The 72,089-nt window shown below is 39.6% G+C and overlaps 1 protein-coding gene and 1 pseudogene across 1 annotated transcript; both read left to right on the forward strand.

The window, feature by feature from the left end:
• Positions 1-7,783: 7,783 nt before the first annotated feature.
• On the forward strand, positions 7,784-49,629 carry LOC137257335 (NEDD4-binding protein 1-like). Its single transcript, XM_067794636.1, has 6 exons — positions 7,784-8,204; positions 29,061-30,562; positions 31,768-32,001; positions 36,517-36,624; positions 42,606-42,740; positions 48,581-49,629. The coding sequence occupies exons 1-6, from the start codon at positions 7,995-7,997 to the stop codon at positions 48,945-48,947; spliced, it is 2,556 nt and encodes an 851-aa protein (XP_067650737.1). The 5' UTR covers positions 7,784-7,994; the 3' UTR covers positions 48,948-49,629.
• A 17,768-nt stretch (positions 49,630-67,397) lies between these two features.
• Positions 67,398-71,223, forward strand: LOC137257592 (uncharacterized; annotated as a pseudogene).
• Positions 71,224-72,089: the final 866 nt, after the last annotated feature.

Genomic DNA, 72,089 nt, shown 5'->3' on the forward strand with positions numbered 1-72,089 from the left:
TCTATAAATAACGAGAGACTTAGTTTGACCATCACAACGAACAACCACATACCCAAACCCACAGGCCTTATGTTCATGAATTTTCTGAGTGAATCTATTTTTAGGGGATGGAGCTACCGTATCGATTGGTTTAATGATAGCCTTGAAGGTGGCACAGATAATGTATGATACTGACATTTGTGTTTTGTGGTTGATAAATTTCAAGATTTTGTTGTTTTTGGTCAGCATATCTTTTCGCACGGCTGTCTCCCCTACACCTCGGCAATCATCCCTGTGTGAATCGAGCAGATCGGCTCTAGAAAACCCCTGAAGGCATCTTTCACAAAAGTGTTTCTTTGATTGATCGTACAACAGTCGGTTGAAATTCTTGATCCACGTGTAGTGATGTTTTTCACCTTGTTGTATCATAAATAAACTGATTGTTTTACGATCATCCTTATACATTAAAGGACTTATCCTGTGCACTATTACGTTTTTACTTTCATGTCTGAATACGTTTATAGCTAGGTCTGGATTCTGTTCTTCAACTTTTGACCACGGAGAGATAGGGGTTGGTTCATCCATCCATTCCCAATTTATCCCATCATCTTCTGGATAACTGGAAGGTCTGTCGGGATGTTTTGTTTTTCAGCTGAAAATGTAGCAGATCTTATTGCTACCCTCCCACAATCATCACCAGGGTTTTTAACGTTAACCATGGAGTGTTTGTTCTTAAAATACTCAGACAGGGGTAAGTGCATTCCACCTCTCAACGGTTTATAGTTTGCTATATCCAGGTAGACATTGCTAACCTTATCAACCACCCAACCAACCCAACCACCCAACATTCTGGTGTTTATCGATTTTTTTTCAAATGATCTGTCAATAGAAGAGTTGATAGTATCAGGTTGTGTTGTGGCTTCCTGATTACCTCTGAAGTAAACATTTGTGTTTTCAGTAGCTCCATCCGCCGGTTGTTTCTCTAGTGTCATCTTTAATGTGAGTTGAAATTTAATACCTCTTAAATCATTCAGTTCATCCTTCACTTTATAAAATACCAATTGTTTTATATCTCCAAAGTTTATATCTCTTTGAACTTCCATCTTCCAACCTCTCAAATATTTTCCAAAAACACGCTCAGTAGGCGTGAACTGTAGTTCTATAGGAATTTGTTCCTTTAGTAATTTGATAAGCTCAGACTTCCTCATATGTGAATACCACACATACCACGCTGGCGCGCTTCCATCATTAATTCTTTCACAGTAGGAGGTTTTTGATTTTTAACTCCTAACAAATCTAGTAACTCAGGTTTCCTCACACGACAATACCGTCGCATCCTGCGATGGCGCGCTATCTTTTTCACTGTAGGCATGTTACAGTGTGGTCATACTATGTGTGAAACATTTCTCTAATTGGGTGTCAGCCGGTTTATCGTGCTGGTGGATCACCCCACCATAACCGATAACACGTTGATTGATTAATTGCTTTTATCTTCTACAGCCGATTTGTCAAAAGGCAGTGTGTGTAGATGTACTAATCTATACTGACTACATCCTGTCGGAACGTGCGAGTGTAAACACAACATCCTCCCTTCAAAGAATGAACCACCATTGCGTTGATTGATTGATTGCTAGTTATTGGTTAGTTAAATTACTTAGAATTGCGGACATCATACAATTGGTTGCCAGGTGTGTTATCCTGGGTGACCAATGAGAAGTTTATCAGGTTTTCACCAATATTAAAGACGTGAAACGATGTGTTACTTTTTCGCAAATTAGACTTTTGTAATAAACACGACACAGAGCAGGATTATTTACCAGCTGCAGAATCCAGAACAAGGTAGTAGCCTGACATTGTTGCTATAAAATTAGTCTGTTTTACATTCATTATTTGCATTTTGTATTAATTTATTTGCTGTAGCATTCAGCAGAATCTATATGACAGAAAACACACACTAGATCGCGTATGTGTGAAATAGGATCCACATTGGCAGTCTATAGAATGTTTAAATGTTACAGTCATGTTAGAAATTTACTATAAGTATAAGCAGACCGTGTGTTCTTGTACAAATATGACAATAAACTAATTAGGGTTATGAGACAAACTATAGAGACGCACATTGGTTTCGATATTTTTCCGTCCTAATAGTTTTTGACTATTTCTACCACTGGCAGATGATTAACCTTCAAAGTGTTTCATTTGTTTTCGTAATACATTTGTAATGAAGTAAAAAATGACTTCACCTTAGTTGATCTGTCTATAATTAAACTCTCAATTGCGCATATGGATTGCGCAGCAGAGGTCACGAACTAGTCACGAATTCTGTGATATCATCCGGGTACTTACGGGAGAAAAACAATAAAAAAAAGTTTCAACCAGTCCACGGAAATTGCTCCGCATCAGTGCCCCCTTTAAGTAATTAGGCAGGTGTGATACTTGTTATCATGACATGTTTTATGTCTTTGGGTTGCAAACAAACTACATCCATTTTTCTCGGATGACTGGGTCTGACTGGTGCACGTCCTGTTTTGTACGTGGACGAATGACAGTTTCCAGCCACGCAGTTGTTCACCATCTCTACAGAGATGATTTTTGATTGGATCGAATGGATATTCAGAGAATATGTATTTACAAAACCCAACATATCTATATACATTCTTTATGGATAACAACTTATTTTAATGTATATGATTTTGTTTGACAATGGTATATGAATCCATACTGAAACGACGAATCAATTACAATAAAAGAAGTTGTTATCCATAAAGATTCTTACTTTCTTGTGACTCGCCATACTTCTAGATAGCCCATCAAACAGATCATCTTTCTGTACACACAATAAGCCCACAGTGTATCAGCAAATGAACCAGCCAGTCGGAAGCCGTCGTTACACTTGAGTGCACACCCACCCGCCATGACCGGGTACGGTCTCCCGAAGGCTTCGTTTCGAGGGAAGTAAGCCCAAGTACAAAATATTGCACTTTTGAATAGCGATTGTACGCTTGTAATTTTGTTTTTGTACGAGCAGCAATGTATATTATATGTCATGAATAAGTGATAATTATGTTTGATCTTTGGGTTGCATGTGACCTTTAAGAACGCAGAAGTATCGCTAGAACACACGTGTTAACATGCGCTGTCCTTTAAAACATCTTCTTTGAGACATTTACAATTAATTCAGATATCTTATTGCATGTGAGGAATGACGTGGACATTAACAACATGTTAACTGGCACTGTCACATGCCGGTCAAAAACAGATAGTGTAACATTATCACAAAACGTTATAAACAACTTTCCGGTTTTGTCAAATAATAAGATCAACAAGAAGTTACACAACTATAACCATAAAGCACCACTAGTATCAATGGAGGATCACATCACATCGTCATATTTTTCACACATATAACATACGCGCTAACACATTTTCTAAAATCATAAAACTGTCACTATTACTTGCAAACACCTTTCACCTGATGGTATATTCCCTTCATAAAAAATTAAAGGTGTATGTGAAAGATGTTTTAGAATACCAACTATAAACACTCGAACAACGCAGTATAATATTTCAATGGCTGATCAGATCAAATCTATGTCACATTTTTGACACACCTCAAATACACCCTAACATGTTTTTAGATGATGAAACTATCACTATTACACGCAACCACATCTCACCTGATAGTATATTCCCCTCATAAGAATGGAAGGTGCATGTGGAAGATGCATGTTTCTGAAGCGATGACTAGGAACACTAAAATATCATCGTGTAGTATTTGAGTGGCGGATCAGAACAGATAGGCGATATGTCTTATTTTTCACACATCTCAAATACACCGTGATCATTTTTAAGTCATAAAACTATCACTATTACTTGCAAATGCCTTTCAACTAAAGGTATGTTTCCCTACTAAAATCAAACGAATGTGTGAAAGAAGTTTTTATCGACTTAATGTAGTCTATCTTCGCGGTGAATCGAGAATGGAAGCCAGTGAGCTATAACATACCGACTTGAAACTTAACTACAAATCTGCTGTTCCAATACTGACAATTATTTGACTTAAACTGAAGTGATAAAATAGTTATCTTCTCTTCTACATATAGGTTTTCAGTTGTTACAACACTCCGTGAATGTAATCAGCTGCTGAAAATAAACCGGACTCAATCTGAAGCCATATTGTCTACATTGGTCACGTGACGAAGCGAGGAATACCTTCAGCCGCTTTTCGAGGAGTTTCTTCCCCCTCTCTATATAGGCTCCCTGATTTAAGTGATACTGTTAATCATTGCACGATTTAATGTTCATCACTCGTACCTTTTTGGTTAAGGTTTATTGATTGGCAACAGCATATTTTTCAAAACATTTCAAAGCACAAAGTGACAGAGAGAATTAAAGGGGCACTGATGCGGAGCGAATAATGCTTCTCGCCAACGGTCTAATTACGAAAGCAGACCGCAAATTGGTCAGCGCCCACTCCTTCGACCGTGACGGACAAAGGAACTGGGCTCCTGTCCATATTAGCAAAATTTCTTCACTTCAGTCAGGAGGCCGGATGCCCATCACATGCCATTTGTTTAAAAATATCCATGGTATTCCTTGTCTGATCGTAACCATATATCCCAGCAGTGTAGTTCTTTTCGGATGCTTGGATGGTATACTTACTGATCCAATTTAATCCCATTTCTGTGTTTTTAACCTCGATATTTAATCATGTTACATGAAAATATGATGTCTACAGGCACGTAGCAAGCCATTTGTTTCAGTACGGAAGATTGCAAAGCTTTATAGTTAGGTAGTTTTGAGTGTTGGTTCAGCTGTGATAGCAAATAGCATACGTAAATTTTGGTAGCTATGGTAGCTACAATGGGTTATTATTTATGATAATAAAACACACAGTTGATTTATTTGAATTCGTAAACAAAAAAAACGATGACCTTGGCTTTGGTAGAGAAATCTGAAAATTGTCTTACGTAAAAAACACCTTATTTCACTTATTTACCAAAGTACACAGCAAATGCCTGTGTGTATTCCTTATGTAACGAAATTCCGTCGGTATCCTCAAAACAGTTTCGGCCCATAAGTGTTTTCAGGCTGCATGCGACACAGAGATTACATCTTCCTTGCTGTAACTCGCGCTTGATGGTGTAAACCTACACGTGTTATTTGTCATCATTCTCTGGATGGTCAATTCATGAATTTATAGCAGGTATAATTAGTAGCAACACCACTCGGTTACTCAACAAAGGTTCCCATTTGGCATTTCTCCTGTCTGGAGTAAATACTCAACATTATAAATTAAGGTCTGTAATGGCAAATGTATTGTATGTTATGTAATATGTGCATGTAAGTGATGCAAGAGGGTCTATCAGCTGAGTTACAAAAACAAACATCGATCAAAGGATTAACCGATAACACACTGATTGATTAATTACTTTTATCTTCTAGCGGATTTGTCAAAAGGCAGTGTGTGTAGATGACTACACCCTGTCGTAAAGTGTGAGTGCAAAAACAACATCCTCCCTTCAAAGAATTAACCACCCTTGCGTTGATTGATTGATTGCTCAATATTGGTCAATTAAATTACTTAGAATAGTGGACATCATACAATTAGTTGCCAGGTGTGCTATCTTGGGAGACCAATGAGAGGTTTATCTAGTTTTCACCAACGAAAGACGTGAAACGATGTGTTACTTTTTCGCAAATGGGACAGTTGTAAGACACGCGACACAGAGCAGGATTATTTACCAGCTGCAGATGAATGGAATACGATTTCTTTTACGTGGATATTGATGGATACATTCCTGAACAAGGTAGTAGCCTGACACTGTTGTTATAAAATTAGTCTGTTTTACATTCATTATTTGCATTTTGTTTTAATTTATTTGTTGTAGCATTCAGCAGAATCTGTATGACAGAAAACACACACTAGATCGCGTATGTGTGTGAAATAGGATCCACATTGGCAATCTATACAATGTATAAATGTTGCTGTTATGTTAGAAATTTACTATGAGTATAAGCAAATCGTGTGTTCTTTTATTAATTTTCAGAATCATACAAATATGACAATAAACTAATTAGGGTTATGAGACAAAATATAGAGACGTACATTGGCTTCGTTATTTTTCCGTCCTAATAGTTTTTTACCATTTCTACCACTGGCAGATGATTAACCTTCAAAGTGTTTCATTTGTTTTCATAATACATTTGTAATGAAGTACAAATGACTTCACCTCAGTTGATCTGTCTATAATTAAACTATCAATTGCGCTTACGGACTGCGCAGCAGAGGTCACGAACCAGTCACGAATTCTGGGATATCATCCGGGTACTCACGGGAAAAAAACAATAACAAAAGTTTACACCAGTCCACGGAAATTGCTCCGCATCAGTGCCCCTTTAATGTATTGCTAGTATGTCAGGAAACAGATTCTTAAGATAAAGCTGACTTTATAGGATATATGTGCTCACGTGTATGAAGCAACATTTTATGTTTACAAATGTAATGTGACGAATGCTGCTCAAACACTCAAAATTTGAAAAGGAATTTATCAAAACGCTAGAGGCAATAAACTGTAGTTCTTATAAATATATAATCATAATGCTTTCAACTTCTAACTTATGTTACCGTAAATAATCGATAACCTTGCATTAAGTAACTCTGTAACAATATTCGAGTTAGGTACAGCCTTTAATATTGCCATTCCAGAAACGCTTTTCGTCGTTCGTTTACAAAAAAATAAATCCAATAATAATAATAAATTAGGATTGACGAAAAGGCAATACTGACGGTCTTCAGACTTCCCCCATACACACACCGGGGTTATCTCCACTTGAACAGTTTCTTTGGACGCCAGCTGGACCGTCCATTGCAGTGTTTCTACATTAATTTGGTACTGAGTCAACACAGCTGACATGAACACAAAATTCACAAACTCCAGAAAAACAAACAGGATGGCACAATCAAATATACAAACTACTGGAAAGATTAGAACCTGAAATTTCCCGAAGACTATTTGTTCTGATTGTAGACCTAAGAACAGAGGAGGTACGGCCTGTCATAGGTTCCCAATTGCGCAGATCGATGCTCATGCTGTTGATCACTGGACTGTCTGGTCCAGACTCGATCATTCACAGACCGCAGTTATATAGCTGGAATACTGCTGAGTGCGGTGTAAAACAATATATAAACTACTGGAAAGACTAGAGCATCAGGGTTTTGTTTTTTCAAAATAGCGGAAAATTTCACGTACCGACTCTCTCTTTTTGCATGTTGTATCGATGGGGAATGGGGTTGTATACATTAAGTGAAAATTTGGTCCATTCATCTCTTATAGTTTTCGAGATATTCAAGGGTTAAAGATTTTCACATTTTGGGTTGTCTGCCCTTACCGGAAGCCAGAAGTCGGGATTTTATGTTCATTGTATGGATTTCAGCATCATCCCTGAAAGTTGCATCTAAATAGCCCCAGTGGTTAGGTCAGGAGAGCTGGCACAAAATCCGCACAAATAACAATACGAAAAAGGAAAAGAAAAAGAGGAATATTCGGATAATAATAATAGGTCTTCCAGACTTTCGTCTAAAGACCTAAAAATTACATTTTATACTTCAGCCCGGTAAGCGAAAAAAAGGGGAATCCCCTTCTCGATCGCGTCTGTAAGCTGGGCTCCATCTCGTATATCCGTATATATAAGAAGCTTTGACTAGTGTGCGCAAAGTGAGCCAGGAACCAGCTTAATCGCGTCCCTTCCGTCTCATAAGTTGTGTTGCGAAGGCGGCGCATAGACAGACGGGAACCAGCTTAAAATAAATGAATGCGCATGCGCGATAGGCATGGATATGACATCAGAAACGGAAGTTGGGAATTCCAGGATTTCGGTTACTTCGTAATCAACAATGAACTTTGATACTTTTTACGCTGCAAAATGTGGCACACTTCGAAATAACACAGATGATTAACATGACATATCGCTGTCCACAGATTTTGAAGTAATATTATTTTCAATGAAATGGAATGATTTGTAGACAAACAATGTCCGCAAGGGAAAGTTCTGATGAATTCATCGTTTGTCGTGATAAAGTTGGTCTGATCGACTCTCTGAAAGGCAAAGTAGAAAGGTTGTATGGCACAAAAGTATTTTTTCATGAAGTATCAACCGATGGTGGAAAGGAAAAGCGATGGGTTTCAGTCACTGGAGGGAAGTGGGACAGACAGAATGCAAAGGTATATATCAGATATATTACTAGTAAATGGATGAGATGAATGACATTGTAGACATTTCAAACCTGAAGAAAGTTATATGGTAATATTTATTCCCACTTATTATGTGTAAATCATATGTAAATACGACGATCAGTGTCACCATTGATTGGTATTATGACTACTTCCTACATACTCAATGTAAGATGATCTATAGGGAGTTGTGTAACTGTGAGTCTAGAGAATATGTTCATCAACAGTATCACTTATTTCAAGTGTCTCCCAGAAAGCCGAGAGTCAGATAGGGTTTTACAGTCAGGACTAGCCGAGACCCATGACAGTCAAGACATGCCCCTACACCAAATACGAAAACACCTCCTTCAAGAATTGTACTGCCATCCTGTTCAGACTGGTAGCTAGTTACCCCTCATATTTTCTTGAGATTGTTAGAGAAAAGTTACAAGGTTTATGATTGAAAAGTTGACATGAATATACAGTAAACTACAGGTTTACCATACACGAAGGGAATACAAAGTTTAGCTGTTTATAATCCTAACCCTGATTACATTATATGAATCACCTGTCTGTGACTGAACGATAGGCTTTATTGGCAACTCACTCAAGGTAGATAGCCATGTAACTTCGTTCTTCCATTTTGAATGGTAATTCTTGCAATACATAACCATAACTTCCTTTATCTGCAGCTTTGATCTTCAGACGACATTGCATTCATTCATTTGGTTTATTCATCTGGATTCATTTGGCAAATGCTTCGTGTCAAATTACCTAACATAAGTTATAGCTCATATTCAGCAAACAACTACTTTTTAACCATTTGTGAATTTGTGATGTGAAAAGGTAACTTTGTCAGCTCAAATAAAATGTGAGCAATACTAATTTCACTCATTGTAGATTAGCAGCACACCTGTTTCTACTTGTTTAGAGTGCTGGTCTAAATATCAAACGTGATATTCTTATCAAAATCTAAAACTTTGGAAACAAATAAGGGCCATTTTCATACTGAAAACTTAAATGTCACATGCAACCAAAATATCAAACATAATTAAACACAGTTATCACTTATTCATGACATATGAAATGCATTGGTGATTGTGAAAAAACAAATAAACAAAATTGAGTATAATCGCAAATCAAAAGTAAAATATTTTGTACTAGGGACAAGGGACAAGGTTTACCTCCCTTGAAACGAAGCAGTCGCGATACCGACCTGTCAGAGCCAGTGGGTGTGCACTCATGTAATGACGCTTTGTTATTGTCCACTGGTTCATTTGCCGAGAGGCTTAGCTGGCTCTTTGTTTAGGTGTTAATATCAAATTGGATGTGGGCAGTGATTGAAGTTGTGCATTGCATATTGTCATCAGCAGGCAGGCAGGCAGACATATAGGTGTCAATAAACCAGACGTTGAGGTTTCTCTGTGACGGAGTCTGCTTGTCTCAATCAAGATGTTTTGTTTTATGTAACAAGTAGATTATTTACTTGTTTATATACACAACCGAGATTAGACTACTGCTCACGACCTGATACTCAGGGCAGACATACTGTTTCAAGCTCTGCAAACATACTGTGCATGAGTTATGAGTGCAGTGCAGCATAGTTGTTGAAACCACTTTTTCCCCTAGAGCTGGGAGAAAATTAGTGAATCGTTTGAATCGTTTGCGGGCTTTTTTTCATCACATTTTTTTTTTCCAACCTAATATGTTGAATTGGCATTTTTGATGATTTGTTTTAGTGAGTGCATACTGAAAGATATCCAAATCTGCAATGTTGTTTTATGTTGCATGTAACCTTTAATGCTTTTAGAGAACTTCCATCAGTCTATACCTGATGAGGTTCGAGCTAGTGCCTGATTGATAATTACAACCTGTGCGCAATGTACGCACCCTACTTGTTAGCACTGAACACATTTCTGTTTCTGCAAGCCAATTTGTGTTATGCGGCAACATTCTTAGTTTTGGAGCCCCTGTCACAATGAATTTGAAGAATATTTCCCTGCATAATACTTGAAAATAAGCTTAGTATTTATGATTTTTCATTTCTTTGAAAGTTTTAAAACATGAAATGAAGGATTCATGAACATAAATGCCATAATTTTTTTTTTTTTTTTTTTTTTTTTTTTTATTATCCATTCAACTCAGTAGACAGTTACACAAATAAATGATGCAACAGCACAAGTACACAATAAGACAAAAGTTCATATGGATAAAAGTTATACATACTGGATATATGGCAGCAGTGGTGACCATTTTCTGTCAAATGGTAACATTTTATTATTCTTAGTAGCAATAAACTTTTCAGTTTTGAAAATATCACCCAGTATTTTTAGAAATGCATCGAGTGATAACTTGGTGTTTTTAATACTTGATACATGAATGTATTTTTTACCAGCAAGAAGTATATGGTTCATTAAGTCAGTATTATTTCCACCAATTAAGACTGTATATTTTGTCAGGGTAAATGTTTCTGTTGTCTTATTGTCAATATATTCTTTCAGTTTCAACCAGAATGTTTTCACACTTTCACATTCCCAATAAATATGTATCAAATTTTTAGACACTAAGTTACAAAAAGAGCAAAGTTCATCATCAACTAATTTCATTTTCAGTAATTCCTTTTTTGTGTATATAATATTATGAATAAATTTAAATTGAAAGTCAATCAATTTAGTATCTTTTGTGCATCTTCTATAATCTTTAAAAATATATTCCCATGGGATTACAGTGTCAAAGAGCTGTTGCCATTTTTCACATGTAGAAGGGAAAGTTTCAGTACTTATAAGCTTATCATAGAAATATGTTGACCTCTTTGGTGCTGAAAGTAAACATATCAGTGGTGTGCTGAGATAGTGATTATGAACAATCAATAGATTATTTCTAATAGTATCTTTCCATTTTCTTGGTATATTTGAAAGAACCTGGTAGTAATCAAGAACTGTGCCTTTGATTTTGTAAGTTTTCTTAAGTTCATTAAATGACAAAATACCTTGATCATTACACAAGTCTCTTATAGAGTGAATACCCTTAAAATACCAATGTCTTATAATAAAATTACTATTTTGGAATTGATGGTTGAACCAAAGGGGTTCAGATAAGATTTCATTAATATCTGTAAAATCAGTTTTATGTGTTCTATAAAATATTCCCCATGCTGCCAACACATCTTTCCAATAGGGATTAATTATTTTCACATAATTTTCAATGTTGGCTCCAAGCAGAAATATATCCTTGAATGGAAAGGTACTAGGGCTAGTGTTTTTAGTTTGGAGATATTTATTTAATACAGACAGTTTTAATGAGTTATTGAATACCTCTACATTAACCATTCTTAGTCCCCCTTCTTCATATTTTCTAATAAGTGTTGTTCGCTTTATCTTATCGCGCTTATCATTCCAGATGAATTTATAAAATATATTGTTTAATTTATCAATGAATTCCTTTGGAGGATTTGGGAGTGAAGTGAATATATGCACTAATGATGAGAGTGCTAAAGTTTTAATAACCGTTATTTTCCCTATTAATGTCAAATTTCTTTTTCTCCAATTCCCAAGAGTTCTATTAATAATTTCTAGTCTTTTTCTTGTATTAATTACCCAAAGGTTATTCAACTTAGGATTAAGCTTTATTCCTAGTACATCAAAATCCCCACTGTGCCAATCAAGCTTAAGATCCTGACATAACATCATGTTACTACCTGCCATTGAGCCTATCCATATTGCTTTAGTCTTCTCTACGTTTATTCTTAAACCATTTAGGGTGTCAATTGCTATGCTTAAAGGTCACATGCAACCAAAAAATCAAACATAATTAAAACACATTTATCACTTATTCATAACGTATAATATACATTGCTTCTTTTAAAAAACAAATAAACAAAATTATAAGCGTACAATCGCGATTCAAAAGTGCAATATTTTGTACTTGGGCTTACTTCCCCCGAAACGAAGCCCTCGGGAGACCGAACCCAGTCATAGCGGATGGATGTGCACTCAAGTGTAACGACGGCCCCTGATTGGCTGTTTCATTTGCTGATATGCTGAGGGTTCATTGTGTGTACAGAAAGGTGATCTGTTTGATGGGCATTTTAGAAGTATGGTCAGTCACATGAAAGTAAGATTCTTTATGGATAACAACTTCTTTTTGTGTACTTGATGCGTCGTTTCAGTATGGATTCATATACTGTTGTCAAACAAAATCATACACACTAAAAGAAGTCGTTATCCAGAAAGAATGTATATAGAGATGCTGGATTTTGAAAATACATGTTCTCTGAATTTCCGCTCGATCCAATCAAAAATCATGTCAGTAAAGATGGTAAACTACTGCGTGGCTGGAATCTGTCATTCGTCCAAGTGCAAAGCAGGACTTGAAACTGACAAGAGTTTGCACCAGTTTCCGTCAGATCCAGTCATCCGAAAAAAAGTGAATGTAGTTTGCTTGCAACCCACAGACATAAAAACATGTCATATGTATCACACGTGCCTAATTACATAATGTGGCAGAGACGGGGCTCGGGTGCACGAGTCATAAATCAACTCATTTTCTTTATGTCGTATAGTCTGATAGGTGTTAAGTTCAAATTGCACGTGGTCAATGATTGAAGCTGTGTACTGCATGTTGTCTTTAGCAGACAGGCAGGCAGACATATAGGTGTGAATAAACCAGACACTGAGCTTTCTCTGTGACAGAGACTGCTTACCACAATCAACAAGTTTTTTTACGTAACGAGTAGATTATTTACTTGTTTGTGTACACAACCGAGATTAGACTACTGCTCACGACCTCAGATACTGGGCATGCATACTGTTTCAAGCTCCGCGAACCTATTCACTGCGCATGCGTTATGGACGCAGCGCAGCACAGCTGTTGAAACCAGTTTTCCCCCCAGCGCTGGGGGGAATTTAGTGAAACGTTTGAACTCCGATTTCGCGGGCTTTTTTTTCATCGCGTTTTTTTCAACTTTATAGGTTGAATTGGCATTTTTTATGATTTGTTTCGGTAAGTGCATACCGAAAGGTACCAGAATCTGCAAAGTTGTATTTTACGTTGCATGTGACCTTTAAGCTTTCTTCACATCCATCAAGAAATAATTCAGTATCATCTGCATATTGTCCAATTTTATGTTCAGTTTTATTCAACGTCATTCCTTTTATTGCACTGTTGTTACGGATCATTGTTCCTAAAATTTCTGCCACTAAAAGGAATATGTAGGGAGAGACCGGGTCGCCTTGTCTACAGCCCCTTTCATTGTGAAAAAAACTGAGATAGATGACCATTTTGTATAACACAAGATGTAGGATCATTGATTAATATTTTGATCCATTTTTCCATATTAGGTCCAAAGCCAAATTTTAATTGTTAGAATTATAAATTCTTTAGAGACAGTGTCAAAAGCTTTTTCAAAGTCAATAAGTAACAACAGTCCCTTTTTACCCTGTAATTTTGCTTCAAACATAATATCATATACCAGTCTAATGTTCTCACTAATACATCTTCCAGGGATAAATCCTGTCTGAGTTTCATGAATTAGTGTATTCAAAGTTTTTTTAATTCTATTGGCTATACATGTACTGAGTATTTTATACACAGAATTTAGTAGGGAAATTGGGCGCCAGTTTTTTAACAACTGTCTATTTTTGTTAGCTTTTGGAATTCATGTGATGACGCCTCTTTTGATTGTTGGACTTAACATATTTTGCCTGAATGTTTCTGATATATATCTATATCTTTCCAGGAAGATCTTTCCAGAAAAATTTAATGAATTCTATTGGGAAACCATCTATTCCTGGGCTTTTGTTATTTTTCATTGATTTAACAGCTTGTGTTATCTCATCTATTGTAATGTCACCCTCAAGAGTTTCAGCTTCAACAGTTGTTAGTTTTGGTGTAATAATATCATTGAATATCTCAATATATTTACTTGCTATTGTACCACCTGATGCATATAAATTTTCATAAAATTTTCTCTGCTCATATAAAATAGCCTTACCATCTGATATTACTTCTCCTTTATCATTAATGACACTATTCATAAGCTTACTGGTATAATTTCTGTTTTCGAGGTGACAGAAATATTTGGTTGTTTTTTCTCCTTCCTCGTACCACTGAATTCTATTTCTTATTTGTATACCTCTTATTTCAGCTTCTTTTAATTTTTCAAATTCTAGTTTACATTTGGATAGTTCAGCAAGTTTAGTTTCACATACTGTTTGGAAATTTTTTCTGATTTCTTCTTCCATTGCAGAGATTGTTTTATCTAAATTTTTCATTTTTTCAGTTTTGATTTTTTTTAGGTAGGAAGAGAATGATATTGTTTTCCCCCTCACTTTCATCAAAAATGTTTCTAAAAACAATGTGTCACTTATTTTAAGTTGTAATTTTGAGTCCTCAGTATGACCTAGTTCATCCTCAGTGCAGTTACAGTATTCTAATTTTGTTTCAAGAAGCATGTCCTTGACCATATTTACATAGTCTTGATTATATAGTAATGATGTATTTAATTTCCAGTATCCACCACCCCGTTCCTTATGAAGTTCACTGGAAAAGGACATAGTAATTGCCGAATGATCAGATTTATATCCTGGAAGTATGGAACAGTCACTTGTCATGTTTGCTAAATCTTGTGAAACTAAAAAGAAATCAAGTCTGGACTGTTGTTTCAGGTTTTTTTTCCACCATGTGTACTTTTTAACATCATAATTTCTCTCCCTCCAAATGTCTATCAAATCATACTTTTCTATATTATCTAACAATACCTTTCTTGCTTTTGGATTATTAATATGTTTATAATTTTCTAAGTCAATGGAAGGATTAAGAACTAAGTTCCAGCCTCCACATATCACAAGAGATTCATTTTCAAATTCTTCCATATTGTGAAATAAGGCATGATAAAATTCAGGTGCATCTTGATTAGGACCGTATATATTAGTCAGTGTGATTCTTATTCCTTCTATAGTTACATCTGCTATTATATAGTTTCCATTGTTGTCAGTCTTGAATTTGTGGATATTTACTTCCAAATTATTGTTAAATAGGATAGCAGCCCCTCTTGCATTTGATTTATATGGTGCTATAATGCTTTGAAGACCCCATTCATTTCTCATAGTAATATCATCCTCTTTGGCTATATGAATATCTTGTAGGCATATAACTGAAAACTTTCTTTTACGCCAAAGGTTCATTATTTCTTTTCGTTTTCTCTTTTCTGCCAGGCCTCTACAATTGGCTGAAGCTATTCTAATCTTATCACCCATATTGATTCATAATGCGCACACTGTTACTATATCTCAACTGTCTACTGAAATGGATGTTTTTATATTTTTTAGTGAAAACAAGATTATAAAAGACATTAGAAAACATAAAATACAAAGAAAAAGTGTCCCACAAGTCAAATCCATCCTGTACTAAATAACAGACAATGAAAAAAAGGCCACTGTATCAATGTGTCTAGGTAACACCTACCATGTCTTCTGTTGAGAGACACATAGAAGAGAGAAATATACAAGAGGTGTCCAAAAACTAGGTCAGATAAGGGAGGCTACTCCAATTCTGCTCAGTTGAATAACCATATCCGACGAATTTCACGTGAAAATATGTTTCAAAACACAAGAATTACAGCCAACGATAATATTATGTTCTTATGTACATAAAAACAAACATATATAAATATATATCACAAACTCACGTTTTTAGACCCAACTGCAGACGGGCAGTGGGGTGAACAAGTGTCAGTTTGACAGTCTCTCGACACAATCAGTGCAAGTCACGTGATCGGTGACCAAATTACACATCGGTTTATAGGGCATATGATTCACATCCTTAAAATGCTAATCCTGCATAAATATAATGTTCAGAAAAAAAAGATATTGATAATATCGATAGAGATATCTATATATAATAAACATCATGTTCCTTAAAACAGGGACGTCAAATGCATTTCACTGTCAGCGAGGTAGCGAATGTCAACAATAGTCACATGATCATGCCCCCACGTAGGTCTAAAAATAGACCTGTAAACAAACTGGTTACGGGAGCTGTAGGAACTCTGTGTGTATTGATTAATATCCATGGCAATATAATTCCGATTGCCAATCTTCAATTAAAAGTATTGTTATATCATCTTTGCATTGTTGTATTAGAGGAAGTGCAGTCTTATGAGTGTATTAAAACGGTATAAACAGAGGCCAGAGGAGACACCATGCAACGTTTTCACACACAGTTGAGAGTAAGTATCCTACCACCCGACAAGTTCTTACAAAAATGCTTGATCCATGTTATCCTCAAGTTTGACTGTTTTCCATGGTCGATCTGAGTTTTTTCTGCACTGCAAGATAATATCAATTCCTTTTTCCTGAATACGTGTTTGGACCATATATTTCTACCTCAATTCGTATGCTTTATTGGCCAGTTTTCCTCGGATCTTCTTCAAGGGAACCGGGAGATCAGTGCGGATAGACATGTGTCTCTCTCGCAGTAGGGCACTTTTACGAAAACTAGCTTCAATAATAGCTTGCCTGTCACACATGTTGACAAATTTGGCGACAATAGGCTTTGGTGAAGCAGCTGTACGGGGATTTGTACTCTGGCGGGGCAGCCTGTGAATATTCATAATGTTTATGTCGTGGGCATTCGAAATTCCCAAATCCTTGAAAAGATCTCTGCAGGCTGACTCTGGATCTCGTTCATCAGGTATGCCATATATCAACAGATTATTCTTACGAAAATAAAGTTCTTGTGTCAATAGTTTTGTTTCCGTGTCTTTACGTAACTGGTCCATTTCGTCCCTGAGCTTTTGAATCTCGGCTTTGTTTACATTTATTTGTTCAGCGTTAAACTCAACTGATCGGAGCATATTGTCCGTTTTTTACTGTAATTTGGCTTCGACATTCACTTTCTCGATTTTCGAAGTGATTTCATTTGTTTGCGTTTGTAATGAGTCTCTAATGAAAGATTTAATTTCATCGATCATGCTCACCGACATGGCGGTCGATACATTTTCCGGTGTCGAGGTAGCTCCAATACATGTTGAGGTTTTTTGCTTAGTCGACGACTGGGTGTCCAGAATTAATTGCTGATCTTGATTTGGGGTTTCTGCATCTGCTTTTCCTCTCTGACTTTTTCTTGGATTGGCCATGATGTTACAGATATGGATGGATTCGCTCGGGAGATGTTATGTGCGACCTGTCGCCATGAGCGCCACCGGAAGGGTCTTTCAAAAATGCCATAAAATTATACCAGTAAATGCGACTTACCTTAAGTGGAAGGTTTTTTGTAGCTCTACGGAATAATAATCCAATTGAAAGAACACATAAATCCATTGGTATGTGACCAAATGTTTGTCACATGAAATCATGCATATGGCTAGTTGTGGTTACAGCAACGTTGAGTAAACTTAGGCAAAGTACTGTGACCATGTGTCCCAGTCCACCCAGCTGTGAACTGGGTACCTCGTTAGGATGAGAGAGCCACGATAGACTTAGTTTGCCTAGTGGCAGCAAGAGTTGTACACTTCCCGGGAAGTTGAGATTGATAATACGATGTGACAATGAGATAGACATCCAATGATCGAGGGAAACAAATACCAGCGCCTTGAGCAAGCACTAGTTGCATGGATATGTGTGCTTTATAAATATCCTTTAATAATAGTCAGGAATGGAGTAGTCACATTAGAAACAAAAGTTAGGCTTGTCTTCAGTTTTTTAGGGTAGTGAATGGACACATTAATATTATTTCTATCATTTGAAGTATGAATTAGAGGGAAATTATTTTCTCCTAGCGGTATGGGGCGTTCACATGGGTTATCTGCCCGGTAGGTGGCGTTTTATGGAAGTATATAAGGGTGTAGATATTTGAATTTGGCATTCTCGATTAGTGCACTCCCGACCTTTCAACATTTAACATGAATTCTGACGAAAAATTAGATGCCGTTTTGTTACAACTAGCAACGTTTGAATCGGCTCTTGACTTGATGATGTATGTTCTAAAACTCTCACTGATGACTATTATGAATATGAACAGGGCACGTCTGAAATTGTTGTAAGGGGCCATCTCAAAAGCAGTGTTAAATTTTGGAGAGATATTAGAGCTTCTCAATTTATCATTGATCTTATTCAGTGCGGTTATAAGATTCCATTCATCAACTGTCCACCTTCTCTGTCAATATCTAAGAACCAGTCCGCATTAAAACATAGCGATTTTGTTACACAGGCTATTGACGATCTTTTGAAGAAGCAACTAATTTGTGAGTGTGCAACCCCTCCATATGTGGTCAGTCCACTCTCAGTGTCGGTACACTCCTCTGGAAAGAAAAGATTGATTCTGGATCTTCATAGATCAAAAAATAAGCGTCAATTTGAAGATTGGAAATGTGCTTTAAATTACATCAACAAAGGGGACTGGTTGATTAAGTTCGACATACATTCCGCTTATCACCATATTGACATATTTCCCCCACATACTTGCTTCCTCTGGTTTTCATGGAAAGTCAATTCTGAATGTGTACATTATTACAAATTTTTGGTTTTGCTATTTGGGCTTACATCTGCTCCTTACGTTTTCATTAAGGTCACCAGACAACTCGTAAAGAAATGGAGGTACAAGGGTAAGAGAATTGTGACGTTTTTAGATGATGGAATTCTTGCTGGATCTTCTGAATATGAAACAAGTTCCTTTGGATCAGCAGTTAAGTTAGATTTGATCAGTTCTGGGTTCGTTCCAAAGGTGGAGAAATCTTTATGGTGTCCGTCACAGTCGTTAGAGTGGCTTGGATTTCATATCAATACTTCTTCCATGATGTTAACTATTCCTGATAGAAAAATTGAGAAAGTGTTGATAGCAATAAGGTCGTTGTTGCTAAGTCATACACAGAGGATTCTTGTAAAAAGTGTTGCTTCCATAGTTGGTCAAATTGTGTCCGTGAAAGTTGTCATTGGATCAGTGTCACAGATTATGACTAGATCGCTTTGCATTGATGTTGTTGAGGCGACAACCTGGAACAGCAATATTTACATTTCTACTGGAAGTGTTACACAACTCAAGTTTTGGGCTAACAATATACAGGCGTACAAAAGCAGAGAGTTGATTCCATCCACAGTCATCAAGAGATTAGTTTATACTGACGCTAGCAACACAGGATTTGGTGGATATTATGTGGAAATAGACAGTTTTAATTTCTCATGGTCAGTGGTCCAAATGTGAGTCTAATCAAAGTTCTACATGGAAAGAATTGAAAGCTGTACATATGATGCTCAAAAGTTTTGTGCCTCAGTTAGCTAAACGGAGTGTCAAGTGGTTCCCTGATAATCAGAATGTGGCAGCTATAATTGAGAAAGGAAGTATGAAAGTTCACCTGCAGTCTATAGCTCTTGAAATCTTTAAGTTGTGTATGCAAAACAGTGTTGATCTTCATCTTCAATGGATTCCGAGGAATTAGAATCAAGAAGCGGATTTCCTAAGTTGTTTGATTGACTGTGATGAATGGGGGATTTCCAAGACCACTTTTCAATGTGTTGACAAAAAATGGGGTCCACGTGAAGTGGATAGGTTTGCCTCCTATTACAACGCAAAAACTAAAAAAATTAACTCTCTGTTCAGTAATCCAGGATCTTCTGTGGACTGCTTCTCCGTTGACTGGAGTGGGACTATGAACTGGGTTGTTTCCCCCTCTATTCGGCTTATTCCCAAAGCAGTGAAACATCTTTCTGCGTGTAGAGCTAAGGGAACCCTGGTAGTGCCTGAATGGCATTCAGCATCTTATTGGCCTTTGATATGTTGCAACTCAGTGTTTATTCCACAAGTCAAGGACGTTATGTATCTACCATCGTCAAAACAATGTTATGTGCCAAGTAGGATACCAAGTAGGATACCAGGTGGTATGTTTGAACATGATTTACATTTTAATATGTTGGCACGTCGGTTCCTATTGTTAAGTATGCGTTGTGTTTTATGTGGACGGGAGTAGGGCTGACTAGGAGAAGAAACAAAAGTTAGGCTTGTCTTCAGTTTTTGAGGGTAGTGTATGGACACATATACTGGTGATGGGTACCTCTAAGGATGGGACATGATTACTTCATTCATGACTGTAACTCGGTAGAACTACTATCAACCTTCAACAGGTAAGTCTTGTTTAATTGTATAATTCTACATCGTCGTAGTCGTGATGTCACTCCATACTCATGTGAGATTTTAGAGCTGTGTTCATGAACTATACAAAGTCAGAGCACAGTACTTCATATCTTTATTTGTTATTAGCTTCATAGTTGTACAGAGAACCAGATTACATCTGTAATGTATTACAAGATACATCATAATCAGTCTTGGCCCTTACAAGACTATATTACAACTGGCAAAACATTGAGAACTCCTTAATAGTATGCTCTCAAATGAGACTTGTGCCCTGAAATAAAACAGTAGCAATATCTTGAGATACTTTAATGTCTTTCTGATAATACTGAGATATGGTGTGCTGGTGACTCCAGCCAGCAACCTCAAGATCACATCTCATCACCTTCTCTCAGGCCCTTCTCTGTCTTACTTCTGAGAAGCCTTCCATGTCTAAATTTTAATCAAACAACTAATTGTATCTTTTGATGATTGACAGACAGTTTCAAGGAATTATGTAATATGCTTGCAGGGTTTGATTTAGTGATTTGTTACTTGCACTGGTGCAGCCCAGTGTGCAATCTAGTTATGAGTCTAACTTGCACAAGGTGCAAATCAGTTTTTGACAAAAAAATCAACAGTAAATCTATAAACATAAATATGTCAGCTCAATTTTTCTGGTAAACTTGAAAACTATGGCATTGAAACATTGCTATTTATAGACACGTCTTGGCAATGACAGCTGGCATCAACAGCTATCAGCTGAATCTCTGTGTTGCTGTGGTTTCATGGGTGCTACATCATGGAAATATATTTGTGCACAGTAGTCTTTAAGACACTATGTTGCAAATGGAATTAGCTGGTGCTGGTGAGAGAAGTGTTTGCTCTGTCATTCTTTTTTTTTATTTATGTATATTTATATAGCGCGAGGATCCAGATAACCAGATCAAAGGTGCTTTGTTTTCCTCTCGATCATTGGATGTCAGTCTCAAAAGGCAGTTATCAGTCTCAACTCCTTGAGGAACATGCAACTCTTGCAGCTAGTGGGTTCACCTAGGAATTTTAGATACTGTTGCGGCTCTGGCTCCAAGTGTAGTAGAATTACAAGCCATCCAAGTTGAGTGAATAGCCTGACGGTGAAGTCAAGCTGCAGTTTACTTTTCTTGTAATGAACTGGAATACCATCATCAAAGTAGAAAGCACTGCATAGCCCACAATGATGGTGGTGGGTTATGATGGGCTTGATTACCCGAATAAACATCCAAGGGGCCAACAATATTCCAAACGGTAGGACATTCCACTGGAAATGACAACCCTGGAATAGGAAGTCCAGTTGTTTCCAGAATTCCAGATGTGTCAAGATGTGAAGATATGCATCTTGTAGATCAGTGCTTATGAGGTAATCTGCCAGATGAATGAGATGTCTGAGGTGCGGTAGATGGAGCATTCTGAACCTTTTGGGTCTGAGCTGGTAATTCTTGTTGATTTTCTACATGTTGTAGATGAGCCAAAACCTTTCTTTGGGGAGTAAAATCCAGGTGTGAGGTCCTATGGATGTACCTCCTTAACTGCACATTTCTCCTGCAGGGATAATATGGCGTCAGTTGGTTTCTCCACTTGATCTGTGCATACACAAAGAGGGCTGGGTCTCTTGTAATGTGAGAGATGGCGATTCCTGTATTGGAATCTTGTAGCTTTCCCTTAGGATCTGCGAGACATAGTTGTCATTAAGGATGTCTCAATTCTTCCAGTAGCATTGCAGATGTCCACCCACATGAGATGGTTGTATGCGAATGGCCGGGAGTGGAAGACTCCAGTCATTCTGACCCTGATCTTTAGTGTTTTCCTCCTCTTGTACCCTTGGAGGGACATCCTTTTCCAAGAGAGTTCGTCTCCTCCAGAAGAACAACGAAAAGAACCCTTCCCATTCCTAGAGTTGGCGTGCTTCTTATCCCATGCTCTCTGCACTCTGGAGTACTTTGACTTGTTAAAGTAGTGCAGAGATGTCTGATGACGGTGGCCAGAGTATCTATGGACTCAATCATCATGACGTCTCGGGAGTCGTGTGTAGCTGTTTTGGCAACATCCTTGAATTTTTTGCTGAAGACTCTGTGCTGACCAAGGAATCCATAGTAGTGACTTGATAAAGCCGTCACCCCAAGGTGATGCTGCCAATAAGCTTTGTCTTCTGAGCAGATTCAGTTCAGCAGATGTAGGTCTGAAGAAGGTTTATCGTGTGGAAGTATCCAGTTGGGCTAAACGTTATCATCCACCTTGTAGGCTGCTCTGAGACTGCTACAAAGAACGATGTTGAGGGGGATGCATGTGATGAATCCATATAAAGACATCTGTAAACACCGGCCTCTGTCTACTCCAGATATATGCATGGTTGTGAAAACAAATCTGTAAAACCTGGCACATGAAAGATGGCGCAACCCTTTGATGCAGTTAGGTCCAAATGATGTAACAACACAATTCGTGGTTACTACCCGAGATTATTCAGAAATGGGAAGTGTCAATTAGTGTCTTGTTAATTAGTGTGTGATACGTGTCCCTTCCATAGAGTGATGAATCGTGGGCACTGTAACAAGACATTTCCTGATATTATTCAGAAACGGGAGGTGTCATGAGGCAAACTGCCTATACCAGCGCTTTGTCAAAACCGGCATTTTTATTTGGTCCCTAGTGGTGCTGGTATTGACAGAGTCCTCTGTACTTGGATATTAAATGGTGTGCTGAGACACTAAGTTGCCTCCAACCGTCTCATCGGGCAGTGACGGAGAGAGTGACAAGCATGGCAGGTCTTATTACCGATATTGGCAGGAAAAGGGAAGGGAGGCTGCTTGCTCGTGAATGTGATTGTACGTCCGCTTCAAAGAAGAGAATTTCAAAGGGATTTCAAGAGTTCCACTATCTTTGCATAGAGGAAAGAGATATGCATAATAATCATGAGTCAGGGTAAGGGAAAATTATATTTTGCCCCATCCTGACTCACACACATTATTGCTTTATCTGCCTTTCTTCAAGGGTATAGTGGAACCTGCTATTGTTCCTCTATGAACAGTCTTAAAAATAGCTCAAGTGGGCTTCTTTAATTCCCACACCAGTGTCCCACATGATGACTGACTGTGTGTCATTCTCTCCATTTTCACCCTTTTCTGAACTAACTGGGCTGGAGTTGATTTGATTATGACATTTAGTCTGGTCTCCTGTCTGGCTCCAAAGGTTTGAATGACAGACTTTTTTATCTGAAGTCAGTCGCCTTGTCCACATGACCAAAGACATTTACCCCATCAGCAACGCGACAAGGTAAGGATGTCATCTGTGGGATGACTCCACGCCCTGCTACATACTCAACCATCAACAGAAGACATGTCATGAACTGCTGGGTACTGAGGCATATTTTGTTCAAATTTGATATGAACATGCTCAGCCTCACATTGGGCACCAATGTGGTAGCCACAAAATTTATAAGTCCTATGCTGGGATTCGAATGACAGACTTGATCCAACTCGGTTGCCTTGTCCACATGACCAAAGACATTAACCCCATCAGCAACGCGACAAGGTAAGGATGTCATCTGTGGAATGACTCCACACCCTGCTACATTTCTTCTCAGAGAACAGTCATCCTTCACAAGGTGGCAGTCATTCTTCACAGGAGAGTAGTCATTCTTCACAGGAGAGCAGTCATTCTTCACAGGAGAGCTGTGAGTGAGTCATTCATCTCAAGAATGAAAGTCATTCTGAGGAGAGCAGTCATGCTTCTCAGGAGGGCAGTCATTCTTCTCAAGAGTGCAGTTATTGTAAGGAGAGCAATTATTTTTTTCGGGAGGGCAGTCATTCTCAGTGTTTGCATTAACAGAGAAACCCGCGATATTCACATAAACAAAAATCATAAAACCACACAAAAAAATATTTTGCACGGGTGTTTTGAATGCATTGATTCTGATCTACATAATTTTAGAAAGTACCTTAAAACTGCAACATATGGACAAACAATAAATTTCAACATGATTCAAGATTGTAATGAAAATTTCATGTGCAAAAGATTTGAACTTGGAGTGCCTCTAGAATAAAGAAGCAGTTTCCTGAAGAACAAATTAAGCGTTCGAAGCATTAACATATGCATGTATAGGTATGGTTTAATGTAGGACAAGTTGCCAATTTCAGAAGTGGCTTGGGAGATGGATGTGATTGCCCATTTCGTCTGGGATCAGGTGTGAAAAGGACATACCACTCCAGATGTTTAATATTTACAACATATTTTCACAATTCCAGGTGATAAATCAGCATTCACAATCCCCGCAGTGCTGTACATGATTTCCCCACATCTAATACAGTGCCTAAATCAATGCACTGAGTTTATAATACATAGTTTATTCAAGTCATGCTGTTTAGTTATACATTAAGAGTTACGTCCCCTACCAGTGTATTTCCCAGGGCTATGTCCTAGGGCGTTAACGGAAGTTGATAAGAGAGTCTGCAGTTATCGAAATGAAATGTAGCTGAAAAGTTGTTTGCTGTTTTTAGAAACAAAAAAGAACAAAGCCTGATAGAGAAAATGCCAAAACCTTTGCAAGGTCAAGTGATGACAGTTCTAATTTAATAACTGAGACGAAAGTATGAGAAAAACAATGATATGCTGACTGATGTTAAAACTGAGAACAAAACATCAACCTGTTCATTCCAAACGAAATGGCAAGGTTTGTATCAGTGGGTTCCCTATAATGAGTGTAAAAACAAAATGGCATGTGCACTTTGTCTGAAAAATGGAAAGCATAATGTTTTCACTGATGGAACTGATAATTTCCGTACTTCCACGCTCCAGAGACATGCTGATAGTGCCGACCATAAACTTGCTTTTCAAGCTGAATCCCTGAAGGGACAAATGAAAATGGCAGTGAAAAATATGATTCGTGGTAAGAAAAGGCAGCAATTCAATTTAAATTATCACTTTGATACAACTGAACAGCTTTTTGCATGACATATTCCTTAAAATTGCAGAGTGAATGTCTCCCTTGTCTTTTCTTATGACCCACTAACAGTGGCAAATGTTACACTATTTCAATTAACCATGGGCCATGGCCCACTTCTTCAGTTAACCACTGTCCAATGACCCACTTCTTCAATTAACCTAGTAAATTAGACACTGCTGTTGAGAAAACTCTTAAGTGTAACAAGTCTTCAGTTTTTACATTGAAGTTGATTTTGAGAATTAAAAACTGATATTAGCGGATTGTAACAAAATTATTTTTCATTGCTAAGTATCAACTTGTGGTGTTCCAGTGCTGTTGAGAAAACTATGTTCCTTTTTTCAGATTCATTTTGAAGTAATCCTAACGGTTCAATAAATGTTGAACAAATCTTGGTGTTTTTGTTTCCCTGGTTCAAATCGTTTACCTTTCCTGTATTGGGCATATTGTATAATTAAGTGAACTCAAATTAGTGACTACTAGGCACTGTAAATCTAACAAGTCCAATTAATTTTACATGACCCACACCATTTTCTAAATGGCCCTCATAACTGAGGACAGGTGGGGCTTTTTATTATTGCTAGAATGAACACAGTGTAAGCTATACTGTACTGATCCTTGTTATAACATGTGACTATTTTATAAATACACTTTGTGTATTATTCACAGCCAGCAGTCATTGCATTACCTTTTTTATATTCAGTGATACAATAACACAATTTTGTATTTGTCCTTATCCTGAATCATGCTTATTATGCTTGTCTCCTTCTTCTATCCAAACATGGTGATACACTTGAATCCCTCAAAGTTCCCTGCATTAAAACAGATGTAAATTCATTGCTCACCCAAGAATAGCCTGTGCATTTTGGACTGCAAATTAGTCACATGACATGCCATGCTTTTCACGCTCTCCTTATTCGCCCTAGAGGATGGACATGTTTTCCTAGTTCTTGAAAAACTCGAGAGAAAAGTGCCACCTCCTATACAATATAAGGAAATTCAACATAGAGTATTTACTCAAGTCTGCCAAGTTCAAGATGATACATCTTCCTCAGCTCCAATGACTGGTACATGTGGCAGATTACCTCGCATGCATAAGCCTTCAAGACGCATACCTGCACATACAGATACACCAAGAATCACAAAAATATCTACGATTCCTGTTCAAGGCATGTCACTTTCAGGGGAACATCCTACCAGTTTGAATATCGTCTGCCCCCTGGTTGTTTACTCAAGTGACCAAACCTATCATGTACTCATGTCGGAGCTAGAACCATCGCAGGATCTCCAATTCTTAGCGATACGATTCAGCACAGCTCAGAATTGCATATTGCATGTCCCAGAAGATCGTTGGAACAAAATACAAGACATAATAGCACAAGCAATACTCTCTATGTTGACACTTAGCAGTTGACAGTGTTTTCTTGGTGTACTTACAGTAGCCCAATAGATGACACACAGTGGGACTTCCTGGTTACAATTAGGCCCGCTACAGAGATTTGTCAGCAATCACTGGACTATCTCAAGACATATCTCCTCCGGTGGACACACATAGACAATGTCTGTGGGGGAACTTACCTAACAGAGCCAGATTGCATAGTTCATCTGTAGATCTGTTTGCATTTCTCCAAGGATGGGGTGCTCATCTTGACAATGAAGTGTCCTCAGGAAAGTGGTCAAGACGAGCAGTCAGAACACATCAATCTCCTAGAGATGAAAGCAGTGATCAATGCAATACAACATTGGACAAGTCGTCTCAGGAATGCCAAACCCTGAGTTCACACACCACGTTAGCATTCTGTATAAACAAACAAGCGTCAACTCGAGGTCACCAAGTTTGTTACAACTGACGCTTCAGCATCATCGACAAGCTGAACATGTTTGTGAAAGTATGTCACATTCCAGTTGCAAAGGATGTCATAGCAGACGCTCTATCTCCACCATTGCAACCATCTCCAACAGAATGGATGCTACATCCAGAGGCATTCTGGCTCATAATACAAACTATAGGGTCCCCAATAACAGACCTGTTTGCGACTAAGTTCAACAAACAGATACAGACATTTGTGGTGCTGGTACCGGATCCACAAGCTTGGGCAACAGAAACTCTCTCCTTGGACATGCTACACAAAAACACTGTTTTTGTTTGCCCTAGCAACAACCACCTGAATGTCAGGAATACATGCACTAGATTATGCGTGAACATGCTTTGAGAAAACAGCGCATTGAGATAGTGTGCACCCTGGACTCAGATGGGATTTATATTGCTAAAAATCAGTTGGCAAGACAACCTGACAGACAGTTTCATATCCCAGCCCTGTCTACAGTACTTGGACCAAAGGACACACAAGGTTTATCCTTGTGCCCCATCAGAGCATTGAAAATCTACCTACAATGGACTAAAATGAGATCGAAATTCAACACCTATTTATCCTGATATCAACTGAAACACCCACAGAACTTTCAAGGAATGCTATATCGGTATGGATGAGAACCTTTATTTTATGAGCATATACAGCAGCAGGCTTTACGCCAGCCTCCAACGAAGGAAGTATGTGTCCTAGCCTCATCACTCGCTTTACATGGGAACTGCTCGATAACAACTATAATGGAGGTCTGCTTTGGGAAATCCGATATGGTGTTTGCCAACCCGTACCTCAGAGATATTACCACCGATGATGTCGCTGGCATTCACCAATTTAGTCCACTAGCTGTAGCACAACAACTAACGGTTCCTAGAGGGTGCTGAGAAAATCTCACCCTTTTCTATCACATGACTTATTGATGTCAATACACTCTGTGGAGAAAAATGGTTGAGAGTCCATGCACATGTCTCAGAACAGGCTATCTTCAGCGATCATATCCTTGTACCTGTACCTAAAGAAGGGATTGCATCTTCACTTGTCACGTGTCAATCGATGAAGTTGCTATAGCATAACTAGTAGGACATTAGGGTATCTAAGAAACACAGGAAGATGTCATCAATAAACTTTTGGAAAACATTTTTGATGGTTGTGGTCCACCCATGATACAAGAATGAAAGTTGAAAGTCTGGAAATCTCCTGTGCCATTTCAAGTTCCTATGGGGGGATACAGGCTGTAAAATACATGACAACCAGGATGTCACATGACCCACGTGGAATTCTGGGTAGCATAATAAGCATGAGTCAGGATACGAGAAAAATGTAATTTTCTGATTAAAATTGATATGTCCTGACTCATGAGGTCAACCCTCCCGTCCTCCCCTCTCATGACACCGTGGATGTCCCTGCAAATCTGGGTGCCGGGCAAGTATTCGGAGAGAGTGAAGAGCATGGCATGTCATGTGACTAATTTGTCATGTGACGCCAAAATGCATGGGCTCACAAGAGGCTAATTGTGAGTGTGTAATGATTTTTTGTCAGCTTTAATGAAGTAAACTTCAGAGGATTCAAGCATTCCACTATGTTCGCATAGGAGACAAGCATAATAAGCAAGAGTCAGGAAAAGTATAAAATGTCAATTTCAATCAGAAAATCACATTTTCAGACATAATTGTACCATGTTGATAGTGTCATTCTATCATGACTGAGTGGCCAATGACCACATCCCTCTTTATCAAATAAATGAGTGCTGATATTTACATTGCTTAGATGTGTCATTCTGCATATTTCCCTTTGATAAGTAAAACACAGTACACTCTTTTTGAAACAAGTGTGGTTCTCCAGGTTAGTGAAAAAGACAACATGACAGATTTCATGGCATAGTTGTGTTGGGTGATATATCTCATAACCTTTTTCGTTCATTTTCAGAGTTACATTCTTGCCCTAAGTGACCCTGAAGAGACGAAGGTCATTAAGTGCTCTGCTGACTTCCTTGACAATGAAATTCTTGAAAATATTGAAAAAAACACAAATGCTGTGTTGATAAGACATTCCTCCAACAGTATAAAGATCAGTGGTAATGAACTTGCAGTTACTCTTGCTCTGTCAGCTCTGGAGGAATTGACTGGGTGCAGCAGTGACATCATTGAAGTGGACAGCCCAGAGGTCACTTCTTCCAATGAGCCAAATGCACTGAATACCAGAGGCAGGGCTGCCTCTCAGAGACTGGATGAGAAGTTGGAAGAGACATTTGGGGAACACAGTGGCTCTCTTAACTACCCTGACAAGATCAAGCGAATCTTCTTAGAGGTGGGTCAGCATCAGACTGATGATGTGCCAGATGACCAGCTTCATGGCTTGGGGATTCAGAAAACATCATCTGAGGTTATTTTGCGAGCTAGAGGTGAAGATTCAAGAAAGAATGCTACTGCTCCAATATGCCGGAAGAAATCCTCAGATGAAACTGATGCAATTGTGGGAAAGACAGTGGTAGATAGTGTGTTGTGTAGCAGACCAAGTGTAGAAGTGTCCAAGGTAACAAAACAGTTCACATCTGCAGCACAGATTAGTCCGAGAAGGAAAGGTCATGGTGTAGATAGTGAGGAACTGAGGAGGGTTGCTACATCTACTGGTTACACAGATGAGGAGATTGAAGAGGGCTTTATGTATGCTCAACCACCAATGAAACCAACAGAGTTTCTCACTCTGCTGATGAAAGTGAAAGAAGGAAAGCAGCAGTTGGGTATAAGTACAGATGAAAGCAAGGCTCATGGTGAGGACTCAGAAGACGATGTGGTGTGTTTGGATGACAGCATTTTGATGGTGGAGGATCATCTCCAGTGTGACAAGGACATGCAAGAAACCATAGAGTCAAGCAAACAAGGAGGTTTGAGCCAAACAGATAAAAAGAAAAATGAGCAGAAGCAGAAAGACTTGGCAGCAGTCTACCACCAGCAACAGAGCAGCGAAGACAGGAAAAAACTACCCAAGGCACAATCACCTAGGCATCAAAGTGTTTCAGGTACGAAACGCAAATCTCATCCAGACTCAGATCAGGAACAGACTTGTGTGATGAAGGTTTGGGAAGCTGTTCCCCACTTGCCTGATACCGTGCCCCAGATGCCACCCAGACAACAGAGACTTGTTGCATCAGCAAATGATGGATGGGATGCAAGTACTTCAGCTTGGGATGCACGACAACAGAGGCCTGACAGATTAGTGCTGGATGCACAGCAGCAACATCAACAGCAGAAGCAGCAGCCTGTTGCTCTCATGTCTGCCAGTGTGCCAAGAATACTCCCTCATGCCAGTGTCCCTGTTCCAGCTTATTGTGCATCTGGCAGATCTTTTTCTGAGGCTTCTCAGCAACACACCGCTGTAGGGGATGTCCTTCGCTATATCGTCATTGATGGGAGTAATGTTGCCATGTTGTGAGTGCAAAACAATATTCATCACATTTCTGCTCATGTTGAAATTTTCCATAGGATTCTGAAGACAGGTCTTTTATCTGAGAAACGTTTTTACATAATTACGGTATGAAAAATATATAGTTAACATTTCATCAAAATATTTGAAAAATGAAATCAATTTCAATGATGCCATATGATTGTGGATGTGACACTGAAGTGAGATTGTGGCATCATATACACTGAAATACATTCATAGATTAATCCCCTTCGTGTCTCCTCTGGTTGTCAGGGAAACAAATTCTCCAGACAGTTACACGCTCTGAGCCACGTCATCTCAGATGCATAGTATTCTCTACACTTCCTCTACCTCTATTACACCTGTCGCATAGTATTCTCTACACTTCCTCTACCCCTATTACACCTTTCACACAGTATTCTCTAGACTTCCTCTACCCCTATTACACCTGTCACATACTATTCTCTACTCTTCCTCTACCCCTATTACACCTGTCACATACTATTCTCTACACTCCCTCTACCCCTGTTACACCTGTCACATAGTATTCTTTACGCTCCCTCTACCCCTATTACACCCCTCACATAGTATTCTCTACCCTCTCTCTACTTCTATTAAACCTGTCACATAGTATTCTGTACACTCCCTCTACCCCTATTACACCAGTCACATACTATTCTCTACACTCCCTCTACCCCTATTACACCTGTCACATGGTATTCTCTACACTCCCTCTGCCTCTATTTTCTATTTCATGAATGGCGTAAGTCCTGCATTTTCACTACCAATCTTCAAAGTTTTGAAGAGAATTCACATGGTGCTCCATCCACTTCATGATCACCATACACTATGGTACCAAACCTACCTACACTTGGCATACCCCACCAAGGATGTAGTAGAGGTAGATGATTTTAAGAATTGGACTGACATCCAGATAATACATTTTGGATTGTGACCTCAATTTACATCAGAATAACTCAGCCACCTGTATCTGTAGGTGGTAGATATTTAGTGTTATTAACAGCCAACACACAGGGCTTGTGGCTGAGATGCAATAGAGGTTGTATCCTTACAGTTGTCAACAATTGTCATTATTGGTCCAGTCAGTGTGATTTGCAAATTCTGTTAAGGATTAGGCTGTTTAAAGTTCTAATAAATCAGATACATGTATACTCAGTCAGAGTGTTTACACATGTTTATATGTTTTCAGTCATGGTAACAGCAAAGTCTTCTCCTGCAAAGGTATCCAGATTGCTGTGGACTACTTCCTGGACAGGGGGCACAAGGTCACAGTCTTTGTTCCCGAGTGGCGAAAGTACAGGAACTATTGTGACAACAAGATCCGAGACCAGGACATCCTTCTAAAACTGGAGGAATCAGAACACCTGGTATTCACTCCTTCCAGGAAAATACAGGGGAAGCTAGTGGCCAGCTATGATGACAGGTAGGTTTATGTGATCAAACAAGTCATTGTCAAATCACAACACTAGCTATACTTCGTGACTTTTTCATGTTACAGATAACTGATTATAAATAACATTGTCTGATAGCTGGCATTCCTCTGATTTCAAATCACTTCTCCTTTTTGAAAATTGAACAATAAATAAATATTATAGAGGCACATAATGTGTCAAAATTGTTGATCCAAGTTGGGTTTGTTTTTGAACATGTAATATTGGAAACTTGTGGACTGCCAGTTTTCGCTGAAAATATCTTAATTTTCCCATAACTTTGCTGGTTTTTTGGTGTAATTAAACAAAGTTTGGACACAGGGTATATGGATACCCGCGATTTCATTTTTGGGATCAAAGTTCACATAAATTAAATGCATGAAGAGTTATTTTATATATTTAAGAGACAAAATGAATGAATAGTGAGTGCCCAAGCAATAGGGACCATGACTCCAGGGGAAGTACACTGTCTACAACCCGGGAGTTTATACAAAGAGGGCACCTAAATGTCATTAAATGAACAAACACACTCATACATTTTAAACATTTTATAGCTATTCATACACAGATCAAAGTTGTAGGTATTGCAAGAGGCAAAATATTCTCCCACCAGAAGTTGGCTTGGGGTGGCTGAGGCTAGTTGAGAAAATAAAGTGATTGCTGTTTACATACTCATATCATCTCTGCATGAAATATAAACTGACCTGGAGTACTGATTGGGCGAAGGAATTTCACTCATACCTGTGTGACCAAGTGGGGTGGTTCTACCAACATGTCACACAAGAGAGTATTCAGTTCATTTTTTGTATTCCGTCAGTTTCTGTATAACACATGGAGCAGCCTCACAGTTTAGCTTCCCTCTCTCTCTGTACTCACACACACACTCTCATTGTTATCCCCCCGGCATGTAATGTTGGGGATATAGTCGATGCCTCGTCTGTCCGTCCGTCCCCCGTCCGTCCGTAATCATTTTGTTTCCGCAGCATAACTCAGAAACCGTTTAAAATATTTTTAGACCTGACTTGATAGAAATGGTAATCTCAGCCTATGGTTGTGCCTTTTGCTATTTTCAGATTTTTGGCATTTATATTTTTTTTGTTTTTCAATGGAACATTTTGATGTTGGTCTTATGGTGGGGTGGGATTCACTTCCGGAGCAGAACTCAAAAACCGTTCAATATTTTTCTGCAAAACTTGGTAGATATATCAGTCAGAACCTAAAGTGGTGCCTTTTGCTATGTACAGTTTTTTTTTATTTATTATTTTCTTGGTTTCCATGGAAACGTTTCGGACATAGTCTCAAAATGGAGGGATGGGCTTTGTTTCTCTAGCAGAACTCAAAAACCATTCAATATTTTTGTGCAAAACTTGGTAGATATATCAGTCAGAAGCTGAGGTGGTGCCATTTGCTATGTATAGATCTTGTGATTTATTATTTTCTTGGTTTCCATGGAAACACTTTGGACCTAGTTTGAAAAAAGTGAGAGGTGTGTTTCATTTGCAGCGCAGAACTCAAAAACTTCTTAATATCTGTTAGTAAAACTTTCTAGATATGTGTGGCAGACCCCAAAGTGGTGCCTTTTGGTTTTTAAAGGTTTCTGTGATGTATTATTTTCTTGGTTTCCATGGAAACGTTTCGGACTTAGTCTCAAAATGGACTTGGGCTTCGTTCCCAGAGCACAATTCAAAAACCATTTGATATCTTTCAACAGACCTTGGCAGATATATGAGACAGATCTTGAAATTGTGACTTTGCTGGTTGCAGATATATGGCATTTATAATTTTCATGAATTACATGGAAACAATTCAAACTCAGTCTAAAAAAACCGAGTAACTCGCAGATTATTTGTATTTTCAAACATGTAGGGGCCGGGGGGATATGTACAGAAGCGTATTAGGGCCACAGTGAAAAATTTTTTGGGTGTCACTATCTCCTACGTAGGACTTACTATATCCTACGTAGGACTTAGTATCATCTACGTAGGACTTATCTCCTACGTAGGACTTAATATCACCTACGTAGGACTTACTATCTTCTACGTAGGAGTTAGTATCTCCTACGTAGGAGTTAAGAATACTATCTTCTACGTAGGACTTACTATCTCCTACGTAGGAGTTAGTAAGTCCTACATAGGTGATAATAAGTCCTACGTAGGGTATAATAAGTCCTACGAAGGGTATAATAAGTCCTACGTAGGAGATGCTATGTCCTACGTAGGAGATAGTAAGTCCTACGTAGTAGATACTATTTCCTATGTAGGAGATACTATTTCCTATGTAGGAGATAGTAAATCCTATGTAGGTGATAGTAAGTCCTACGTAGGTGATAGTAAGTCCTACGTAGGAGATAGTAAGTCCTACGTAGGAGATGGTGACACCAAAAAAATGTTTCACCGTGGCCCTAATACGCCGCCGTAGGTATGTCATCTTCTGATGACTCTTGTTTTTCCAGCCCAAACTGGTAGGTATAACAAACAGAACCTAAGGTTGTGCCTTTTGCTTTTTACAGATCTTTTGTCATTTTTATTTTTCCCAGTTTCCATGTAAATTGTTTGGACTTAATGGGAGGAGTGTGTTTCATTTCCAGAGCATAACTCAAAAACTGCTCAATATTTTTCTGCAAGACTATATATATCCAACAGAACCTAAAGTGATGTCTTTTGCCATTTACAGATTTTTGTGATTTGTTATTTTCTTGGTTTTCATGGAGACAATTTGGACTTAGTCTCAAAAGGATGTGGAGGTGGACTTTGTCTCCAGAGCACAACTTCAAGAAAACCTTTCAATATCTTTTAACAGAACTTGGCACATTTATGAGGCAGTTCCCCAAGTGTTGCTTTTTCTAAAACTATCAAGCTGGATTTTAAGTAACTGTCAAATGGGGTAGGGGTTGGGGGGTTGTGGGAAATGTGTTACCTGCTGATGACTCCTGTTTGTGTTTCCATGGCAACAACTTTGACCTTGATGGTAGTGCTCGTTTCTGGACCAGAACTTAACACCCTTTTAATACTCTCCTTCCACTCTGCCATATACATGCCAAAACATTTGACATAATCATGAATCATACTCATAGACATAATCACAAGGAGAAGTTTACCATTGCGGGGGATATTGATAACTTGTTCAGAAAAGGGAATAAATCAGGTGAGGGAATAAATCAACATGTCTTTAATATAGTTTGGTTAGTAGTTGACAATCTTGGTGACAGGTAGACTGTGGTAAAGACAATACACTCTAAACTGGTGACAGTCTGTGGTGACAGGTAGACTGTGATAGTGCAGTAGGTGAAGTCATTACAAGACACTGGTGGCAGTGTGTGGTGACAGGTAGACTGTGATACTAGAGGCAGGTGAAGTTATTACAAGAAACTGGTGGCAGTGTGGGGTGACAGGTAGACTGTGATAGTAGAGGCAGGTGAAGTCATTACAAGAAACTGGTGGCAATGAGTGATGACAGGTAGACTGTGATAGTACAGTAGGTGAAGTCATTACAAGACACTGGTGGCAGTGTGTGGTGACAGGTAGACTGTGATACTAGAGGCAGGTGAAGTTATTACAAGAAACTGGTGGCAGTGTGGGGTGACAGGTAGACTGTGATAGTAGAGGCAGGTGAAGTCATTACAAGAAACTGGTGGCAATGTGTGATGACAGGTAGACTGTGATAGTACAGTAGGTGAAGTCATTACAAGACACTGGTGGCAGTGTGTGGTGACAGGTAGACTGTGATACTAGAGGCAGGTGAAGTTATTACAAGAAACTGGTGGCAGTGTGGGGTGACAGGTAGACTGTGATAGTAGAGGCAGGTGAAGTCATTACAAGAAACTGGTGGCAGTGAGTGGTGACAGGTAGACTGTGATACTAGAGGCAGGTGAAGTTATTACAAGAAACTGGTGGCAGTGAGTGGTGACAGGTAGACTGTGATAGTAGAGGCAGGTGAAGTCATTACAAGAAACTGGTGGCAGTGAGTGGTGACAGGTAGACTGTGATACTAGAGGCAGGTGAAGTCATTACAAGACACTGGTGGCAGTGTGTGGTGACAGGTAGACTGTGATACTAGAGGCAGGTGAAGTTATTACAAGAAACTGGTGGCAGTGTGGGGTGACAGGTAGACTGTGATAGTAGAGGCAGGTGAAGTCATTACAAGAAACTGGTGGCAATGTGTGATGACAGGTAGACTGTGATAGTACAGTAGGTGAAGTCATTACAAGACACTGGTGGCAGTGTGTGGTGACAGGTAGACTGTGATACTAGAGGCAGGTGAAGTTATTACAAGAAACTGGTGGCAGTGTGGGGTGACAGGTAGACTGTGATAGTAGAGGCAGGTGAAGTCATTACAAGAAACTGGTGGCAGTGAGTGGTGACAGGTAGACTGTGATAGTAGAGGCAGGTGAAGTCATTACAAGAAACTGGTGGCAATGTGTGGTGGGAAACGAAATGTAGAAATCTTCCATCTAGACATCACAGCTGAAGCTTGTTGATGTATTTTGTTTGTTCATCTTCTGTCCACAGATTTATATTGGGACTAGCGGAGAAGGAGGACTCTGTGATCCTGTCCAATGACCAGTACCGTGACCTCATGAAGGAGAAAAGTAGCTGGAAGAAAATCATTGAGGAAAGGTACCAAACTTGGAGGAGGTTCTTAGTAACCTCAGGCTGCTCATACCATCACCTAGAACACATTCTGCTCATAACATCACCTGGAACCCTATCCTGCTTATAATACCACCTGAAACACAGCCTGCTCATGACAACACCTAGAACACAGCCTGTTCATGACATCGCCTTGCGTACACCCTGCTCATAATATCACCTGGCACACAGCCTGCTCATGACATCACCTGGCATAAAGCCTGCTCATACCATCACCTACAACACATTCTGCTCATAACATCACCTAGAATCCTATCCTGCTTATAATACCACCTAAAACACTGCCTGCTCATGACAACACCTAGAACACAGCCTGTTCATGACATCGCCTTGCGTACACCCTGCTCATAATATCACCTGGCACACAGCCTGCTCATGACATCACCTGGCATAAAGCCTGCTCATACCATCACCTACAACACATTCTGCTCATAACATCACCTAGAATCCTATCCTGCTTATAATACCACCTGGCACACTGCCTGCTCATGACATCACCTGGCACACAGCCTGCTCATGACATCACCTAGAACACACCCTGCTCATGACATCATCCGGCACACAACCTGCTCATAACATCATCTGGCTCCCAGCCTGTTCAAAACATCATCTAGAACACAGCCTGCTCATGGCATCACCTAGCACACCGCCTACTCAAGACATCACTTGTGTGTAATGCATGTGTGTGCTTTTCAGTTGACGCCTCGCCTGTCCGTCCGTAATCATTTTGTTTCCGCAGCATAACTCAGAAACCATTCAGTATCTTTAGACAAAACTTGATAGATATAGTAATCTCAGCCTATGGTTGTGCCTTTTGCTATTTACAGATTTTTGGCATTTATATTTTTTTCGTTTTTCCATGGAACATTTTGATGTTGGTCTTATGGTGGGGTGGGATTCACTTCCGGAGCAGAACTCAAAAACCGTTCAATATTTTTCTGCAAAACTTGGTAGATATATCAGTCAGAACCTAAAGTGGTGCCTTTTGCTATGTACAGTTTTTTTTTATTTATTATTTTCTTGGTTTCCATGGAAACGTTTCGGACATAGTCTCAAAATGGAGGGATGGGCTTCGTCTCAAAAGCCATTCAATATTTTTGTGCAAAACTTGGTAGATATATCAGTCAGAACCTATAGTGGTGCCTTTTGGTATTTACAGGTTTTTGTGATTTATTATTTTCTTGGTTTCCATGGAAATGTTTCAGACATAGTCTCAAAAGTGAGAGGTGTGTTTCGTTTCTGGAACAAAACTCAAAAACCATTCAATATTTCTCTGCAAAAGTTGGTAGATATGTCAAACAGAACCTATAGTGGTGCCTTTTGCTATGTACAGGATCTTGTGATTTATTATTTTCTTGGTTTCCATGGAAACGTTTTGGACCTAGTCTGAAAAAAGTGACAGGTGTGTTTCATTTGCAGCGCAGAACTCAAAAACCTCTTAATATCTGTTAGTAAAACTTTCTAGATATGTGTGGCAGACCCCAAAGTGGTGCCTTTTGGTTTTTAAAGGATTTTGTGATGTATTATTTTCTTGGTTTCCATGGAAACGTTTCGGACCTAGTCTGAAAAAAGTGACAGGTGTGTTTCATTTCCAGCGCAGAACTCAAAAACCTCTTAATATCTGTTAGTAAAACTTTCTAGATATGTGTGGCAGACCCCAAAGTGGTGCCTTTTGGTTTTTAAAGGATTTTGTGATGTATTATTTTCTTGGTTTCCATGGAAACGTTTCGGACTTAGTCTCAAAATGAAAGGGTGGGCTTCGTTCCAAGAGCACAACTCGAAAACCATTTGATATCTTTCAACAGATCTTGGCAGATATATGAGACAGATCTTGAAATTGTGACTTTGCTGGTTACAGATATATGACATTTATAATTTTCATGAATTACATGGAAACAATTCAAACTTAGTCTAAAAAAGCAGTGAGTAACTCTCAGATTATTTGTCCTTTCAAACATGTGGGGGCCGGGGGGATATGTCATCTTCTGATGACTCTTGTTATAATATGCAAATTTCACGGCAGAAAGTAGCAAATTCTGCGTGTTTTTTGTACACAAATGCGTTTTCCACGGACCAGACGGTTTTCTGAATGGCAAGGTAAATTCCGCAATTTTCTCTGCGACCGTGGAATCCAGGAGGAACTGGTTATAGCTGCCAAACAAAAGCTTAGCAGCATGGGGGAGATTGTTGCAATCTTTTGCACAAGATGTATATCAGATGTGTTGTTACTGTGAGAATTGTGAATATTTGTCCAAACACATGGGGAAGATAAGATGGCTGTAATGAGACAGAAAGTAGTTCAATGTCGGGAGTGCATATCTCTTGTACCACAATGTTCTATGTTTGGTTATCATATTGAACTAGTCAACTAAAGAAACACATAGGTAGTATTTTTGCATGTAGTTTTTCGAATTTGAATCCTTGTTGTCTATGTAATCAGTATATCTATGGTGAACGCTGTCTTCAAACATTTCCGAGGAATCCATTGTCATTGAGGACAACTTGCCAAACCGCACCAAAATCTGTTTTCCTCAATAAATGCAATAAATTGTGAACGGGAAGAAATTTTGCACACACATTTCATGCATGATTTCCAATAAAAATCAGGGGGTTGCAATGCTCTTGCGACAGTTGACAACCTTCAGTTTGGTGTTAAAGTCATGCCTAGACTTACTGAGGCTCATTGGTCATTGATTGGTCATTTGGAGGCTGGGGAGTCTTAGTCTGCGATTGCAAGGCAACTGAATGTGTCATAGAGTACTATAGCAAGACTTTGACATGGCTACCAGCAGCAAGGGTCAACACGTTATCGCCTCAGGTCAGGTCAACCCCGTGTGACCACGCCCACTCAGGACAGGTTTCTTCAGCTTCAACCCTTGTGGAACAGGTTCACCACTGTGAGCATCCTCCACACCATCAATAGTGCCAGGACTCAGAACAATTTCTGATCAGCCTGTGAGGAACCGTGCTGTGATGTGATGGCCTTTGCAAAGGTGGAGAACTGTTATCTTCAGTGATGAGTCACATTACATGCGCCGACGTCCCTATTGAAGAGCACGTGTATAACGAGGTCATAACGAATGCTACACTGCAAATTGTGTACAGGAAGTGGACAGATTTGGTGGTGGAAGTGTCATGGTTTGGGTGAGTGGGTGAGTGAGTGAGTTTGGGTTTACACCGCACTCAGCAATATTCCAGACATATGGCAGCGATCTGTAAATAATCATGTCTGGACCAGACAATCCAGTGATCAACAACATGAGCATCAATCTGCGCAATTTGGACACTGATGACATGTGTCAACCAAGTCAGCATACAGCAAGAATAGCCAGGTATTTCCTTGGCCCTCAGGATCACCAGATCTTAACCTCATTGAACATTGGTGGGAGGAATTGGATCGTCGTATGTGACAGCGTGAACCTCAGTCACAGACGTTATCTGCCCTGTTTGTGGCCTTGAGGGAAGAGTACCAACTCATTCCCAGGCACTTAATCCAGAATCTGGTCCACTCTATGGGACACTGATGCCAAGCAACCATTGATGCTAATGGTGGCCACACAAGATACTGACCGCTCTGCAACCTTCACCTAGGAACACTTGTCATTTGTGACATACAGTTTCTTGCAACATTGGACCGTTAATGTTCATTCAAGTTTTCTTCATGACTGCCCTGTATTACTGAACCTTAAGTGTGTAAATTGATAACAATCTTCAGCTATGCGTTTCTTTTTTTTGAGTAGTATATATACATACACGGCCACCTGTGGATTTTCCAATCTTCTCTTCACTCCTGCATAAGGAGTATAGATGAGCCAAACGTTTGCAGAATCAAATTGTTGTTGCTGATGGTGTCGTTGAGCCAGGTTTCAGTGAAACATAACAAACAGCTATGTTTGAAGTCCTACATGTTATTACGATTAATAATTTCTTGTGACAAAAGATGTAAGAGATCCCCTATGAATTAGCAAAATGCAACATACAAGTCCAAAATATTTAGTAATGTGTATTCACCAAGAGCAAGATACAAAGATTCACAACAGAGGTTTTTATTGTACAATGCAGCTGAGTCAAATCTAAAGTAATGGGTCACAAATATCATATCAACTCACCAAAGTCTTGGTTTTCAGTAAGAAACAGTTATACTGAATCTTTCAGAGCAAGCGGTCTGTCGTGGATGTATGTCGAATGTTGGCAAAGAGGTAGACAGGCAAAATGATGACATAGCTCCAGCATTACTCTGAGTGTAAGTCTCTGTGTGTGTTATCAACACAACACCAGCCTTCATAAAAACAGTCTGGAGCATTGCAGCAAAGTATGGAACCTTTGTGATCAACTTCGTGTTTACCAACAGTGGAAACACACCAAAGGGAGGCACCTCTAAAGATGCTACCTTAAAGGCATGCCACTAAAACACTATTAATGATGATACGAAATGACCCCTAATAACTATCATGTAAAACTTTAAACATTGTGACCCAATAATAACTATCACTTAATCAATAACAAACAAATTATACATAAGATACACTTTTGTAACAATAAATTGTGTGCATGGATCAAATTCATCAATCTTACTCCAAAGAGATCTCACATTAGATAAAGGATTGTTGGTGTCTTAACTTAAAAGCTCTCACACATTGTTTCACACCTCCAAACTCATCTTGTTTTCTGTATTTAATGTCAGAATTTGATTTTCCGCCCTGAGAAATAGATGGAAACAGCAGAGGCTGACTGGATGTAACATGTGGAAAAGCCAATAGGTATAGTTAGGCGAGTACGGTCTATCTGCACAAGCTGCTGTGTCCTGGTGAACTCTACAATGCTACAGTGAAACCCCATTAACGCTGTCCGGAAACGTTCCATAACATACAATATTTATGGACAACTACTCTAATACTGCAGTCCAGCTATACCAAAGACTGACCTTCATCCTTCACCATCCCTTTACTGCAAGTAAGGGTTGCTGAAGGCCTATTCTACCCCAGACTGACCAAAGACTGACCTTCATCATCCCATGCTACAAGTATGGATTGCTGAAGGCCTATTCTACCCCAGACTGACCAAAGACTGACCTTCATCATCCCATGCTACAAGTATGGGTTGCTGAAGGCCTATTCTACCCCGGACTGACCAAAGACACCTTCATCATCCCTTGCTACAAGTATGGATTGCTGAAGGCCTATTCTACCCCGGACTGACCAAAGACTGACCTTCATCATCCCATGCTACAAGTATGGATTGCTGAAGGCCTATTCTACCCCAGACTGACCAAAGACTGACCTTCATCATCCCATGCTACAAGTATGGATTGCTGAAGGCCTATTCTACCCCAGACTGACCAAAGACTGACCTTCATCATCTCATGCTACAAGTATGGATTGCTGAAGGCCTATTCTATCCCAGACTGACCAAAGACTGACCTTCATCATCCCATGCTACAAGTATGGATTGCTGAAGGCCTATTCTACCCCGGACTGACCAAAGACTGACCTTCATCATCCCTTGCTACAAGTATGGATTGCTGAAGGCCTATTCTACCCCGGACTGACCAAAGACTGACCTTCATCATCCCATGCTACAAGTATGGATTCTGAAGGTTACGTCCAACCTGTATCTGTGTAGGTCCAGTTATTTTATGAAGAGAGAGTGATTCAGATGAACCTGGACTATACTAGAGCAAGGGTTAACTGCAGTGACTCAACAACCACAGGCAACTCAAGGCCAGCTCAGTTTCACCATTACCGACAGCTACTCAAATGTAATAGCCAAACTGTAAGGAGCTTTATGTCAGTCTGTCACTGGTTTGATTAACTTTTGCAAGATTGTATTGGACAGTTTGCTCAAGTGAAATAGTATTTCATAATTCTTGGAAAATTGAGTTTTCAGATTCCTATCAAGTCATTGTTTTTTAATGTTTTTTTTGTTTGTTTGTTTGTTTGTTTTTCCAGATTGCTGATGTATAGATTTGTGGGTGATCACTTTATGCCAGCAGAAGACCCGCTTGGAAGAAATGGGCCAATGCTGGATGAGTTCCTCAGAAAACAGTCTCCACCATCACAAGCAGCTATTCCTGCACAGCCACGGTAAGGGTAACAACAGGTGGATCCACCCCTCCATAGGGTGTAACAATGGATGGATCCACCACTGCATAGTGTGTAAAAAAAGATGGATCCATTGCTGTATTAGGTCTAACAATGGATGGATCCACCACTGTACAGGATGTACCAATAGGTGGATCCACCACTGTAAAGGGTGTAACAATAGATAGATCCACCACTGTGTAGGGTGTAACGGATCATTCACACGACATCGACCCCTCGAGTCGTATAAAAACAAACCACGATAATGGCAGGTCGCCTTCCTGCGAATGCAGCTGGTAGTCAATTATGCTAAACAATAGACTGTCAGTGTGTCTTTAGCAATTTAATCCCCTGTTTTGGGGGGATCGTATAAAAAATAACCCAACTAAGATATCTGTTGACGGGCATTTCATTACTCCACTATACATAGTGGTGGAATGAACTGTATTTCTTAAATAATGGATGATTTGAGAATGCATCACCACTTTGATTTCATACAAAGCAAAGCTGTTCATTCAGTTATTCCCCTTGTTAGGTGACCGGAGTACGACATGAAAATTTCAGGTTTACAATTTTCAGTCAGTAGTCAGTGATTTGACTCTGAAAACCCTGACCATGCACAGATGGAAGAAAATTATCAGAAAAAAATGGTCTACAGTGATTTCTCGACCTTCCTGGAAAACATCAAGATTCATGTGTAATGACACCCCATTCATGTGTAGGAGGCCCCCACGTCGTGAGCATGCATTGTGTTTGCGTGTGGTGATAACTTGACATGATGCTGCATACACAAGATGAATGTTTTCTTTCTACCAGACTTCAAAGTTCAGGTTCCCCTACTGTTTTTAAAGGGTATATGTTTGTTCCCCACAGCTTGTTGGTAAAGATTCAGCAATCTGTCCCACTAGCAGTAGAGGACATTTCCTGGGTTTCGATAGAACCTTCTACATACCTGATATACTCCCTGACAATCTCAGCAAGAGCAAGTCACATACTGGGAATAAAGAACACTGTCGACTCTGTCACTGTCAGACCGACTGTCACGAGTGGCAAGATAGTTAGGGTCCCGATCACCAACCTGCTGACAGATCTGTTGCTTGAACAACCAGTTACCCATCTTTGTGAAACTTTGTTCAGGAAAGAAAACTTAGTTTCAAAAGTGAGAGGTGTGTTTCATTTCCGGACCAAAACTCAAAAACTTCTTAATATCTGTCAGCAACACTTGGTAGATATGTGTGGCAGACCCCAAAGTGGTGCCTTTTGCTGTTTACAGGTTTTAGTGATTCATTATTTTCCCAGTTTCCATGGAACCGTCTTGGACTTTGTCTCAAAATGAAGGGATGGGCTTCGTTTCTGCAGCACAACTCAAAAACCATTTGGTATCTTTCAACAGATCTTGGCAGATGTATAAGACAAATCTTGAAGTGGTTCCTGTTGCTGTTTACAGATATGGAAACGATTCAAACTAAAAAATCAGTCTAAAAAATCTTAGTCTAAAAAGTAACTGTGAGATGATTTGTCTTTTCCAATATGGAGAGGCTGGGGACATATGTCATCTTCTGATGACTCTTGTTCATTGTCATTCTACTTTCCTTTTGGCATTAGATCTAACTCACCTGGTTCTACACTGAGACATTGCAAGACAGTCACCTTTAGGACTGAGAGGACAGGCTTGGAGTCTGATGCAGAGGTGATCGATACTCATTCTCACTGACCTCTACTCACTGAGCAGTTACATCAGTGGAGTATGAATACCGAATTCCAGTGATTTCAATACGTTCCACTCCTAACTGACGGGCACATCCTTGATTAAGCTTATAAAAGGAGCAAAGGTCATTTAATGTTACTTGGAACCAAAGGTTTAACAGTTTAGCTTACCAAGCTCTTTGGACAAATGTCTTAGCACAAATGTACTGTAGTGTATGACCTTCTCATATCGCCACAAAAACATCTTCATGTTTCACACATCTTTAATTATACCTTGAGAAACAGAAGAGGTACATCGATGGTTTAGACATGGCTACTGTGTGACGTCACATAGCTCTTGCATATATATGTACCCTATATGAGTTAATCTCTCTAACCCAGTCATGTGGTAATCCTGTGCATGTAAATGACATGAATAGCCTCAATCCAAAGGTTAACATGTCAAAACATAACATGCCATATTGTACAAACCATTTAGTTGGAAGCACACTGAGTTTTTTCTGAGTATGGCAAGGGCTTTGGAGGAAGCAATCCATCACACTAGTATACGAGTGATCATAACAGACAACCTTGTGCAGCACCATCGCATTCGTTATCCACCCAGACACATGGTACTCTTCACCACCATCCAACTGTGGGAGGAGTACAATCCATGAGATAAGATAAGTTTAAATGTTTGAAAATGTTGTCCATTTGGGAGTCATTCTCAAAATTCCTGCATATTTGTTTTTATGTTTGAACCTGACAAACTTAAGTCAAACTTAAGGAAACATAAAAATGGTAACCAGTTTACCTGGAGTTGGCCTCCATCAAAGGTACAGTCCCATTTCCTCACTGGGTTGTGCTCTCAGATTACCAACCCAATGTTTAATAATTACTCATGTGAAACATATTTTATTCAACATTTTTAAGTGCCACTTCTTGTGTTCAGGTCATTCCTCGCCTCGATTACCCCTGCCAGCTTCCGGTTCAACGGAATGAAGGAACAAGAATAAGCAGAAATAGAAAACTAATGCCTTATTGCCAAATTTTGTCATGAACCTGTTGGAGTCCATGTTAGCATTTTCCTAATATTTATGCTGCATAAAAGCGCTTCTGGCGCCGTGTGCAAATGAAGCAGGGGAGGGTAAATCTCAAAGTATTTCGTATTCCATCTGGAGTAATACCCTCCTGTTCCTTCACTCCGTTGAACTGGAAGCTGGCAGGGAGATCAGTATTCAGTATTCAGTCAGAACGTTCACAAGCAGGAAGTAAACCATAGATTGCAAAGGGCAGGTACGAGGGTTGGCTGAAAAGTACTAAGCCTCACTGTGAAAAAAAGTTACAAAGTCCACGTTTGTCATTTATTTTTCTACATAGTCCCTTTCCAAGTTCACACACTTTTGCCAGCGATGCTGCAAGGCCCGAATCCCGGTCAGGAAGAAATCTTCTTCAGCTACCCTAAAAAAATCAGTCACAGCACATCATTATTGCAAAATGGCGACCGGCGAGTTCCTTTTTCATTTTGGGGAACAGGTGGAAGTCAGAAGGAGCCAAATCAGGTGAATAAGGAGGATGGTCAATGAGTTCAAAGCCACAATCGCGGATTGTTGACATGGCCACCACCGATTTGTGAACAGGCGCATTGTCTTGGTGGAAGAGGACACCTTTAGCGATCATCCCTCGTCCCTTCTCACAACTGGTTCAGTAGATCAGCATAGTATCTGCCGTTGATAGTTTGACCTTTTTCAAGATAATCAATGAGCAGAATACCCCTGGAATCCCAAAAAACTGATGTCATCACCTTTCCAGCTGAAGGAACAGACTTGGCTTTCTTCGGAGCAGGTGAATGAGGATGCTTCCACTGTTTTGACTGTAGTTTTGTTTCTGGTTGAAAGTGATGTATCCAGGTCTCATCCATGGTTACAAATCGTGCCACAAAATAATCGGGATCTGCTTCAAAACAACGCAAATTGTCAAGGGACGTCTGGAACCTGACACGTTTCTGTTCTGCTGTCAAGAGCTTTGGCACCCATCTTGCAGAAACTTTAGTCATTCCTAATTCGTTGGTGATGATATGCTCAACCCTCTCATGAGAGATGCCCACTACACTAGGAATATGTCGAGTAGTCAATCGTCGATCATCCATCAACATATCGAGCACTCGCGTAATGTTTTCTGGAGTGGTTGCTGTTGAAGGCCTTCCTGAGCGTGGGTCAACATCAAGGCTTTGTCTGCCACGCTTAAGTTCTACAGCCCACTTCTTTACTGTGGAAAATGAAGGAGCATCATCCCCTAGAGTGGAGACCATGTCAACATGTATCTGTGTTGGGGACATCCCTTTCTTTTGCAAGTACTTGATGACTGCCCTGTATTCAGTTTTGTCCATTTCTGATGATTTCAGAGGGTAGGTTTACCAAAAGAGCTGTAGTTGAGATAAAACTATTAGTACGTTTGTAGTTCTTGTGTCTATGATTCAATAAATGATTGTCCTCATTGGTGGCAAACACCTGTCTCTACCTGGTGGGGAAAAAACACTCAGGCTGAGAACTTTTCAGCCAACCCTCGTAACTGGTTCGCTATCAAAAAGACCTGCCGCAAAAAAATACTTTTGCCATTATACATATATGAAACAAAATGTGACCCACAACTCAAACTCAATGTGACCCAATGATAATTATCACATAACCAATGATTATACAAATACAACAGCACACTCTCGTAACATCCTGCCATAACATTATCATTGTCCTTATTTAGATAAGATTGGTTTGTCTGTTTCTGTCTGGAATTAGTAGTGCAGGTATGTTTGGTGGTAGAGCTTCAGGTAAGCGTTGTATAATTCTCATTTGCTTTTTTGGTACATGTGAGTATTACTTTATATTTGCCAATCAGAAGAGAAATTAGTTTTTGGCTTCTCGACTCTTTTAAGCATTAAACACAAATTTTCAACTCATCAGCCATGATAGTTTGTTAAAACTGATATTCTAATATATATGTATATTAAATGATTTCAGTTTTAGATTATTTCTTTTCAAAATGTTATAAATTTCTTAATGGTACTTACAGCATTTCATGATTTTGTTTTTTTAAAAGGGGTTTCTTATATTCAGAATACTACATACATAATCAACAACCTTTCAAAGCAAAACAAGGGAACAAAATTCACAATATTTGCCAACATGAAGTCTGCACTAATTTTAAGAATTATTCTTATCATACTTATCCTATCAAATGTGATGGATGCCTGCAGCACCAGTAAACCTGAGTGAAAAGAGTCACATGAGCCATCAGAGCATATGCATCTCAGGTGTCCAGCAGGTTGTCCAGGAACTGTCAGGTGTGTTCGTGCGTAAGGCTCAGTGTTAAAATTGTCAAATTTGTTTTCCGCTGATTGCATCCACAGTTACAGAAGTACAATGTAGGCATGATGTGGGCATGCAGGTAATGTTGTACTTATGTTGTCAAATTGAGCAAAAAGTAACACAAATCTTCTGTGATTACACGATGCCATTTAGAAAGTGGTCAAATGCAACATATGTCATATTTGGGATTTCATTTTCTTAGTAAAGTACAAATTCTGGTACTTTTTTTCGGTTGAGTCAGAGTGCAGAGGTTCCAATCCCAGATGGGACTCAACCGAAAAAAAGTACCAGAATTTGTACTTTACTAAGAAAATGAAATCCCAAATATGACATATGTTGCACAAATCTTCTAACATAGACGAGCTATCCATTGTCGCCACAAATAGAACACAGTGCCATAAAAGAAATGTGGCATCAAAGGATTGTTCATGACATCATGACAAAATATTTGCCGAGGGCATTGTATGAAAATATGAACGTGAATATCTTTGCCCTTGTAGGTAAGAAACAGTGATGACTATTGTTGTATATCTCACTCAGAGGTCTATACATTAGATGTCCAGGTAAGTTGTCTCTGTCACTCATGGTTTCTGTCCAGCTGACTGGACACCCCACAGGATGTGTTTTCTGGTCAGTTACCATGTTGACTTTCCACAATTCTATGACCTGTATTATGTTATTGTGTCCTGTGTACTGGGATGTAGTTTTCATCTTCTTTGATAAGCATTTTATTGAACATCGTTCTATAACTTAACTTGTATAATGTTTTCAGTAGTGCGATCTGTGTTCCAGGTACCAGATAGCCCAAGGCTTTACGGGAAGCAGACCCCCACAGCAAACTCCTGTGCACAAACACATTCCCATTGGACACTGGGAGAGTGATGGTGTTGTCCACCACAGTAGAGATCTCCATGGAAACATGCCCAGCAGAGGAAATGTTTGGCATGGAAGACAACCACCACCCAGAGTGGTCAATCCTGAGAGAAAGCATCCACCAAAACGCATTCCAAGTGTTACAGAGGACTTATTCTTAAACCTGAAAAGTGTTTTCCCAGAAAAATCCCAAGAACACTACATCAGGAAAGTTTTGGACAACCACTGCAGTGAGACTGATCTGAACAGACTAACCAACTATTGCATGGAAGTAATTTTTCAGTAACAAGAAATATGTTGGAATATTTATGATTTGTGGGAAATGATGTGCTATGCCCATATTTTTCAACTTGACTTGCCTCCTGTCAGTATGAAATGTAAAGAAAAACATTGACAGAGGTGACGCTTCACAGAAACTAATTGACGACAGTACTTTCTTTACATTATTTACACTTATATGCTCTACAGTGGTCAAGCCTCACCTAGTGCTGTCAGTGTGTAGAAGTGCGTCGTCTGTCTTTTATACAAGCCTCACAGGAGGTTTAAGTTTAATGAAAAAAAAGTACAACTCTAATTTGATTTGAATTAAATTTTGAGAGACATGTATTTTGTAGAAATCTATATTTCATGAAATTAAGAATTTACTCATTGCATAGCTTTGTGAATAATTCTGAGGTATATACACACAATGTTTTATGCAAGTTTTGTCTATAAGAGTTCCATGTACAAAACATGACCCATTCCATGCCTTATTTCTCTCTGCATGTCTAATTTGACTGGCAACTAATGGAATTATCTGTATTTGCTCAGTGATTGTGGAGTGGCTAAGGAGATAAAATGAGCTTTAATGATAAGGGTAAAAAACTTTGCACATTAATAGACTGATGCATAGTGAACATTGTAGGATATGGAGGCACTCAAAGTAATTTCATTTTCTACATGCGCAGTAAATAAATAATATTTTGCTTTTTCTGGATACTGTTATAGCTTTGGGCCTGCCATAAATACTGTGCTGGGACGACTTGTTTTGAAAACACTGACCCAAAATACTGGTTAAACACCTTGCACCAGTGGTTACACCCCTTTGTATGGACATAAGACTAACAGCTGTTGATGGCATGGCATGAATTTAGTTTTTCCTTGGAAATAAGGTCAAAAGTGAGATTGAACATGAAAAGAAAATTATGCACAAAGCATCCTTCCCTGATGGTAGGGAAGACAAAAATGTCATTTAGTTCTCTTATGTCATGTGGGTTGGAAGCTGAGAGAGGTTCTAAGCATTCATCTATGTACGCTCGAAGTATCACCAATCTCATCCAGAAGGATACTTCTGTTGTTCCATCTCTCATAAGTGGGATGAAGAGTTCTGACATCTGGTGCTTGTTCTACGTAGATAGAAGCATAGCATTCTGACCAGACGCAGTGATAAGCTGTCCTTTTTGTCTTTGTCAAGTATTGAAGATAATGGTGGAATGTGAAACTGTCTGGGTGACTGATGTTTGGTATATAAATTCCAAACAGAAAACAAGATGCATGGATGCATTGGGACCTTTATAAAATTTGTTGAGGCAGAGGTCTTTAGAATGGATTTCTGACATTCTGAGTGAGTTTGGAGCCTTCATCATTGTGAGATGATAGGTGCAAAGACTGAGCCCAGTCTTGACATTCTTAGGTTGTGTCTGCTGGAATCGCCTTACTTCTGGTAGATTGGTCAAGGCACTTCCCCTAATCATTCAGGCTTCTGGTAGATCTGCCTAAAGACAGGGAGACTGCTGCTCTGCTGGAATAACTGTTCCTGCTAAAGTTCTTCTTGTGTGTAGATCAAAGACACTCAGGTTTTGATGCTTCTGCTTGAGGGTATGTTTGACCAATTTGGAAGTTTTTGAGCCAGGTTGCCTGCTAGCTGCAAGATATGATTGTCCTGGTCATCAATCACCGACTGGACAGTCGAGGGGCACAGGTTAATGGCTCAGATAACTGCCCAACCTCAGTATTAGAGGTGCAGTAGCTTCTCTTCTGGAGACCACAGCCCTGTATCCTGGTGTGCTCCCCAGCACAGAGACTCATCTATATACAGATGCAGGTTGAAGCTTGTCTCGTTCAGGTGCTTGCGCAGACCTTTGATCTTGTCGTCAGACCCTTGGAGATACTGCAGTACGTGATGTGGCAGTGGTCTGAAGTTCTGCTGGTCCAAGAAAGAGGTTGGAAACCTCTGGATAGGTCGTAGTTGCACTCTGCCCCTCATCGTGAGTGATTGGACTGATGTTAGGCAGCAGTCGTAGTGTCATACACTATGTCATTTCAATAAGTTTTTTTTTCTCAATAAGTTTTTTTTTCCAATGTATGCCCTAAGTGCACAGAAATTCTGTCCCCTTTATCTATGTAATATATTCAGCAAACATTTGGTGTATCCCCTCTTATCATAACCCCTCCCTCCCTCCGAGCAAGACCCTTAATTCACCATCAAAAATGTCAGTTAGCACATAACCTATGGTCTGACCCAAAACCTAATTGCTTACTGTGGGTGCAACCTATAGTCTTACCTACACCCTTAACTTTCGGTATGTTCTGACCCAAAACCTACCTGCCAAGTGGGGTGCAATTTACCTCTACGATTTCAGATATTAAGTCATCTGTGCCAACCTATACTTTTCTTCCATTACTTCTTCTGTCCCATCTTCGTGGGAACGTGTCCAGGATAGAATTGGTCCATTTTGCAAATCAGAATTCATTAATTCTAAATCTATAGGTCAGCAGGACAGAGACAACTTTGCTCATTTATTGATGTTTATGAGCTTTTGCATCAAATAATCTTGAAAAGTCTTAGTTGTACCGGGTGGCTCCCACAATGAAGTCCACAACTGTAACCTTCTTCCCTGTTGAATAATGAGACTCGCACTCTCTTTGTTACCCCTAAGCTCCTTTTTTGTGATCATGTAATTGAGAAAAGCAACTTCAACTTCTTGCTTTTAGCTATCTGCTTGGGGACTAAGGGTTGCAAAGTGCTCTGCCATTCTTTCGGCAGTTCTTCTAAGGCCTCCACCAGCCTAACAGAGAAAATGAAAGATAGGTTTGAGTCACTTAGTTTTAGCTTTACGCCACATCTTAAATTAATATTCACTTGGCAACACTCGCTCATACATTTCAGGGCTTAGGGTTAACACCCTCTGTGTTGGCAGATCTTACATAAGTGCATGTGACATTGCTACAATGTGGTGTAATGGCCCTATGTATATGGTCAGTTAGGGAGACCAAACAGAGAGACCAGTCATGGCGACGAGACGGCCCAGATCATTGATAGAAGCAGACAGATTGTGTGGCTAGTCGGGTGTCAGACAGGCTGTTGCCTCACCAGCAACTATGTCAAAGGTCTGACTTCTGAATGTATGTGACACAGCGGGTCTCCACATCGGGAACATTGGCCACTCGGTCCCGATCCTGATGTGTGTTCTGTCACATGTTTACAATCAACATGAACTATTTCAAACATTATTCAACCAAACAATACTTAACATGGCTGTTTCAACTCAAGACTTTTGTCTTCTCTCTTGTGTCCACCTTCCAAGAGCAGCTACAACAAATGCTCTTGAACAGTAGGATGAAATTCCACTGACGTCTTGTTGTAGGGATTTAACTGTCTAGGCAGAAGGTGCATCTAACTACCCTGTTGTACAAGAAGCTCACGCTGGGCTCAATTACTAGTGTGAATAGCCATGGTTAATGAAAATGTCAATCTGTAGAACCGTCCATTGGTATTTTTGATGGCTGAACAGGATTTCCTAGACCCTGGTGGATTGGCACATGCAAAGATAGTCTTATCATCTGCTTTAGCTGTAGAAGGTGGAGAATACTGAAATTCAGTAAGTAATCCTTGTTGAACTTGTTCATATTAGTGTTAGATTTTCAGATAAATTGTTCTTGCATTCCATGAAAATTGGGGAGCAGAACTCCCAGTAAAGTGCCTCTTTGAGATACAACTTATATTGCCTCTGTAGACAGAGGTGACTATCACACCTGTGTGCTTGGGTTGTAGGATTTCTGTGTAATGTATCTGCGGAAGATGGAGTGGAGCAAAGGTGTCATGTCCACCGGAATTACCAGTTGCTTAACACTTTTGTAATTAATGGGTGTGTCAGAAGGTCCCAGTTTGGCCAGTGCCTCTTTCTCAACATAATAATGTGAATCCTGGTAATGCTGAGCGGTCAGTGATAGACTACTGGTAGTTCTGCTGGTTGACCATGGGCAAAAGCATACATTGATTTTTGGACTGTGGAGTTTTGAAGTGTGATGTCATAGCCTTGTTGATGGATCTGGACATGATGAAGCCCGGGTAAGACTGGTCTGTTAATGGTATCAAGCTGAGCCAGCTGGGGAGACTCTGCATTCTGGTAAATTTTGCTTCTGATGACTTGCAAAGTTGCTCCAGTTGGTTGTAAGGTGAAGGAGGATGACCCTTCAATACAATCCGAGTTAGCATTTGATTGAATGATGTTGGTCCTTCATGATGTGAGTCAAACCCTGTTGGCACTAATATGAGAGGATGAGGACTTGCAGGCTTGGTCACGTGCATCGAGTAAATCTGCACAGCTTGGAATGTGTTGGGCTGAGATGTGCATTTTTCCTATAGAAGGGGAACACAGACACTTCATTTTCCATTGGAAATGAGCCGAGAGAAGCAATAAGTATGAGTCAGGATAAGGCAAATGTGCATGTTTGCACTAAATTAATTGATATTTATCATTCAACAATAAAACCAAGAAGTATGATTTGTACTGGAAAAATGACCTTACGAAGACAATCTAAGTGTCTCCCTTCCTTGCCCTTGGACCATGAAGTTGGGGAATAGTCACATTGACTTTGATTGTGAAACATATCCAAGGCATTTCTTATCCCCCTTCTATTGCCGTGTGTGTGTGTGTGTGTGTGTGTGTGTGTGTGTGTGTGTGTGTGTGTGTGTGTGTGTGTGTGTGTGTGTGTGTGTGTGTGTGTGTGTGTGTGTGTGTGTGTGTGTGTGTGTGTGTGTGTGTGTGTGTGTGTGTGTGTGTGTGTGTGTGTGTGTGTGTGTGTGTGTGTGTGTGTGTGTGTGTGTGTGTGTGTGTGTGTGTGTGTGTGTGTGTGTGTGTGTGTGTGTGTGTGTGTGTGTGTGTGTGTGTGTGTGTGTGTGTGTGTGTGTGTGTGTGTGTGTGTGTGTGTGTGTGTGTGTGTGTGTGTGTGTGTGTGTGTGTGTGTGTGTGTGTGTGTGTGTGTGTGTGTGTGTGTGTGTGTGTGTGTGTGTGTGTGTGTGTGTGTGTGTGAATAGAGAGAGAATCTTACCCATGTGTCTGCTGATATGAAATATATCAACACAAGTTGATAAAGTAACAAATATCCGAGGCTTGCTGGTGATATTTTTACCTTTATCAACGAGTGTTGATATAATTGATATCAGTAGACATGAGGGTGAGATTCTGTTATCATCCAAAATCAGTCTTCATTAGTTTTCAGTGAAAAATGTACATCTCTTTAACACAACACTGACATTAGATTTGCCGTGCAATGTCACATCATTTTGACATCATCAAGTTCATGACATCGTAGCATTGTGCAAAATCTACTGCCACAGTGATATCTCATAGGAGATATCGGCTGATTGCACACAAACAATATCTCTTGCGGAACACGATGATAACGTTGACCTCTCTGTCCGTGCGTCCACCCATAATCATTTTGTTTCTGGAGCATAACTAAAACAACATTCAATATTTTTAGACCAAAATTGATAGAAATAATAAACTGAAACAATGGTTGTGCCTTTTGATATTTAGAGATTTTTGACATTTTCATTTTTGTTTATTGTTGTGTTTTTTCCATGGAACGTTTTGGTCTTAGTGTAATGGCAGGATGGCTTCGTTTCTGGAGCAGAATAAACAACTGTTCAGTATGTTTTTACAAAACTTGCCGGATGTATCAATCAGAACCTAAGTGATGCCTTTTGCTATTTACAGGTTCTTGTGATTTATTATTTTCTGGTTTCCATGGAAATGTTTCGGACAAAGTCTCAAAATGGAGGGATGGGCTTCGTTTCCAAAGCATAACTCAAAACATTCAATATTTTTCTGCAAGTCTTGGTAGATATATCAGTAAGAACGTAAAGTGGTGCCTTTTGCTATTTACAGCTTTTTGTGATTTCTTATTTTCTCGGATTCCATGGAAAGAATTCAGACTTCATCTCAAAAGGGATTGATGGGCTTCGGAGCACAACTTGAAAACCATTTCATATCTTTCAACAGATCTTGGCAGATATATGAGACAAATCTTGAAGTGGTGCCTTTTGCTGTTTACAGATAAATGGTATTTGTATTTTGCATGATTTCCATGGAAACGATGCAAACTTAGTCTAAAAAAACATTAAGTAACTGTCAGATGATTTGTCCTCTCTAATGTATGGGGCCCGGGGGTATATGTGATCTTCTGATGACTCTAGTAATCAAATGCATGATCCCTATGTAAAATTGATCTTAGCCGCTCCACCATCACATCATTTATTGTAAGCACTGTGAAGTTAGGTTGACTGAATGTACTAAACTGCAAATTCAAAATTCACAAACTAGAAAATGGTTTCAAGTAAAGGGAAGCATTCAGTTATATGAGTTTTTGATGGGCAAAAAGTAAATTTAAAAACACTTTAAGTATATTGTGTGCTGATATTGTGCTTGAATTGTTATGCTGCTGCCAGCTTGATGTCAGATAAGTTTGAATATGACTTGATGGCCAGCCAGAGAACTTGAGTGAAATATACATTGGTTGTTGCATATTTCCCTGAAATCAAGGGGTTCATCTGTGTTAAATTGTGGCATGATATGCCATGTTGCTTCTGCTTAAAGAACACTGTTATGTTCCTGACCATTTCTCCTCATGAAAAATAGTTGTGGAACAGTATCATTAGGTGTTGTTTTCGTGTTCTTTCAGGCTTAGTCCACTTCCAACAATCGAAAATATTTGTATGTCACCAAGTTCCAAGAATGGTAATCCCTGTTACAAACATTTATATGTGCCTGCTTCAGTTTTGAAGCAGTTATAAGTACAAATTCACAAAATGGAAATTCTGTTTGCTTACATTCGGAGGAGTGGTCACCAGATTTATAGATAAGTGTTCTATGCTGTGGCACAGCAGTAGGACAGGTGTTCAGGAATGTCAGTGATGATATTTATACTGGACAAAATACCTTAGGGATACTGGTATTTTTGTGATATTTTATCTGTATGTCAATGAACATATTCATCATAATTCTTAATTTCAAAATTTACGTATATCCCTAACTATTTTTGTCCACCATATATTCATAGTGAAACTACCTGGAAGTTTTCTAGGTTACAATTCCTTCATTATAAAATAATGTTACCCAGTATTGTTATAATTAATCTCTGAAGAGGACAAGTGATGGCATAACACCAAGCACTGGTTGTACATCAGATAGCTACTTGGAGTGCTGCCTTGGAATATACTTGCGACAAAAAATAAGGGAACTGATGAAATGACAGTGAATGTGAAGTTGCTCTGAATGTCCGCTAAATCATATTTGGCCATGAAATTCAATATCTGGTGTGTCCACCATGTTGGGCAACACATTCACGACACCTTGAATGCATACTGTTGATTAATTTATGGATGGTTCGCCGTGGTGTTGTCTGCCATTCCTCCTGAAGAGCTGCACCAAACTGGGCCAAATTGGACCCTTAGACCGAGAATGGCCCAGTTGGGGTCTAAGTCTGGTGACTTACAGGGCCAGTCCAATGTCTGTATGCCCTCTCATCCAAGATAAGCTGTGACAGTTTGGGCCTGATGTGGTCTGGCATTATCATCTTGGAATTGTTCAGTTAAGGACAGGTCTGGGGACTCTGAGGGACAGTCCAATGTCTGTATTCCTCCCGATGATTCTAGCCACGACAGGACGCAAACTTTCATCAATTATAATGCTGACCAGTCAAGAATCCATTGACAATGACCAGATCTGATCGCTTGTCAAGTGTAATCCCACCCCACACCATGACACTATCACCCCCATATATATCATGATCTGTTGTGAGCTGTAAGGGTAACAATCTTTAAAGGACGGCTTGATTTCAGACAGCCTTGATAGAGCCAGTTTTTAACGGGTTAGTATGAAATTTGTTACCCCATGAGTGTACAGATTTCCCCATTGATGGCAGGTGCTGGTTTGGTGCACATGCATGGTAATGCATCATGGAATTTCATTGTCATGTTGCGTTCAGGTGCAAAGCTATCGTAACTCACCCTTTCACTTCAAAGTTGGCTGCATTCAACTTCGTAGTTCCCTTATTTTCTGTCAGTAGTATAGCTCACTAGGTCTTCCTCAGAAAGAAAAATTTCTACCCAAAAGCAAACATATTTCTGATTCTGTCTTAGCATATAAGCTGCAGAAACTCTGCAAATGTTCGCTGCAGAATCCCAGCAAATGCACCATATTTTCTAACTTTTTAACATTTTGTCAACTATGATGTGGAAATGTATTAAATACAGTATTTTTCTTGGATTTTGATTTTAAACTTTAAGAGCGAAAGAGGAATTGTAGGAAATAAATGGGAAACGACCACATAGTGAAGATCCATCCAAAATGCACAACTCCTCACAATCACCAATCCCAATGAGGGTTTTATATGCTCCTCATGAGGGTAACCTATGTGTGAAAACCTCCGTCACCTGTTCCAAGAAGGTTGTGGGAAGCATCTTCTTCATCAAGGATTGCAGGACGGTGGCTGCTTGCTGATCAATCCCTTCACATGAATGACTTGAAAATAAAAACATTAGTTCTAGTTATATCACATTGGTCCTGTGATCGGAATCATCCATTATGCAGTCGAAAAACAAGTGTATGGATTGTACTGCTGATTGTACTGGCAATCTAGTACCTTCATCTGATAGACCCTCTATACATCAAGGTCAGAGCCAGACATATCCCAGAGGCCAAGAACATAACTGGTGGATCTTTTTGTAATGCAATTGCACCCTCAGTTGTCTAAGTTCCTGTCTCAGATTAGGCCACACCTTAGAATCATAATGGTCAAAGCCAAAGGACTGTGCATTTCCTCCAACAGACCTCTTGTGCTCAAAGCTGGCTTGCAGATGTGTCAAACCTAGCAGAACAGACCCTTTGGCACTGTCGCCAACAGAAGCTGTCAGGGAAAGTTGACTGTAGAAGGATAGTCCAGGACAGCTGCTCTAGAGCTTGTGTAGGCTCACCACACCTCTGCATGCACCCTTGACAATGATATCGCCGGCCACTGCTTTGGCTCAGACAGTCGCTGTGTAAATAAAACAATGACCTATCTCACATGAAGGATTCGTACTTAACAATTCCTGCTTTACAAATTACAATAAGACCACAATTCTAAGACAAAGGAATGACTTCAGCTGGCTCACATCAACCGTGGCAGGTCACATGCTGAGCATTATTGCCTTATATCTTAAGTGCGGTCGGGTTGATGTTAAGGGTAGGTGTGTATGATTAATGAAAATGATCAATGACCATTCTGCTCATTCCGACCATGTTGGTTTACTCTGCTCCCCAAATCTTCACAATCTCAAAAGGTCAACAATTTGAATAAAATGGCAAAAATGGAAGAATGTCGATATTGAATCTTTCACAGCCAATGTTTGTCTTCACTCAATTCAGTAACGTTAGACTCACTGGTGGATTCAGTTAACGCCTACAACCAAGCTCTCATTGACATACTGGATACAGATGCTCCACAAAAACAGGGACAGTAACCATGCACAAACAAAGTACCTAGGTACAATGGCGACATCAAATCAGCCAAGGAAAAGTGACTGAAACTAGAGAGAGAAGACCATTCATCATCAGATAAATACTGAACAACACAACAAAGTGAACAAAATATAGAAGATGCAAAGAGAATTTAGTTCACATCCGAACTGAATGCGGCAAAGTCAAAAAGCACTTTTCCAGGTTGGAAACTAGCTGCTCTTCAAGAAGAAGCAGCGAGCAGTTCCTTCTCATTCGTCCACTGAGAAGTTAACCTCTTCCTTCATTTTCTTCATGGTGTTACTGTTAATAATTATTTGCTGTGACAAGAGATGTAAGAAATCCCCTCACAACCAGCAAAATATATCACGTGCAAGCCTAAAATATTCAATAAAATGTATTGAGCAGACAACAGCAAGATACAATGATTCACAATAGATTTTTCTAGTACAATGCAGATGAGTCAAATCTGAAGTAATGGGTCACAAATATAATATCATCTCACCAAAGTCTTGGTTTTCAGTACGAAACTGAAGGCTTCCCCAATCACTTCTTAATCCATTATAACAGCTTCATAACCCTTAGTATCTTCGCGCACTATCAGCCACCCTATTCTATACCAATCAAACTCATTGGCTTCCATCGATTACATACCATACTGGCTTTTGTACTATTTTTACTCTCTTTTATCTGCTGTTTTTTGTTGTTGTTGTTGTTGTTGTTGTTGTTGTTGTATAAAGATGCTTAAAATGAATACTCTGACTTTGTGTACATTATTAGTATATATATCCTGTTTAACTGTTAATCAGCATCAACATATCGAAGGGCAAGGAATAGCCCAGAAACATTGTGCAAATAATAAAGTAGTTGACATATATAACATTTTGTCTTACAGAATTCATAACATTTAAGTGGATACATGCAGTTCACATGTTTTTAGAGAGCTAAAATAATAATGTTACAGGCGCCCCCTGGGAGACAGCTCAGTGACAGAAGTTCAATGCAGAGTATGCCTCTGTGTTTCCCTGTTCATGGTTTTATTAAGGTCTTTGTGTTGTGTAATTTTAGTAAATGATAGAAACCTACAAACCAGTGGAACAGTGTACACTCTTCTTGGGTTCAGTGGCATTTGTCATCTCTTTCAACAAAATATGACACAAGGCAGAAGTGTAAACAATGATAATAATTTATTCTGTTAAATAGAAAGTAAGAAAAATAAGCAAAACAAGTTATAACAAAAACTGAATAAAACAGCTCTCTCTCTCTCTCACTCACTTGGTTCTGCAACAACAAACTTCACTGCGGCACATAGAACACTGGCAATGGTGATGACTTGCCCTCGGAACAATATTCGTATCCTGTTGGCTAATGTTGTATCCTCGTTCAGTATTCTATCAATGGTTTCCCGAATGCGGCTGATCTGAGTTCGAAGCTGTTCACGATTCGAGGAAGCGGATTCTAATCGGGTACGTCTCTCGTCTTCTAAGTTACTAATCCGTTCTGTGATACGACGCTTCATATACTCGTTTTCCGTTTTGCTGAGTTTGGTTTTTTCACGATCTATGTGCTCGTCAAGTTCATTCAGTTTTCCCATGTTGTTCACCAGTTCTCCGTGTACGCGTTTCAAGGCTTCTTCTAGGCCATACATTTCCCTCATTGGGAATTTAAACCCTGGCAACGGTTTGTCCCAGTATTTCCTCAACAGTTTTTCGATGCTGTCAGACGCTTCTGTAGCACGCTTTGTAATGTCAACAGCTGGCTGTTTGCAGGACGCCCCATTTTTTGTTTTGCGCCACCGTAATCCGGCATGTTTAGTTTTTCATGGATAAATTTAGTACCATGGCGACTGGCTAGAGTTGGCAAGGCGAGTGGTTTTCGATTGCGTTTGTTAACGAGGCCAACCTCCGTCAACCTCCGTCCTTAAGACGTAGAACACCCTAATCATCTAATGTAAACCTTGGATAGTCTCGGCCTAGAGGCTCAACGTAGCTTCTATCGTTTTTTAATCCGTCGTAATAATCGTCTACTGTTTTTTTCTAAAGCTGCCTGCTATCCTCATCGTAATCAACATCAGGAGGAGCAGATGCTCCAAAATCATCCATCTCAAAATCGTCAATATTTTTAAAATTATATTATATTAAATATTAATTATATATAATGTCATACGGTAGAAAGCTAAAACCTTTTCGAGGATTAAGAGAGCCACTAGGCGTCAAAGCTGTGCGCCAGTGAGAACAACGTTATAGTTCCTGGTACGGCACGATTGGCGTTTAACATCACTTTGACTTCAGGTAACGACGAACACGAGCTAGTGAATAATGTGGGTCGTGCTATAGTCAAGAAGGTCGAAACAAAAATTAGCGGCAACAATGTGCTTAGCATAGACGACAGCAATATATATTACTGTTACGCAGACCTGTGGAAAAGTGAGGAAGATCGCAGAAACAGCGTATACCAGAGACTTGGCAATAAAAGATCAAATAGGTTACGTATCGGGTACACATTCACACCAAATGAAACAACCAGACTGCCGAATAGAGAAAAAGCAATCGCTGAAGCATATGGGAATAGGTTTTGTATCCCACTTGACTTTGAGTTGCTACCCTCACACGTGCCGTTCTACCAGGCCGCAATGGGTGACAAGCTGGAATATGAACTCGCGTTCAGTGAGAACAGCGAATTTGTGACGGTGACGGGAGTAGTTATGAGATAGACAATGGAGTTCGACATAGTGATGAGTCTGGATCTTGCCAAATAATGGGACTCCCCCATAATCCGCACTGCGCTGTTATATGCTGGCAGACGGGTTGTGGTAAGACCGTTTTCGTGCTGGATTTGTTGGAGGGATATCATAAGGAAGTCTTTTAAGAATTCGTTATCTTGTGCCCAACTATAAACATGAATAAAATGTAAAAGGAAAGAACTTGGGTGATGACGGACCCAGACGTACACAGACCCAGACGTACAAGAGTATTTAACATTGTTTCACAACCAATTTAAAGGAAAGACGACGTTGTTCATCCTGGATGACTGCAGCGGTAACAGAGAGATAACAAAAAAGTGAGACATGCTATCGTATTTAGCGTTTTCAGGTCGGCAGGAGAATCACAGCATATGGGTGTTGACGCAGAAATTCAGCCACTGCTGCTGTTTCATTATATGTCGTCCTGTGGACAGCTGACAGAAAGTCACTTGAAACACAGAAAGTTGTGCACCTAGGGATAGACAGCCGACTGCAAGTCCACCATTGGGGGTATGGTTGGAACCCCCATTGACCCTCATATTATGTTATGATTAAATTATATCTATATTATTATATATTATGTCTGAGGGAAAAACGTTCGTTAATGACGCATACCATGCATTGATGGTTTCCGGGTTAGCAGTAGGGTACTCTCAGTTGACTAAAACGATTGTAAAACAACCGACTATAAAACTCAACTTTGACATGCAAGATATGTTTATGCTTACTATGAACATTGGTATGGTGATGGCCACCAAGGACGTCCTGGTAAAGCAAGGGGTTACACTTGAACATATTTTAAAGTACATGTAATTTATATAACATGGCCACAGTAGCAATGATGGTTGGTGGAGCTCTCGTGAATGCAGTAGCATTTTCCGGGAGTAATTTTCTGTTTTCACAATTGAGAGAGTCAAACGAGGCTGAGATAGAGGCAGAACGTAAACGACACAATATAGCCACAGAGAAACTACAAGCCACACAAGCTGAATATGCTGAGAGACGTTTGAAGAGACTAGATTTTATCAATAATCAACTCTAGCGTGAAAACCATGCAGTCATAACTTTCACAGACGTCGACGAAGCTATGAAAGAATACTATATATTAATGAGTAAACAACTGGAACCATTAAATGAACCAATGTTGACACAGTATTACACTCCTTCAGCGGGACAGAAAGATAGTGAATTGATCTTCGTGGCACTTGGTTTAGAGGCGACAGTGTTAACTGTGAAACAATTAGACTAATCACACAAATTAGTATATCACTGAATGAGACATGTTTGCAACTGGGTACTTATGGGGAAAACGAACATTTGTGGTAAAATGAGCCAAGGCCAAGGCTATTGTTCTTATCACCATAAAGACAGTATCACTTACACTTGTTCAGTGTGTGGTATAGGGGTTAAAGGTCATTATTGTTCATTGTCATTATTGGGTTGATGTAAATATCTAACAAGTGCGTGATCTGGAATATTTTTTCCTTTCCTGTGACGGGGTGCTGCTGACTCTACCACAACAGATTTCATACGGATTGCACCAACCGGTCTCATGGGCTGTTTCCACACACCCCCTAGTAGTCTTGCTACTTCGTGATTCATAAAATCAACCACCCGTGGAAGTCGCACTCCCCATTCTCTGTTGCGGTCGGCTGGGGGGTGGGTGGACTCGTAGTTGGCTGTCCGCATGACCCTGCACTTCTAAATCACGTGAATACTGGTGTGTAAACAAACGTTCAGCTAATGAGCAATTGAATCTCTCGACTATAGATTGACTTCTGTGTTCACCAGCCGCACCACGTCTTATCTCATCATTGTGTTTGGCTAGCAGTTGTGTAACGACACCCATGAATTCTCTACTCGGGTAGACTTGCAACTCGTAAGGCCATGTCAGCGGACTGCACTTGTATATGCGCTCGAAACCACGTGCTACTTGTGTCGAGTCCTTCGCTGTCAATGGTTCGACTTCCCTGTAGCGACTGGCTACGTCTACAACTGTCAGGGCGTACTTGGTGAACTTGATTAGGGGTATGAATACAGAATTTTCTCCAGGGTATATATCTCGTTGGTGGTAAGTATACTTGCCATATAGCTTGTTTTTGAAACCAGACTTTGGCTTTTCCTTCCGAAAAGCGTGCACCTTTAGTTAATTTTTTAATAGCGTCTGCGCCTTTCCATTATCCACTTTCTCCATTATATGTTACTTACTTAAATATCTAGTGGGGTTGCCTGTGGTCAGCTGAGGGTATGGGGGAGACCCCCATGTGGCCATAGACATAGGTATTGACACCATCTGGGGCTGTCTAGCGGTGATAGAGATGTCTTGTTTAATGTCTATCTTAAGCCCGTCACTACGGAGGTCTAGAATACTCATGCCGATGTAGACGGGTCGATTAAGTTTAATGTGGCTCTTTTTCAAATACAGTACTTCTATTGTACGCGGGGCTGGCTATCAGTTTCCTGAGCATGTCTTCCTCGTTTGACCTGACTAGTTTCATGCTGACACGTTTTCGTAAATTCTCCATCGTTTTACCAAATACGAAGTTGTCCATGTGTTTGTATAGGTTTTTGTCAAAGTCATTAGTGGCCAGCTTTTGCATGTCTGTGTTCATCCTGATGTATGGTTCCATCCAAGGGCTTTGATTGAACTTCAGTATTCTATGTACTTCATCAACAGCTTCATAACCAGCGATATATATAGCGGTAAATTATGACTTTGTTTTATTCATCAAATTGGTATCAATTTTTCAATAGGGGACACCCCCCATAGCCCCAGCAGCAACAGCAAGTTATGTTGGTACTCAGACATCCAGTCGGGATTAATCCTCAAACTTTCGGGTGCTAGTGGGTAACTATTGTGAGACTGGTGTATTTCTGCTGGGTATTCTAAGTCCACTTCAAGTATATAACCCTTATCAGAATCAAGTGCAATACTCATGACATCCCCATGGGGACTTGCTGGACCCATTCAAATCCCCCTGTTGGTAGATATTGGCTCATAGCCCAGCCATATAGGTTATTAGTATCGAGATAGACTAAGTGGTTTGTGGGTTTATAAGGTTATAGCCTTCCACACAATTGTTGTTAGCTTTAGCATAACGTTTTGATACTATGGAAATACCACCACATATGAGTTTGCATTGTGGCAGTGGCAGTAGGTTCTGGTGTTGAGATCTCAGTTGACGTGCTGGGACACAGGCTGATAACAGTTCCGTTATGTATGAAGGATTTTGATTGTGAAGAGATTTATATGTCAGACAGAGAATTTTGAACTGGATCCCTTTTCTTATCGGAAGCTACTGGAGATTCCTAGAACTGGAGTGATGTGTGATTTCTTTTGGGTGAGGGTAACAATTCGTGCTGCTGCCGTATTCTGCACCTTTTGAAGTTTGTCAAGAAGGATATCAGGTCTGGGAGTCCAAAATGATCTACAATCTAGTGTAAGCTCTACTTAAATGTAAATGCACTAAGTTAGATGTTTATGACGAGGGCTTACTCACAGCAGCCACAATGGAAGAATGTTTAATGTTCAGGAATTGCAATAAACTTGATATATGCTCTTGTGCAAAAATGCAGCAAACAACTGCACTCTGCTGGAATTCACTTAAGACAGATGTAGGATTATGGAGCAATCTTGACACTGCAAACATCTTTGCTTTTTGACCAAGACTGTCATTTCCATGAATAAGTGAATACTGATGTTTAAACACAAACTGACCTCTGCAGGTACATGCACAGGAGAAAGCAATGTAACATACATTACATGACCACAGATTTCCATATAACAGGTTCTTTCTCTTCATGTAGCTCACGTGTTTTGTTTCACCTGTGAGGCTTGAGTAAACTTCACGCTCTGAAACCAATCTCTGGTCAAATCCTGTCCCCAGGTTAAATGTGATTCTTACTATTAGATGTTAGCCTTGTGTGAGAAGAAGTACATTGTAGAGGCTGTTTAAATCCTTGAAGGCCTGATACTTGATAACATTCATTATGCATGTTGTCACAGTCAGTACAGTACTGACTGTAGATAATGGCAGCTCGTACTCACTGGTTACACTATAATTAATGTTGGTGGAGCTTCACGTTATTGTACAGAAAGGAAATTTGGTTGACTGCATCTCCTGTGAAAGTTGTATATGGTTTGGTTGATTGTATCTCCTGTGCAAGTTGTACATAATTTGATTGATTGCGTCTCCTGTGCATGTTGATTAACTGATAGCAGTATGATGATTCATGGGTATTTTTGATTGTCTGACAGGGATATGACTTCATTTTTCATGGATGATTTTATAGTCATTAGCCATGGATAGGATGTGATCTTGAACTAAGTCAACACTGACTTCTTCATGAGTGTGTACACATTGGACTAAAGATGATGATTATACACCCATGACATCATACTGTTACGGTAATTCACCATTACAAACAATATAAGAAATCTTGTGAACCAGCAAAACAGAACAAAGACAAATCTAAGTCACTGGGACACAAAATACAATATACCAAACTCACCAAAGTCATAATGTGAGAGAGAATCAACTATGGCAGAATGTAAAAACAGTGATCGGTGTGACAGCAGATAATGTAGGTCAGGCTTTGATGGGTTTTCAAGCATTGGTAGTGATGTGAATGAGTGTCGCCCTCAATACGGCAACCAGCCTTTTTATATATACTCAGTCATTTCCCGAAAGTTCGGGTACTTACGAACGTCATCAACACTGTAGAATGCCCTCGGAAGTAAACACATACAAAAGTAGGAGCCGATAAATTCCAGAAAACCAGAATGCTAAAAGTGTTGACCAGCTATCAAAATGAAATGCGACGCATCATATTTAATATTCAAAACACTAAACATTGTGACCCAATAATAATTATTACTTAATTGATAACAAAAGTATACAGGAATACACACTCGTAACACTTTCCCCCTTGAAGAAAAGAAAGTTTTGCAGAAACTTTCTCTTACAATCATAGCAATAATAACATAATAACATGACATGTAATAATATGAGTAATATGAAAAACTTCTTGCAGAACTACTATGGAAAAATGCACATACATACAAACAGCATCATCAAGTTGTCAAACATTTATACAATGGAAAGTGCATCAGCACAGACATTGTTCTTGCCTTGAATGTGCTTGATCACAAGATTGAACCCTTGCAATGTCAAACTCCACCTCATAAGTCTTTGATTATTGTTCTTCATTTTGTGAAGAAAGGTCAAGGGATTGTGATCAGTAAAAAACTCAATCAGCAAAGCTTTACTTTTTCAAATGCAGTCTGACAACTGCTATCCCACTGAAATTTTACCTTTTTCCCCAAAAGGTTGGTAAGTGGAGATACAACATCTGAGAAGTTTTGACAAAACTTTCTCTAATAGCCAGCCATACCCAAGAATCTCATGTGTTCTCTCTTAGATTGAGGTACTGGAGAATGTACAACTGTTTCAACTTTAGCATGAACTGGTTGTACCTGGCTGTGCCCTACAACATGCCCTCAAAATTCCACTTGTGCCTTTCTGAATTCACCCTTGGCAAGATTCACTGTTAACTTCGCCTCAGACACGTCTTTCGAAGAAAGCACGAGTCCTTTTAAGATAGTCATCCCACTCTATGTCATAATCGATGACATCATCCATGTAAGCCTCGACACAATCCGAACCTGATGTGACATTGTTGACGAGTCTCTGGAACGGCGCTTAAGCGTTCTTCAGACCAAACGGCATCACTTTGTATTGATACCATCCATCTGGTGTAGGGTATGCCGATATTTTCTTTGCATGGTCTGTGAGTGGAATCTGCCAAAAGCCCTTCAGTAAGTCAAAGTTACTTATATACTTGGCTTGACCAATGCGATCAATGCAATCGTCCACTCTCGGAATAGGATACGAGTCAGTTCATGAGAGTGCATTGACAGCTTTCATGTCAGCACAGCAGTGCCATCCACCTCCACTCTTCGGCACAAGAACACATGGTGAACTCCACGGACTGTCACTGGGTTCAATAATGTCATTGTCCAGCATGTATTTCACCTCTTTCTGCAGAATTTCATGCTTCACTGGATTCATGCGATATGGGTATTGTGTTACAGGCACAGCATCACCTATATCTATATCATGGCTAACAACATCACTTCCACCAGGCACATCAGGAAATAAGTGAGAGAACTCATAATCAAATCTGACATTTGAACTTTCTGCTCAGGGGATAAATGTGATAGTTTCTCATGAAGGTGAGTTAACACATAAGAATTTCTCAACTTTGGTGAAACATTATCACTAAGATCATCAAACTTTACATTGCTAACACAATCATCAATGTTGTCAACATTTTCACAATTATCTTTAGTACAATCAGAAACTGGGGAGAGTGTGGCAACACAATTAACATGTTTGGTTTCTAACCGGTCATGATATTTCTGAATCATGTTGATATGACACAATCTCTTTTGTTTACAACGACCATGCGTCAGGACAGCATAGTCTGTGTCACTAACCTTTCTGTCAACAAAATATGGACCTTAATATCTTGCTGTCAGTGGCTGACCAGGAATGGGAAGCAAAACTAACACTTTCTCACAAGTAAAAGTTCTTTAATAGTCTGTCCCTAAATGTACACACATAGTCTAAGAGATTGATCTTAGGCCTGTCACTGAGCCATTGTTCTTTTAAGTGTTTTAGTGGCCCACGCACACTGTGACCAAATACATGTTCAAAGGGGCTAAACCCTAAACTTTCCTGAACTGACTCTCTGACAGCAAACAACAACAAACGCACACCCTCATCCCAATCTTTCTCTGTCTCAAAACAGTAAGTCTTGATCATATTTTTCAAAGTTTGATGAAATCTTTCTAAAGCTCCCTGTGACTCTGGATGATAAGCACTAGACTGAACTTGCTTAATACCTAACTGGTACATAGCTTGTTGAAACCCCTTACACATACAATTTGAGCCCTGATCAGTCTGAACAACATCTGGCAAACCAACTAAGGTGAAAAACCTGATCAAAGCTTGATCAGTCACATCTTGTCTTACACTGGGCCAAAAGAAATGTGCCAAAATTTTCTCACAAGTTTTGTTTACATCCAAATGACCTGCCATGGGACTTTCATGTACCAATGAAAGTACATGTTTTCGAAACACTTTCGGTACCACAATTTGATGGTACACTTTCCATTCATCCTCTGCAGGAACATCTGGCGACCGATATTTCCTCATCAGAACACCATCCTTGTAGTAATAGGGTTCAAGCGTTCTGGTGATCCAACGTAAGCCACTAGTATTCAATGCCCTGGAACATTTAGGGAATTCTTATATTTCAACAGATCACATTTAAGTTCAAGATCAACTTAGAACAGTCATTACAGATTCATGCAGATCATGCAGATTTAGCTTACAGTGTACTTCATTTCATTTCTTAGGATACAAATACCTTAAGATACAAATGCCCATTTAAAATATTACATGATATATAGTCTCACAATACATACAAAGAATAAAAGAATAACACAGCCTAGTATCATGTACCGAAATTGATACACAAGCATGCACTCACATATATATGGTACACGGCCTAGCGAGCACATGGCGACACCCTTCCCTTCCATGACCACATGGCATATACGCTACCGTCTGCAGTACACAAACAGCACAACACATTCAGTCACAAATCACCCTTGGGACCAGTAATGTGCAGAAGACTACCCGTACCAACAAGCACTTAGAACATGTCATGCCAACACAAAAAAATGTCTCACCTGTCTATCTCTATGTCCCAATGTGAAGTGAGGGTTAATTGTTAAGGTGCAACATGCAGAACCAACTATTGGCCCATCAACCAATCAGAAATGAGCATAGCTGACCACATGATGAACAATTTCCAGTGTCATGACCCGACATGACCTGGCATAAAAACCCCTTGAACTATGATCCTTGACTGACAGCCTTCATTATATACAGTGATCTCAAAATAAATGCATTTCTCTTGAAATGCTACCTTTTCCATCAAGATAATTGATTAACTCCTTCACCACAAATGAACTGAATACTTTAAAAGAATACTGCCACCTAAAACCTTTTTATGACCCATTTTCTTTATATGTATTTGTTTATTTGCATTTTATAACATATATTAACATGACCTCAACCACAACATAATGAGACAGTAATAAAACATTAGATAAGCTCGTGGTGTTTCAAGGGTTCATGTCCAGATATTTCATCACTGCTACATGAAAATGAACTTATATTGAAACCAAAGCCACCAACAGTCAATCTACATATGAGGCAATAGGAAGCTAGAGGAGAGAGGAAGACCTCAAAAGAAAAGAGGAAGAAGAGAGAAAGAAGAAGTATGAAGAGGAAGAAGAAGGTATAACTACTAGGTTAGAAATGAAGCATGGTGAATCAGCTGAGATACTGAGAAGGTTGAGCCAAGACGTGTAAATGGATCAGTAGTAGAACATTCTCCAGAATCTGTTTCCAGTCATGAGACTGATGAGGATGATGACTTGTCATCTAAAGAGAGCAAATCTCCAGGACATCGCAGAGTTTTCTCAGAAGACTGGACACCAGAGCATGATCTTGGATCAGATGATGACAGTGAAGACAGACATACTTCATACTCTCATCAAAGAAGTACACCTGAAGGCTTCAAGTCATCCATAGTTCCAACCAAATTCAATGCATTAAAGAAAAAGAATGAAGGAAAATAAATCCTCAAACAGTCTGAATCATAACATAAGTATGGTAGCATTAGAAAATGAAAAAATACAGTAAACAAAAGTGTTAGGAATGCTTTTGGTTCCTTAAGTCGAGCGTCAGGGAAACTGCTTAGAAAGCAGAAGTCGATGAATTTTGAGTCAACAGATGCTTTTCCTCCTCCACCTCCTCCCTTAAATTGGCGTCTCCCTTCATCATCAAATGAGCTGAATGGACCACCGAGACCACTAGCAAGGCGTTTGTCACAAGGTAATATTCTGACTTCAGAAGAGGATAGCTCTGACGAAGAGGAAGTTGAACAAACACCAGGGATATCCTCCCATTTGGATATGTTAAGGCCTAAAGTGAATGGGCACCTCCAAGAATGGGTATGTTCTTAGTACTAACCAAGAGAGAGACCCCGGGGACCTTTTTATGTCAGAACAATCAAAGTGAAAGAACGTCACATTGAGAAAACAGCTTGAGATGGAAAGGGAGATGTTGAGACTTAACGTTCTGGAACAGGAGGAGGGCTTCCAACGTCTCTAGACAGCTCATTTCCAACAGCAGCTGCAGTTTTTGCATCAGAATGTGTCAAATGAAGATTCCACCATCTGTGCTCCCCGACTTCCACCAGCGGAAGGCTTACCCACTTACAACCTGCCTGAATATACAGGCCAGCCTCAGCTTTACCCTCATGTGATGAATCAGGGTCAGCCTGCTGTCCCACAGATTTTCGACACACATTTCAGTAATGGAACCAATGTGCCAACTATGTCCAACATCTTCTTAACAATGGACACACTTGGTAAATTCATTTAGTCATTCTGCACATCCAAGGCCAAGCAAGTCCATGTACAGTGGTCCCCAACTTTCTAAGTCTCGACAACTAAAGAGCATGTATGTCACAACTAATGGTCCAGACCTAACTAAGATGTTCCAAGGAAGGGGTTTTGATGATAATCACATAACATGATGGGATTTCTTGGTCCCAAAGGACTCTCAGAAAGCTTCTGTAGTCTTGACCAACAGCATGATCCTAGTGAAATAAACAATCTGCTGCAGGAATACCAGCAGTCAGCCGCCCTGCATGCACTATCAATGCCCTCCCTGTCTGAGAAGGCAAAGCATAGATCAAACCCTACGTACTACTCCAGTGATGAAGAGGATCTGTCCAGCGGGTTATCCCCAGCTCGTACAAGTCGAGATCATGTTGTCTGGGTTCATGTAAAGGACTTTCGAGACATCCCACAGGTTCAACAACACAATGCTTACCTGAAAAGTGGCAGTGCTAGAGGGTCTGTGTACACTGCATACCACGTTCCAGGACTGCCAACACACCTACAGAGGTGAGATTGTTTACACTATCCAACGTTGTCTAGTCAGGGTTAAGGTTAACCCTCACCCTGACCCTGAGATTTGTATAGTTAGCCTAGTTTGGCTGCTTTCGTGGTGCAGATGCTGTTTGTTGTGGATAGCAATTTCAGTGGTTCTCAGATACTATGTCACGAAAGTGTAATATGTAGTACATTGGCACAGTTTGCGTGGTGAGCAATGATTTAAATGTTGATACAAACCCTCCATATTCCAAATAAGCAAAGTTGCAAACCTAGGGGTTGGTACTGGCCTTCAGCAACCCTTGCTTCACTGACTGACTGATTCAATGAATGCATACCAGTTGTGAAGATTGATGCTTATGATATCCTGATTGTCTGGTCCAGACTTTATTATTAACAGACTGTCATCATAGAGCACGAAAGTGCTTAATGTGACGATAACAGCAAACAAATAACACCAACTGATATGAGGGAAAACCATGTGCTATGGATAGTCAACTTCTTTCTGCGATGAGGTGACGTTTCGGCATAGGTACTAATACCGTTATCAGGCAAGTTATACAACAATTTTGTCAGATGGAGGATATATAAATTGATGCTCGCTGAGTATATTTCAATGAACAAAGTTGATGTACTTTGGATATCTGTGAGTGATTTGAACAGTGTCGTGTCAGTGACGTACATAGTGATTAATTGTGATTACAGTAGAGTTTATATAATTGATGAGCAGGTTGATGAATACAATACACAAAGGGAAGCCTGGAAGCCATGGGTGAATTACTGATCTTTGAGTATGTGGTGAAAGGCTGGGGAGATGTTGTGAATGTGGAGACTCCAACATTGTTGATACAAACCGCCCTCTCCCATTACAAATTAAAGAAC

Source organism: Haliotis asinina, chromosome 12, assembly GCF_037392515.1.
Source record: "Haliotis asinina isolate JCU_RB_2024 chromosome 12, JCU_Hal_asi_v2, whole genome shotgun sequence".
Taxonomy (NCBI): Eukaryota; Metazoa; Mollusca; class Gastropoda; order Lepetellida; family Haliotidae; genus Haliotis; species Haliotis asinina.

Excerpts from the sequence above, each read along its gene's own strand:
- LOC137257335 (XM_067794636.1), top strand. The coding sequence starts at position 7,995 with ATGATTTGTAGACAAACAATGTCCGCAAGGGAAAGTTCTGATGAATTC. Across the intron at positions 8,205-29,060 it reads GGGACAGACAGAATGCAAAG|AGTTACATTCTTGCCCTAAG; the intron begins GTATATATCAGA and ends GTTCATTTTCAG. Across the intron at positions 32,002-36,516 it reads GTGGCCAGCTATGATGACAG|ATTTATATTGGGACTAGCGG; the intron begins GTAGGTTTATGT and ends TTCTGTCCACAG.